Source organism: Ochotona curzoniae, unplaced genomic scaffold (assembly GCF_017591425.1).
Source record: "Ochotona curzoniae isolate NIBS_2020 unplaced genomic scaffold, NIBS_Ocur_1.0 contig_3520, whole genome shotgun sequence".
Taxonomy (NCBI): Eukaryota; Metazoa; Chordata; class Mammalia; order Lagomorpha; family Ochotonidae; genus Ochotona; species Ochotona curzoniae.
This window is the reverse complement of record NW_024465894.1, coordinates 32,386,860-32,456,512: the sequence shown is the minus strand read 5'-3', so window position 1 is coordinate 32,456,512 and position 69,653 is coordinate 32,386,860. Positions and strand designations below refer to the sequence as shown.

The following is a 69,653-nucleotide window of genomic DNA, read 5'->3' as shown; positions in this document are numbered from 1 at the left end:
CTGGCTCCCGGAGGTGACTCTAGCCCTTCACCCTCCCGTGCAGATTTTTGCTCTCGCCATAAGTGTGTGCATCCATAACAACACTCAGCATTGTCTCCTGTCTCTCTAAAAGGATGTATTAGTGGCATCATGCCAAGCAACTTATCCTGCCCTCGACATCCCGGCAGTGAGCCGGAGAGAGGCTGGCCACGTTAGCAGGAGGGCACGTGAGACAATTCCTCGGTGCGTGGATCCAGGCTCCTGCTGAACGTTGCTGTTTCTCTAAATTTCCACGGGCTCAGTCAATACTACAGAAGGCCTGGATCCCAAGTGCTTCTCTTCCAAAAAGTCATTTCTAAGTTTCTACAGCCTCTGCCCCTCTGCTGGCATACACAGCACACTCTCATTCCTTGCTGCTTAACCCATAGGTGTGCCATGGTCCCTGTGTTCTCCATCCAGTTGTCTGCTGTGCTGCCCAGCCCTGACACCACCCCCTACCGCACCCCTGGCACTCTCACTGCACTCCACAAGCAGCCCAGGGACCTTGGAGTCACACAACAACATGGAACTTGATAATAATGACCAATAGACTGGGGTCAAGCAAGGACATGCCTGGGAGGTGAGCAGGACCAGCCTGGAGGCTGTGTGGGAGGGCAGGGGCACTGGGACCCCCCCCCCCAGCAGGGAGGGACCTTGGAAGAAGCAGGAATGTCCTGAGCCGCAAAGGGGACTTGGCCTGCAAGGCACTGGCCATTCTCAGCAGGGAGGTGCCGTGCACATGGGATGAGGGGAGCGGGGTACGTGGAGGTCAAGTATAGGACAAATGCAAGAGTGTGAGATTCAGTCTCCCAGGAGAAAGAGAGGAGAGGGGCTCGGGGCACAGCACCTGCATCAGGAGAACCAGAAGGAGCAAGAGGCAGCTTGGGGCGTGCCGGAGAGGAAACGGCCACTCAAGTGGCTCCTCCCACATGCCAGCTCCAGTGGCCCCACGTAGGTGTGACCAACACTAGACACGGGAGATGGAGGAAGAGCAGTGTGTACCCAAAAGCCCAGATGCTTGGAAGTGAGGGCACCTAGTAGGGCCACCCCTGCGGGTGGTGGCTGACAGACCTGGGCTGGCTGCCTTACCTCCACGTCTATCTCAATACACACACAGAGCCCATGGAGCAGTGGCGCCAACCATGGCAGAGGCAGCACTGGGGGAGCGGTCCCAGTCATCCAGGGGATACCGAGAGCCTTCGGAGCGGGCCCCAGTCCCAGACAGACATTGGCACAGCGGGTCATATTGGATCAAACCAGAGAGGCGGCTGGGACAGCACAACTGACAGGAGTCAGAGGCCATTGGGGCCAGTGACTGAGAGAGCCTGGGGCTCAGAAATGTTGGGGAGCCATGGAGGGTTGCAGGTGACTGTGCACATGTCCAGTGTACCCCTCTTCCTGGGTACTCCCTAGTGCAGACAGGGATCTCCGAGCAGGAGCCTCTGACATTACATATCTGACCCTGCGATTCCTGTAGCAAACGGAGCTGTAAGTGGCCAAGAAAAGCATCCCGTGTGCCCAACTGCTTGGCCAAGCTGAACCCTCTGCTGCATGCATGGCGACCACGCCCCCGGCTCGTCTGGGCCAGCCCTGTCTGTTGAGCAGTGCAATCACTGGTAGCACTCCACTTTCAGTCTCCAGTGGGCCCACTTCGGGTGACAGACCATGTGGGCGCAAATCCAGGAGCTCGTGACAGCCCTGCCCCTGACACACCCAGGTCTCCCCCCATCAAGTGCTAGGGGAAACCACAGGAGGTTGGGTCAGTGGTCCCACCCTGCAGGAAGCCTCTAGCTCTGTGTCCAGAGGATTGGCAAGGTGCCACAGTTAGATCCTGCCTTCCCTGGGGGACCAGAGATACGGGACATGGGTAGGACTGCAGCCCTAAGAAGAGGAGGCTGGCTGGCATCATGCCTGCTCAGGGCTGCTGCCCCAGGACAGCATGAGTGGCCTGGACCCAGATATCCATCCAGGCAGGCCCCTTTCCTGCAGGTGGGAGGGGAGAGGAGGACCAGGGACTAGCCTGTCCCAGCTTCTTTCTTTTAGGTGCCCCCAAAGACTGGGTCTTTCTGAGTATCTTAGCAATCACTCCTGGCTTCACTTGGCTTTAGCCTGCCTGGAATGTCCCCCAGCCATGCCCAGAGGTAGGTGCCACACACACACACACACTCACATGCACCCAGTCTCCCCTAACCCCTCATCACTCCCACACCTGCAGGCTGCACTTTCTGCTCTGTCTTCTCAGACAAGTCACTCGGCACTGCAAGCATCTTAGGCCATCACACGGAGCAGTCCCGGAGGCCCCTGCTGAAGGCACCCCAAGGTGTGGAAGCCGCCCAGAGCTGTCCCAGATCCCTGTCAGACACCTGTGAGCCTCACGAGGCCCCTCTCCCACGCTGCCATCCTCTGCCACATCACATGGCCTGCCTGGCCTCGTGCCCACGCTGGACTGAGTCCGGTGTCACACGTGCAACTCAACTGTAGTGCAGACACTTCCGCTATCATATGTGGTCACCGGGGCCACTCAGAGATTCAACATGAGACAGGAAGGCTGGGGAACTGTGGGCACGAATGAGTGGCTTTGTTGAAGCTGTGCTCCCCGATGTGCGTGTGGTCTGTGATGAGCAGGTCTGGAGATGAGGCCAGGCCTTCTCAGTTAAGAGATTGGATAACCAAAGTATTCATGCAGTACAACGGACTGCTGCAGACCAGGACAATGTACATCCTACCCGGGCGCACTGCAGCACAGATGACCCCACTACACTGTCAGAGCAAGCCTGGCGCAAAGTTAAAGCAAACGGACCTGGACTTCTGTCATAGGAAGTTCACAAACAGGCAAAGCTAATCATGCGTGGGCAGTGGCAATCAGGATGTCATTACCTGCACATGGGAGACCTGGGGGACTGGAATGTTCTGCACGGTGGACAGTGCTTGCATCGGAGTGCACAGACCAGAATCACGAGGCTGTGCACTCCAGACTGCACATGCATCAGACTCGACAGAGTGGCTGGTTAGAGAGGGCGCCAGGTGTAGAGTGGCTTCACTGGGTGACCTGACTCGGGGGGTGGGGATCTGGTTAGAGAGAGGGTACCAGACATGGAGTGGCTTCACTGGGTGAGTCACAGAGCTGACTGCAAGGCAAAGAAGCCATCCTCACAAGCTTCAGAGCCCCTGCAGGAAAGCAGATGTGGCGTCACGTGGCAGCTCCTGGAGCAGTGACCGTGCCATGTGGCAGCTCCTCGGTGCAGTGACTGTGCCACGTGGCAGCTCCTCAGTGCAGTGACTGCCATGTGGCAGCTCCTTGGTGCAGTGACGGTGCCACGTGGCAGCTCCTGGAGCAGTGACGGTGCCACATGGCAGCTCCTCAGTGCAGTGACGGTGCCACGTGGCAGCTCCTGGAGCAGTGACCATGCCACATGGCAGCTCCTCAGTATTGCCAGTGACCCTGGGGCACAGCTGGCAGAAGGGTTGGCCTTGTGTCTCCCTCTCTACCTTCTGGTCCCTAGCACATGGTAGCTGCTCAGCTAGATGTGTGCCATGACCTCCTTGTGTCCTGTCATGCCAGGGCTGCAGTGGCAGAGTGCTACCCGCTGTATGTTTGTCTGATTTCACTGCAGTGCAAGGGTGTGGTGTTTTATCTGCTCAGGACAATGTTGAGTGTGCATCCACTGTCACCCAAAGGTGCAGTGTTGTGTGATGGACCTCTATATCCTTCCATTCTGCTGAGAGCTCCCCGGCCATGCCCACCCCCTCCTCAGCCCTGGCAATCCCCATTCCACTCTGATCCTGTGAATTTGACTGTTTATGCGACCTTAAAAATGTTTGCACGTACCAGCTAACATTTATTGATTGTATGAGTAAGCACTACATGAAGGTTCTTTTTTCCACTTTAATCACTTTTACGTCTGCACACACAGAAATAGGAAGAGCCGTATGGTGAGTCCCCGTTTATCTGTGACCCTGTGTGGATGACATGGAAGAAGATCCCATATGCACACTTTATCAGGGAATGAGATTGTTTTTTAAGACACAATCTATTATAACGCCCCAACCTAACGTCATCGACTGTCGACTCATTGTTCACATGTTGCCAGTGCTGCCTGAGTTTGCGTCAGGATCCAAGGATGGCACCCGTACTGCGTGGAGCCCATTGCCCTGGTTGGTTGCTCTCCTTGCTGAGCCTCCCTCCCATTTTGTTCTTCCAGTCCGCTTGCTGATCGTTTGTCCTGTGGCTGTGCCTCGGTCTGGGGCTGACGTCCCTCCAGTGCCATCTGAAATGCCCTGTCTGCCCTCCTTCCTGTAAGCTGCTTTGATGGTCTGGAAAAGAAGTCGGGACTGGGCAGGGTCTTCAGGGACCCCTCAGCCCTTCACCTGCTGGTAGCAGCCACTGGCCATGGCCTGGACCTGCCATGCCTCTGAAGCTTAAGCAGTGATGTGCAAATGGTCATTTCTTCAGCCTTTCTTCATGCACCAGGATTCCCTGGTGGCTGTTTGGGTGAACAGGGTTAGCACAGGGAAGACAGAGAGATGCTTGTGTTCCTCTTCATGTATCAGGAACGGAGTCGGTTCCCCGGCAACCAGGCCTGCCGTGGCCACGAGGCCTTTTTAGCACCATGAGAATATTGGGGTGTCTGGAGACTTGCCAGCTCAGCACCCAATGGCTTCCCCTACCCTTGGCTGCGCTGTTGGATATCCTGAGACCTCAGACACAACCCCATGTGTCGTGAACATGTCCTCACTCTCAGGTCTGATGAGACGACCTAGGATCAGCTTGCCCCTCACCCTGGACCTGGGGCTGGCTGCAGCCTGCTGCACCATGGAAATGGTGATTTAGAGCCCCCAGGCTGGGCTCTCAGCTGAGCGCTAATGCTGGGCTAGTTGCTGATCCGATGTGTCCAGAGCTGTCTCTCTAGACTCCTCCCTCACTTGCTTGCAAGACAAGACCTTGCTCATTAACCTATTTCAGAGGATATTCTGGCATTAACCTTGATCAGTTCCCTTCTCCAGCTTCCGGTGGGCGTCTGTGCTTCTCAGCGTAGTGCCCTCCATGCTTGTCCTGCCTGCCCCAGCTAAGGGACGTTAGCCTGGGACCCAAGCCTCAGCCTCTGGATCTGTCCACTCAATCCCTTGCCTCTCATGACTCTTTACATACTTCTGTCCCCTTCCGCTCCTATTCCTCCTTCTGCAGCGGCTCCTGCGAACATGCCTCTCCCCCCTAGCTCTGTGCTTCCCAACAGGTGTCCCGAGCTCCTGGCCCAGCCACTGGGTCCCTGTCTGCTTCTCTATTGCTGCCCTGGCCAGCCAGCACCAACGTGTTGGTTTAAATCGCCATCATGAGCTCTACAGTCAGAGCCTTGGCAGGGCTGGTTGCCGGGGAACCGACTCCATTCCTTCGGAGCTGCTGGAGAGAATCCCCTGTCTTCCTCTTCCGACTTCCTGAAGCTGCTGGGCTCTCCCGCTCCCCACCCCACCCTTGCCCCGCCCCATGCGGCCTCTGCCCAGTCCTCGCGTGACCCTGCTCTGCTTGCCTCACAGCCTCTCCTCGGACTGAGTCTGTCCCCAGCACTCTCTGCCCTTGGGAGAAGCCCCAGGATCCCTTTATCCCCACCTACCAACAATATCACCTCCCAGCTCAAGATACTTAACTCTCTCTCGGTGCAGAGCCCCAGGTGTCGCTGAGGAGACGTCCTCTAGCTGCCTTAGCAGAGCGTGCACCAGGAATTGGGCTTTAGCCCAGCCTGCCCCTTCCCCACTCCCTGGTCAGTGGTTCAACCTCTCTAACAGCTCTTGAGTCTGTTCGTTTCGTCCCTTCCTATTGCCCACCTCAATTAACTCATCAGCAACACGAACATCCTAGGTGCCGGGCACTGCTCCAGTCCTGACCTATGGGGAAGCTGCTGTCAGCTGCCCCACTTTACAGATGAGAGCACTGAGGCAGAAGGCCTCAAAGGACATACTCCAGTTGGCAAATTCCAGTCTGGGATTAGAAGCCAAGCACTCTGGCTCCAGGGTCCTTTGGTACTTCTTACCCAGCTCAGAAGACAAGCCAGAGTCTGGGTTAAGGGCCAGTCACCAGCCCTGTTCAAAGCTTGACATCTCAGCAACCCCCCCAGCCAATGTGCACACCCCAGCTCAGTCACACTGCCCCCACACAACCCCCAGCTCAGCCACACTGCCCCCCTACACACTCCCAAGCCACTGTGCACACCCCCAGCTCAGCCACACTGCCCCCTACACAACCCCCAGCCACTGTGCATACCCCCAGTTCAGCCACACTGCCCCCTACACAACCCCCAGCCACTGTGCACACCCCCAGTTCAGCCACACTGCCCTCTACACACCCCCAGCCGCTGTGCACACCCCCAGCTCAGCCACGCTGTCCCCCTACACACCCCAGAAGCTGGCCAGGCTGAGCATTGCCAAGGATGGACCGCCCAGCCTGCCGACTATTGGGATTGATGGCAGCAGGCTGGGCGGGGTGGTCTGGGACCCTCCCTTCCCCAGCACAGAGCTGTCTCCAAGAGTTTACATGTCACGAGGCCCCAGGTGTTTCACTCAGGATCCCCTTAGCCTGAACTCCAGGGCTCAGAGCTTGGCCTGTGTCACGTCCACTCCACAGCAGGAAAGACTGAAAGCAACAGCAAAGAGGAAGGATGGAGGAGAGGGAGAGGAGGTGGGAAACGAGGAGGGACGCAAGTGTCGGAGGAAAACGGGCTGGTGCAGGTGTGAGACGGGTGAGAGGCCTCATCCCTGCAGCGGGAACCTCCACGGGTCCATGCACCTGCCCCCACATGCACCCCTGCAGCTACAGAGGGGTCCACGGCCAGGCAACCAGCTCTCTGTCTGCCCCAGGGAGACCAAGGGTCCTATGCAGTCCTATACAGTCATGAGAGCGTGGAAGGGTGTCCTCTCTGGTCCTGGTCCCTCCCAGGTGCCCTGCAGGGACTTGGCGTGGCACAACCGGTCCCTGCCGGCCTCCACCTACTCCACCATGTCCTCAGGAGCCTCCTGAGACCTGAACCCTTTCCAGGGCACCTCTTCCTCATGGCCTTCCATGATTCTATCTCTGGCCACCATCCCCTGCCCCTTCTCTGTCCCAACCATCCTGACTTCCGGGCTGGCTGTGCTGCCTCAGGCCCTTTGTACGTGTGCTTGCCTCTGCCGAGGGTTCTCACAGAGATGGCCCCCTCCTCAAGAGGGACTCCAGATCTCAGGTCCAGTCTGATCCCTCACAGCACAGCAAAGAGGTCGGCTGGGGGAGCTGAGGCCCCAGCCTTTCTTGGAGATAGTTGCCACCAAGGTCAAAGCCACTGTAGGGGCAGCTGAAAGAACCAGGAGAGAGGAAGGGAGTCTGGGGGGGGGGGGCGGGGGGAGTGGGGAACCAGGGTATCCAGAAGCAATTTTAACCCCTCCATTGCTGAGTGTGAACAGAACAGTCCCAGTGGAGGAAAGGCAGGGAAGGGATTGTGGGGTGCAGCCTGCCATTCCACGGTTGGCTACACATGATGAGTGAGGCTGGCTGTGAATTCTGACCAACTGCCAGGAACAAGTTCCTTTCTGGGGATGTGATGATCACGCAGCCTGCCCTCTCAGCTTCAGGGCTGTCTGTCCCTGGCACAGCATGGCCAGTTTTCCCAGAGACAGCCAGAGCCTGCCTGGCCTTGGCCAGCATCTCCTCCTGGGCCTGACCCTTCCTCTTCCCCAGGATGGAGATGATCCAGGTGGCCAGCGAGCCAAGCCAGGGCTTCCCCTACAACACGTGGACAAGGCTGGCCCACCGCCGAGCTGCCTTGCTGAATAATATAGGGAAGGGCCTGAACATCAGGCTAGACCCCTGACACGGGCACCCCAACGGAGGGAGCCGGGGAAGCCGACAGGTGCAGCCAAGCCAGGTGCGAACAAGGCATGGAGCAGAGAGAGGCGGCCAGAGCCGTGTGTATGCCACGAGGACTTCTCCTTATAGCCACTGCCTCCACCAACCCACTCCAAGCCACCTGCTGATGACAAGTGGAGTGTCCTAGGTGCAGAAAGAAGCACATCGAGGGTCAAGGTACAGAGGTCAAGGTGCTGAGCAAGGGTCATGGTGCTGAGCAGGGGAGGGCAGGAAGTTGCAGTGGGCAGCACGGAAGTTTTCAAGGAAGAAATGAAAGGTTCCAATTTATGGTGCAAAAGGATCCCCCACCCCAACAACTGTGTGGAGAGCAGACTATGGGGCTTGCAGGGCCCCACTCAGGGGGACACTGCCTGAAAGACCTGAAGGTCATTTGCACCAGGAGGTGGTGCAGAATGGGCGTGCGGGGGGGGAGGGTGGGACTTAGGAACCCATAGTGGATCAAGTGGAGACTGTAAAGAAAGAAGGGATCAGAGAGCACCTGGCACCTGCTGTGTGCCAAGCACAGTGTGGGGCACTTAGCGGTGTAGCATGCTGGGGCGATGGAGCTGGCACCTGATGGGACAGAGAGCATACTCCAGATGATTGTGTGTGAGATGCTGGAGCCAGGGCTACTGTGCTGCAGGAGCCAGTGTGGTGGGAAAGGGTACATTTATAGGGCTCCTCTGAAAATAGTGCCTATTGCCCCAAGCTGTGCAGTGCGAGTAACTCCCAGTGGTGGCGCTCACGGGGCCAATTCACCTCCCCCTGGCTGCCTTCCCTTCCCAGTCTCTTTCACCCATTCCACTCCAGGTACCTCACTGACCCCCACCCCCAAATTACCAACTTGTGCTTGAGCCCTTGTCTCGGACTCTGCTTCTGGGAGAGCCCAAAGGGAAACAGAACCTCCCCAACACACAGGCGGGGAACCGTAGCCATGCTGACTGGGTTTGAGCTCCAACTCCTTGGCACGTGCTGGCATCTCCAGTTCCCAGCAGACTTCTGCTCCGATGGCCTGACAGACTCTGTGTTCACAGCAGGACCCCAGACAGTGCAGCCCCCCAGGCTCCTGATGCTGTCCTCCAGCCAGCTCCAGCCTCACGCTTGGAAAGCATAGTCCACGTATTTGTCATCTGGGGCTAAATATACAAGGATCATAGCCTGAGTCATAGGGCTATTTTCAGATCAGACTCACTATGCTCCGTGGAGGGGTGCTGTTTCTGATCCCCCTCCTGGGGGCTTAATGGTTCAACCCTGGAAAGCCCACACACACACACACACACATTCCACAGACTGCCTGGCACCTTCCAGCAACACCACCCCCCCAAAGGCTCAGCCACTGTCCAGAGCTGAAAACTGGGCACCTTCCTAGGGCTGGATACTCCCCTCTGGAAGGCTACAGAAGCGGGAGCCGGAATCAGTTCATCAGCATGAAGTCTCTTCCAGGAAGATGGGGCTGTCCCTGCTCCAGGGGAGGCAGAGAGGACTTGAGTGGCCCACTCAGGGCTCCATGAGCAGGGCCGGGAACCTGTGCTGGGTGATGTGCCTGACCCCCACCTGCTCCCCAACACCTCTCAGCAGTGTGTTTATGGGGCGGATGGGAGTGACATGCAAGGGTCTCCAGGGGCTAGGCTTGGGCCCAGGGCCTCTGCCCCCTCACTTGGGGAGCTGGCTTCTCTTTCCCTGGGAGAAAGGTGAGAGAGAGAAAAGATGGCTGGCCTGCCCAGGCCCCACTGCTGGTCTGCTAGGTCACCCAGGCCCCTGCCCCTGTTGCCCTCCATCCACCACTGTCGAGGACGAGGTGGTGGTCTGTGTCTTCTGGGTTGTGTCTTCCTGGCAGTGTGGCCTCCCTTGGGGCATGTCAGGGGGAGTTGGTAAGAAGAGGGTCTCCCTGGCCCAGTGCAAACCCCCACCTGTCTGCTGCTCCCTTAAGACCCTCCCACAAGCTCTCTCCACCCAGGTCCAGCAGCAGCCCCACTGCCCGACACTCCAACCTGGGCACCACTTCTCTAGGACCCATCTCTTCCCTGCTTTAAGCACCCACAGAAGAAAAGCTAAGCTTCCCAGACCACCAGGTTTTCTGAGTTTATCCCACAGGATTGCTGCAGGCCCCACACCTGGCCACTTCTTGCCCACCTGTTCCTTTTGTCTAGAACTTTCTCATCTGCCTGACTCTTGTCCAACCTTTGAGATACCTGAGTCCCCCCCCACCCCCGTCCCATACCGAGTGCCACCATCACCCAACTATGTCCCAATGATGTATTTTATTCCCATGCAGGAAGTGAGGGCCATGTTTATTTAACGCCTCCTACATTAGAGATCTCGGCATGGTGCCTGGCACAGGGCAAACTTTGGTCAATGTTCAATGCTGGCAGTTGGTGTTTGGTCCATCCGTTAGGACTTTCTCAGTGTCTGGACTTGAACTCTGCCTCTTCTCCGAGTTCCAGGTTCCTGCTCATGCAGAACCTGGGGACAGCAGGTGATACTCCCGTGCTCGAGTCCTTGCTGCCCACATTGGGACCTGGCAGTTGGCGTTTGGTCCGTCCATTAGGACTTTCTCAGTGTCTGGACTTGAACTCTGCCTCTTCTCCGAGTTCCAGGTTCCTGCTCATGCAGAACCTGGGGGCAGCAGGCATACTCCCGTGCTCGAGTCCTTGCTGCCCACACCGGGACCTGGCTGTTGGCGTTTGGTCCATCCGTTAGGACTTTCTCAGTGTCTGGACTTGAGACACTGAGATACCTAGGGACAACCTAGATACCTAGTGAAATCTATGAATCCCTTCTCAAAGTATTCTTTTACTCTTTTTTCTGTACTTTAAAAAAAAAAAAGCCTATTTACTTTTATTTATTAAAAAAGCAGGGCAGGCAACATGATAGCATAGTAACTAAATCCTCGCTTGGCATACACCTGGGATCCCATTTAGACACCAGATCATATCCCAGCTGCTCCACTTCCCAACCAGCTCCCTGCCTGTCATTGTCCTGCAGCAATGGACTTGGTGCACGGAGCTGATAATAACACGCGTGGACCCTGACTGGTGGTCAAAGCCGAAGTTTATTAGTGGCATCAGACTTTATACTCTGAGAGTCCCTATGGGGTAGGGGAGGAAGTATTGAGCTCATCAACAAAACCCATTTACTGTTTTCCTACTCTTGATTGGAATTCCTTTTGTTTTGTATATTACACCAGGTGTTCTCATTTACATGCTGTTCATACAAAGGTAGCCATTTGGTTGTTCTCATGCAAATACTGTCCAATGAACTGCAAGCCTGTGCTCGCTGACCTTCCAGGGTCACAATGTCCTCCTACACCTGCCTGTGGCCTGGGAAAGCAGTCGAGGACGGCCCAAAGCCTTGGGACCCTGCACCCACGTGGGAGACCCAGAAGCAGCTCCTGGTTCCTGATCAGCTCAGCTCGGTCTGTTATGGCCACTTGGGGAGTGAACCAGTGGACAGATCTTTGTCTCTCCTTCTGTTTGTAAATCTGCCTTTCCAATTAAAAAACAATTGAATCTTAAAAAAAAAAAAAAAAAAGGCAGAGGCAGAAAGAGACAAGAGATCTTCCACAAGCTGATTCCATGTCCACAGCAGCCAGCCAGGGCTGGGCTAGGCTCTGGTCAGGACCTTGGGACTCCAGCTGGCTTTTCCCAAGTACGGGACAGGGGCCCAAGGACTTGGGCTGCCACCTGCTGCCTCCCAGGGTGAGCATGAACGGGAAGGTGGAGAGATGACCTAAGGGACTCAGAAGACACAGCATCCCAAGCACCAGACGCTCAGAGTCAGGCTTCTCAAAGGCACGAAACAAAACCGAGCAAATGCGATTTCACTGAAAAGGCTGTCAAAATATTTTTACGTGGAACCAGTGACTTAGAACTGAGCATGCTTCTTTGTAAACACATTATAAGTAACAAGAGCCTACATGGCGGGGCGTGTAGAGAATATTGCGGAGTATCTGCTGCACCTGTCTGGGGCTGGGCTGACACACACGGCTGCCAGGATGGCACCGATTCCGAGCCACAAATAGGGCAAATGAGAGCCCTTTGGGGATGCTGCTGTAAACTGCAGTGTAAACTGCTGCATCCCAGGTGTTCACATGAAGCTGGTCCTTTGTCCCCATCCAGGTCGAAGGGCCTGCTAAACTCTGGGGGCTCCTGGGGGTGGGGAGGGTCGTCCACCCTAGTCTCTCCTCCATCAAGCTGCTCACAGGCCCGGGTTCTCCCCGCAGGCTCCCTGTTCCCGCAGCTGAAGCCATCGGAGGGCGTCTTCAAGGTCATCTTCTGGCTGGGCTACTTCAACAGCTGTGTGAACCCGCTCATCTACCCGTGCTCCAGCCGCGAGTTCAAGCGCGCCTTCCTCAGGCTGCTGCGCTGCCAGTGTCGCCACCGCCGCCGCCGTCGCCCCATCTGGCGCGTCTACGGCCACCACTGGCGGGCCTCGAGCACCGGGGCAGGTCCGCACCCTGACAGCGCCTCCAGCCCTGGCGCCGTGCTGCCCGGGGTCCCGCTGGCCCTCACCGGCCCCGGTTGCCCCGCTGCGTCCGAGGGGCCGGCTGCGGCCACTGGCGGGCGTCGCAAGGCGCCCTCGGCCTTCCGCGAGTGGCGGCTGCCCGGGCCCCTGAGGAAGCCCACCACGCAGCTGCGGGCCAAGGTCACCAGCCTGTCGCACAGGATTCGAGCTGGGAGCGCACAGCGCGCCGATGCCCCGAGCGCGATGCGTTCGGAAGTGGAGGCGGTGTCCCTGCGTGTGGCCCAGCACGTCGCCGAGGGCACCACCTGCCAGGCCTACGAGTTGGCAGACTGCAGCGACCTCCAAGAGACTGACATTTAAAAGGCTGTGCCCACCCCTCCCCATCCCCTGCTCCTCACCCCCGAGGTTGGCAGGATCAGACAGGCTAGCAGGCAGGTAGTCTGCCACGCCTTGATCCCTGGATGTTCAGGAGACGGGGCTGCCTGCCCCCGGGACCTCCCGTAGGGAAGAGCCGGTGGGGCCGGGTCCCCTCCTGGGTGAGTTGTTGGGATACGTAATTTCTCCTGAGTACAGACAGGAGGGAAGCAGGGCACCTGCAGCCAGCACCCAGGGTTCTGGGGCAGCAGATGACCGGGCCATCACACCAGTCCAGTCTGGCGTGTTGCCCACGGGACAATCTGCAGCTCCCCACGCTCTCCCTGCGCACCCTCCTCCTGGCCCTCCCGGCTCTCCCCGCCAAGGGCCCCCACTGTTTACACTCTATGCCTGCTGCGTCCATCACTTCTTGCTGGGATTCCAAGCTGCCCACTGGGGATGGCTTTTAGTTTGTCATTTTGAGACATATTTATTGGTGAGAGTACTTCTATTTTGTCCAAACTGTGCAAGCTGTCCCCTCTTTAGCCAATAACCCTTAAAGGACTGGTTTGTTTTGTTTTCCCATACGATCTCTCAAGTACTAAATATCCACAACAGGATTGATGAGGTCTATTTGACCCTTCTGGTTTCTAATTCATGGCTGCTGTCCTCGGAGAGTTTTACCCCGATGGGCAGACACGGTTTCATTGGCTTCTAAAGTCCACGTGATCCATCCTGGAGAGGAACTAGTCAGTCTCTCGAGATGCGTCCATTCGTGACCTTCGAGAAGATGGGTACCCGCCGGCTGGGGGCAATGGGGGAATGTCAAGGGCCTGGGCCAAATGAAACTCCACAGTGTTCCTCGGTCTAGCCCTGCCAAGGCAACCACAGGCAGGACTCAACATTCAGTCGATCAAAAGCAGGCTCATTTTTAAGTCTACGATTTTGTGTGGCCCACACCACATGGCCAGCCCCTGAGAGGACAGAGCAGCCCCAACTGTCAGGTGCACCTGGCTGGTAAGAGAACCTTGTTTGCGAACCATGCCGGTTAGCTTTGATTGCAGACGCTTCGATCTGAGAGTGATGGCCGTGGTCCTGTGTTACCTGCAGGACAGGCAGAGCTGGCTGAAGTTACCTTGGGGAGCTCTGACCTTGGGAAAGCTCTTGTCAGGGCCCCTAAGGACCAATATGCAGAGCTGAAATTTCCCAACCCACAGTGGCCAGGTAAGCCTGTGTGTGAAAGGTGTCCCTGCATGGCCACCCTAGTTTTGCAAGATGAAGAAGACAGGGGCTACTGGAAGCAGACATCCCCTCCCTGGGACCAAGTGTGCAGGTTTGGCCTGCCCCTCAGGGAACAGGAAGGGCAGCGCATAGTGGGCAAACGGAACCAGCTGCGTGCCCCCATCTTCACACAGCACTCTCCGGAAGTCAAGGACAGCAGGGGCAGTGTGAGATACCTTCTCACAAAGGCCAGAGTCAGGTCAGTGATCCCAGGGGCAGAGGATTGCATACAGCTGGGCCAGGCCTGGCATTGCAGGTGTGGACACAGGAAGGGTGTCTGAGCCAACCAGTGTTGGCATTCATGGCACAACCGCAGTGGGCACAAGAGAGCAGGGTGGGCAGAAGTCCTCGCTGGGAGGATGCGGGGGTCTGTGCCCTGCAGGCCGCAGGGGGAGCAGGGACGGGAAGCTGGCTGAGGACTTGCTGTGGACACAAGGATCCATCTGCATTGTAGATCAGCAGTCGCAGCCTCTAGCCACACAAGGGCTTGCTCTGGTCCCCTCTGTCCCGAGCAGTGACTGAGTCTACAGGAAGTGTGCGAGGGCGCCAGGCACCAGCAGGTGCATCAGGGACCCTATTCTGCTCTTCCATAAAGCTCTCTGCTGCTGCCCTTGGCCTTGCGATGAAGGATTGTAGCCTCTAAGCCAAAAAGCCCAGAGGGAGAAGCCCCAGTCTGGGAAGGATGGGGAGGAGACGTGGGGACCGTCCGGAGGAAGTGCACCCCTGTGCCATTTGTTGGTTCTTCAGGTGCCTCTACACGCCCCTTCCCACCACCCACGCTCAGCAGATACAGGCAGTCCCAGAGCAGCTGCAATGCAATACACAGGAAGCAGGGACTCCTGTGTGGGGCGGGAGTAAGGAAGAGTTGGCGAGTGGGAAAGGGGCAGAAGCAAGCAGGGACCCTGGCATTTGCCCAAGTGCCTCCCCCTTACAAAGCTGTCTTCCAGTGTCCCACCCTGGACTGCAGCTTCAGTGCGTCCTCCCTCCAGAGCCGGGCTCTTCCCACCCTCCATGCCTGCCCTCCCTCCACAGAGCTGGGCTGTTGCCACCTGCTGTGCCCTACCCCTCCCTCCAGAGCTGTGCTCTTCCCACCAACCATGCCTGCCCTGCCTCCACAGAGCTGGGCTGTTGCCACCTGCTGTGCCCTGCTTCCCACACCAGTCCTGGGACCAGGGCCACTCCGACAAGTCCCCTGGGTCTCTCTGCACGGTCTACCCTGGCAGCGGCCCTTGCTTTGCTTCCTGAACTGTCCGGTACCTGGACCCAGAGCTTGTCGGGGGCCACAGACTCCTCTCTCCCAGCCTGTCAGTGCCCCCCACCCAGTCTCACTCCTCGCTTCCTCCCTCTCCATACAGTCTCGTCCCTCCCCATTGGCTCAGTAATCACTCATGCCTAAGTGACGCCTGGGGAGCACTGGTGCTTCTAGAGTCTGCAACACACCACCCCCCCAACACACACACACACACACACACACACACACACACACACACACACACACACACACACAGACCTGAGACCTCGTACACAGACCTCCGGTTCCACACTGAGCCCTGGACACCCGTGGCGCCCCTGGGGGCTCACACCTGGTTGGCTGGTGAATTGGACTCACTGACCAAGTCCATTTTTGGGCCCACAAACACTGAGTCAGGTGTACCAGGGCCCCAGTGGGGACTAGCCATACTCTCAACCCTCCGTCCTTCCACCCTGCCCCCAGAACCCTGGCTCCTGCAGGCTCCCACGGGCACCTGCCCACCCTGGTGGGGCCCAGGACCTGGGTCCTTCTCGCTTCGTGCCCTGTCAGATCTGCACCCCCTCCACATCCTCCTGACCCCGCTTCTATTCCCATCCTCTGACACCCCCAGGGGGTTACTTGGTCTCCATCCACTTGGAAAGAATTTCCCTTTTTTTTTTTTTTTTTTTTCCTTCCTTGTGGCTCTGGGGAAGCAGAAAACCAGATGCTTGTAAAGGCTAAACCCATCCCCACAGTTGCTCAGCCTGAAACAGTTCTCTGGGGCCTCCAGGTAGTACTGGGCTTCTGCAGGGCCTGCCCAGGGGGTTCTAGCTCACCCTCCTTCCCAGCTGCCACCCTGACCTTGGAGGACAACAGGGAAATGAAGGGACCACTTTGTGGGACTCCAGGGCACAACCTACCATTGCTGTGCTCTGGGAAGAACTGAGCAGAAGTGGCAGAAGACAAAAGCCTGAAGCCTGAGGCCGTGGCAGCCTGAGCTCCCGGGGCCTGGAGCCCCCAGGAAGGAGGCCTGTGCAACACATAGCATGTGTGGTTGTCAGAGAGGCCCCCAGATCCGCCATGCACATGACCCTGGCCTGATCTGTCCCCAGATTCCAACGGGCATCAGTCCCGGAGAGAAGGAGGATCCCACAGCGCTCACTGGCTAAACACTGGGTTGGGTTCTGGGAGGGAGCAGGCAGGTGGGAGCGGGGTGGGTCCTGGGGGATGAAACACAGCAATGGGGGGCACCAAAATGGAGCGTCCATCTGGGAGGTCATCTAAAGGCAGGCGGCCTCTCCGGAAGGAGACGGTTGAGAACCTGTGACCGTGGTGACAACAGCGCAGCTGGCTCTCTGCGGTGATGAGGCAGTCAGCAGTGTGCCTACAACCCCCCCCCCCCCCGCCCTGGGATCTTAGGAAAGCCAGATTCCCAGTGCAGGGAGGGAAGCCTGGGGCTCTGCATTTCCATGGTGTTCTGGAAAGCCTGGTGCCCCCAGGCTGGGACCACAATGATAGTACCCAGCTTACACACTGGACTTGTGTAAGGTATGACACAAACATGTGGCCTTACATGGAATGCAACCAGGAAAGGAGGGGGGGGAGAAGAGCCACGCCCTCTACAGAAAGGACACAGGCCCTGGCCATGGGCCACAGTGCAGCACCAACTCCTCCTCTTGGCCGGACCCAACAGTGGCTGCACTGTGGAGGATCAGAGTAGGGATGCAAGGTCGACTTCACCCAGTTGGGGATCTGTCCTGAGCCAGTTGAGGAGCCCCCTAGCACCCTCTGGAGATGCTGGGGAGGAATGGGGTCTGCAAGGCCCCAGGACCAAAAGGAGGCTGCATTAAGTTTTCACAAGTCTGTGCATGAGAAAAGAGAGCGAAGGTGAGTAATGAGCGGGGCGGTGGAGGGGAGGGGAGGGGGAGGGGAGGGGAGACCATGTGTGTGCAACATGGCAGCGGGGAGCCCTCACGCCTTGAACTCATGAAGAGAAGTCTGCTCTACTCCACAGCTGGTCAGCCCTTCTCCCACCAGAAACATGTGTACATTCGCTGGACAGCGTGCTAGAATGCTCACAGCTGTACTACCGGCTGATTGTGTGTTGATTGATTTGAGAAGCCGAGAGAGTTGGAGAGGCATCTTTGATCTCCTGGCTTCCTCCCGCAATGCCTGTAGCCAGGGACTGGGCCAGGTTGAAGCCAGGAGCCAGAAGCTTCTTCTTCCGGGTCTCCCACATGGGTGGCAGGGGCCCAAGACTTTGGGCCGTCCTCGACTGCTTCCCCAGGCCACAATGAGGGAGATGGATGGGAAGTAGAGCAGTCAGGACATGAACTGGCACCCACGTGGCAACCTGGCACTTGCAAGGGGAGGATTTAACCATTGAGCCATCGCTCTGAGCCCATTTTAACTGGTTTTAAGAGTCAAAAAGCTGAAACAAGGCGATGTCCACCAGAGACCAGATGCATGCATGTAAATTAGGGCGCACACACTTGCATGAATGAAGCTCTCAAACACATCTATGAACTAAAACGTCAAATACGACAGAACATGGGTGGGTGAAGCCCAAAACATACGTGAACTTGGGTCCAAGGTGTCAGAAGTCCAGATGCAGTAAGGCTCGGTGGGGCGATGACTGGGGATGCTTCTGCTCAGCCTGCATGCAGATCCCACTGGACGCAAGTGTGGTCCACAGAAAGCCTCACGTTACCTGCACCTGCGGCCATTGTGGCTTATGGGACTGTAGTTCCTCCACAAGCAGCCAAACTTTACGGGACACAGCAGACACAGTGTTCGTTCCTCACATTTACACACAGGTGGTTGGCAAGCCTATGGCCAGAACTTCAGACATGGCTAAACGACTACTGCACAGAGCCCAGCATATAAAAGGAAATCACTGAACGTCTGAAGATGAACACAAGAATATATATCAAGGGACAGAAGGCCTGCTTCTCACTATTGACAATGAACAATCAATGATATTGTAGAATAAGTTATCTTATTGCTTTATCCAGCAATAAGGTTGCCTGTGTGTTTGCTCAGTCCTCAACCCAGGCAACGCAGTAGTGTTTCCACATGGCCACTAGATGGCACCAGAGGACACGAGTCTGCAGAAGCAGGTGCCCGGCCTTCCCCGCCATGGTGGAAGGGAAGCCAGCCTGGCCCTCCCTGGGTCTCGCACCAGTGGCGGCGAGGCTGAGGTCAGTGAGGACCCAGTGAAGCAACCACAGAGAGTGCTGCTGGGTGGCTTGACTGTCCAGGGGAGCAAGGAGACAGAGGGGAAGGCAGCTGGGCAGTGGAAAGAGCGTTGAGGGACATGGAAGAGCTAGGCAGGCATGGCAAGGACGCAGCAGTAAGTAGAGCCAGGCATCCGCCTGCATCAGCACTGGACCCCTCAGAACGGAGACAGACTGGTGGGTCGAGCGGTCGGTGGCAACCCCTAGGTGACTCCTGGGTCGTCGGGGAGCTAGGGGACCAAGACGGCTGGGAGTGGGGTGCTAGGGAGAGGCCAGGGTGCGTCTCGCAGTCGGCCCCATGCACGCTGACTGTATGTCGGGCTTCATTCATCCTGCCAGGCTTTCGTGAATAACCTGATGTGACACCAGGCACTATTTCGGACATTGGATATGCAGCACTGAGCACAGACCTTACCTTCCCGTGGTTACGGGTGGGCCTCGGGTTCCTGCCGCCCACACAGGAGACCCACGTGGAGCTCCCGGCTTCAGCCTGGCCAGCTACTGTGGGCCTTTGGGGGAGTGAATCAGTGGATGGGCGCTAGCTCTCTCTGTCCCACTTAAATAAACATTTCCAATTTTGCTAACTTGGGGATTTTTTTTAAATAAAGCTGATGCTCCATTTCCTCTAGCTGCAGCGTGAAGTGGGGCAGACAGCCCCTTCCCTGCTGGTGTCAAATTCCTAGCCTGAGGTTAGACATCCCGTTGTCACCCTGGGAGATCCTGCCTGGGGACCGGTCTGCGTGGCATCGATCAGGCGAAGGTACAGCTAGCAGCCCAGTTGATCGTCACGAGAGAGCACAGGCTCCTGGCACGCCACAGTTAAGTCAGACCATCAATCAGCCACGAGCTGAGCCACATTGCTCACTCTGCACCTTGGGGCTGCCAGTTGCCAGCCAGCCAGCGAGCACAGGGGACAGCGTGCAGGCCCTGGGAGGCAAGGCAGGTGAGGCCTCCATGACATCACAGCTGGACCCCCGACCACACTTGCCCATGAAATCACAGCTGGATCCCTGACCACACTCGTCTGTGACAACGTATCAGAACCCCTGAATATACTCACTCGTCTGTGACATCACAGCTGGACCCCTGACCATACTCACCCATGACATCACACTGAACCCCCGACCCTGCTCACAGCACGAGACCTCCAATTCTGCACAGAAGCTCATGCAGGAATCTCCCCCTCCGTGTTTAACTCCAGCCAGACAATGGGAATAAAGGGCAACTGTGGACACAGGCGGTGGCTTCCCGTGTCGGCCACCCTGAAGGGCCCTCTGAGTGTCCGACCTGGCCACATCTGTTCCAGAAGTTAGCCAGAGCAGGGAGCTCGTCCTGTGCTGGAATGCTCCTCATCCATCATTTGGCGCTGTGACTCACTGTGCAGTTGTTTGACGTGGCGGCAGCACAGCAAGATGGAGGGCTGGCTGCTTTGGCAGGTTTCGGGTCACTCCTCATACACCGGGGTACCCCATGGTCCCTGGCAGGTTCCCTGAGATCACATGTCCGAGCTGCATGGCTTTGCATAGCTACATGCAAGGCATTCTGGAAACTTGTATTTACTCTGCTGTGACAAGCACCCACGTCTGTCACGGGGCAGTAGATACGAGTTTCTGGAGGCTACGGGCACTGGGTTGGAGAAGGGTGACGTTCTCTGTGAACTCAGGGTCAGCCCTTATCAGCGCAGCCAGTGTTGCAGAAGCGAGCCCTCCCCCTCATCTGCTTTCAGAGGCCACGCCTCTGCAGACAGAAGGAAATGAGCCAGGCTAACAAGGCTGTGTCCCAGGGTGGGCTTCAGACTGTCTCCACTGTTTCAATCGAGTTATACATGGGGAAAGTGCGTATCTGCAGCATATGCCTTAACGAATACGGGCACTGCAATGAAAAGTCCACGGAAGAGTTCAAGTACGGGATAAGGCCTTGATACTTATGCATATTTTTACTTCCTAAGGATTCTTAAGTTTTTTTATTTGAAAGTCAGATTTCCAGAGAGAAGATCTTTCATCTGTGGGTTCACTTCCCCAGATGGCCACAGGCTAAAGACAGGAGCTTCCTCCAGGTCTCCCACACAGGGGCAGGGACCCAAGGCGTTAGACCATCCTCCACTGCTTCCCCAGACCTTAAGCAGGGAACTGGATGGAAATGGAGCAGCTGGGACATGGACCAGAGCCCATATGGGATGCTGGCACCACAGGGTGGAGGATTAGCCTGTTGCTACCCTTGCACAACTTTTTTTACATCAGTTTTTTAAAGATCCTTCACATGTATAGATTGCAAAAAAAGGTACAAAATTCACTCCACACATTCAAAAAATGTACACAAATCAATTCTCTTTTAAAAATTTATTTATTTTGGCAAAGGCCAAGACAGGTGAGGGGCTATGCCAACCTGGGTCAGAGGAACCAATGGCATGTGTGCGATCTATGGCTGGGAACAGGTCTGGTTGGGGAGCTAAGAGGACACCCTGGCTGGGTTGGGGTTCCCACTGGTGAATGCAGAGGCCGGAGTGGGGCTGCATCCGGGTCTCGATATGGCTGCAGTGCCCCTTGGCACAAGTGTGAACTGGGACTGGACGCACCAAGCCAGGCTAGACTTCAGCACCATCTGGTGCTCTGGAGGACCAGGATAGATGTAGGACGGACTAGGCTAGGTCTTTGCCCCATTGAGCCATGTGTGAGCCATGTCTGGGTATGGACGAGCCTTGGCTGGGCTGAAACATCCAACAGTAAGAATTGGAATGGGTTGAAAGTCAGTCAGGAAAGGCCACTGTTGGACATGAGGTGAACTAAGTAGGGCTGGCCCATGGACCCACCGGTGTGTGCAAGATCTGGCATTGTGAGAGGTTCTGATGGAGGAGCTTGGGAAACTCCTCTGGCAGGACACAGTCCCTGCAGGTGAGCGCAAGAACCACGATAGGGAGCAGCCCAGACCAGTCCAGGGAAAGGTACCCACCGGCATACTTTTGACACAGGTTGGAGGTGGACCAGGCTAAACCAATCACATCACTCACTGGCGAATCCGAGCACCAGAACAGAGTGTGGGTTGGGCCAGGATTGGTCACAACACATACCAGTGCACATTACAACTGCGATTGGGTACCTGCTGGGCTGGACTAGGCTGTAACCCTCACCAGCATCAGCTGGAATTGGGGATGGACCAGGTTGGGCCAGGCTACAGGACCCACTGGTTAATGCTGAGGTGAGTGGGGGCCGTGCCAGACTGGGCCACAGCACCCAAACAGCACATGTGAGAACCAGGGAGGGAGGGGGCATGTGGAGGGCACCCCTGCTGGACAGCCACTCCCACTGGAGAGCATAAGTTGGGATGGGGCAGACCAGACCAGGCAGGGCTACAACACCTGTGGGCCTCATGTGCGCTACATCAGGGAAAAGCCAGGCTGGGCTGACTGTTCCTACTGGTGCAAGCATAAATCAGAGTGGGTGAGGGAACCAGGGTAGGGGGGAAAGGCCTGGTGGGGTTTATGGGGAGTCACCCTGACTAGGCTGCAGCTCCCACTGGTTTGTATGAGGGCTAAGTTTGTGCTGGGCAGAATCAGGCTGGACAACACCCATTGGTTCAAGTGGAAGACAGGGCTGGAAACAGAACTGACCCAGCAATTGCAACCACCAGCATATGCAGAAGCTGACTGAGGTGACGGACTGTGCTAGACCCTGTACGGGCAAGCACACACAAGAATCAGGTCTGGGATCACCTCAGAAGAAGTTTCTTTGGGGATCCCTCCAACTGAACTGCTGATCTCAGAACCCCAACCATGAAGAGTGCAGGTTCCAAGATCTGACCATGGAGTCAAGCTGAGCTTCCTCAGAGGCTCAGACGGAGCAGTGGACAGCATGTCCAGGTGCACATGGAGGATATGGCAGTCCATCAGAACCTGCAGAGGACACCTGGCACCACAACAGAGGATGGAGGACAGAACAAATCCATCAACTACCCCAGGTATGTGTTGGCAGTGAAAATCTGCCAGTGGATTCTGGAGAGATTTCATCGTGCTTGGAATGGCGAGACTGGCAGCAGTTCAGAACTGTTGAACTATCAAAACCACTTGAGCAGTGCCCTCAGAGCATGCCCGGAGTCAAGGACTCTGAGATGCGAGGGGAGGCTAGGTGTGGCTTCTCTCTTTATTTCCTCCCTTACCCCAGATATAAAAAAATAATAATGTGGAAACAATGGTCTTACCCACTTTCCTACAGCCCTTGACCCTTTGTGCCCTAATCAACTACATAAAGATCATCAAAATGAAATAATTATCAAAAAATTTTTTATTTTGACAAAGAGGGAGGGAAGGAGGGAGGGGTGGAAGGAGGAGGGAGGGAAGGAGGAGAGAAGGGGAGGGGGGAGGGAAGAAGAGAGGGAGGGAGTCTGCTATCTACTTTCTCCTCGAAGACCACAATAGCCAGGTGTGAACCAGGCTGTAGCCAGGTGTGAACCAGGCTGTAGCCAGGTGTGAACCAGGCTGTAGCCAGGTGTGAACCAGGCTGTAGCCAGGCGCTCCGCCCTGGTCTCCCACAGGGGTGGCAGAGGCCACCCTTGGGCTATTTTCCACTGCCTCTCCAGCGAGTGGAGTCAGAGGCAGGGAAGGCAGGACTCAAACCAGCTCTTGGAAATGGGATGTTAGCCTCACAAACAGTGGTTTAGCCCACTTTTTAATGCCATTTTAAATTCTTTTAGTTCCATTTTCCATGAACTTCTGGAAGTCTCCTTACACATAGCCAGCAGCCACCACTCAGGTCATAAGGCACATCTATGTCGCCCCAGAAACGTCCCCCGGGCTCCTTCATGCCAGCCCCTGCCTCACCCCCTCACTTCCAGCTGCAGCGTTTGTAGAGCTCGAACTTCACATCAGAACAACCCTACGTGCTACAGTGTCCTGTTTGTCTTCTCTCTCAGCACAATGTTTGGAAGCATCCATCCGTGTTGTTAGAAACATCGGTTCATCTTATCCCACATGTTGAATGTCCTTATCTGAACACCTGGGACAAGCAGTCTCAGGCTGTGACTCGTCGGGGCACTTGGGAAGACTTCCACAAGCTTCTACATGAAGACAACCCAGGTCTAAACATGAAGTTCAGACTTGTCTCACGGTGCAGAATCCTCCACTGGTGGGCTCATGTGGGTGCTCACCACACTTCAGATCCTGGGTTGTTTCCTATTTGGAATGTTCTAACCAGGAAGGATCACCCCAGACTGTCACCCACGTGTCAGCAGGCAGCAGTCTATCCGAGCATCTGCACTGCGGAGGGCATCCTCTGGTACCCGGGCTGCCTCCTGCGCCACCAGCAGGAAAACATCCATCTCTTTCACTCATTTCTCTGGTCGTTTCTGAGGCAAGAGATGCTGGTGGGCTCCTGAGCACCTCAGTGTGATCTGCCACAGCTGCCCAGCGTGGCTACGCCCATGTCCACTCTCCTCAGCCACAGTCTTGGACCCTCAGGTGACACCCATCCCTTCTTCCTGACCGGGTCAGGGCGAGAGGGTGAGCCAGCACTAGAGTGTCAGAGCTCGGCACTGCTGCTCGCGTCACTCCTACCTGTGCAAGCCTGGCCAAGTTAGTGGGGCTTGTCAGCGGCTTCGCTTTCTCTAGGGAGCAGTCGCCTACCCCAGCGGAGGTCCTTGTCCAATCAACAGGCCCGTGTCCGGCATTTCATGCTGACATCCAGGCACCGTGGAAATGTTCTCACCTTGCCTCAAACCCACACAGAGGACTCTTCCACACCGCAGCCCCTTCCCCTCCACGGACTCCCAGCTGTGACCCTGAGGATCTGTGAGGGGTCTGCTGTTGTCTGTGCACCTGCTGGTGGTGGGAGCATCCAGGATCCGAGGGGAGGGAGGTGGATCAGTGCTCCCACCCAGTGCTTCCCATGAGGTGACGGCCAGGAAAGAGATGGATCCATTTGGACCAACATCGTATCTACATACAGCCTAAGTGCTGTGACGGGAAGAGGCCTACAGCACATTGCTCATCAGGCAGGCTGAATCCTTGCGCCTTTTGTGTAAAACACATGGAGAAAGGCACATCTTCATGCCGACTCCCATGCGGGCGTAGGCATACACCACACTAACAAACCACATCTGCCTAGAGGAGCAGCAGCGCCTGGGGACGGGGAGGAAGAGCAGCGACCCACACAGCTCTCCGTGTAAGAGCCTCCACCAGAACCAAGTGACAGGCAGGCAACTTGAGCTCTGCCAGCAGCAGCTGGGCCTGCACCTTTACTGAAAACTCCAAGAAGACTTCTGGCCCGTCAACCCCAGCCAGGCAGGACCACTGCTTTGTATCTGAACCCCACAATGTGCATGTGTATAGGGCGCATGTGGGGTACAGATAGGAATGCACACGTGGGCATCTCCACCACTGGTACAAGGGCAAGGACACGCCCAAGGGCCCATTACTGGGACAAGGGCGAGGGAACACCTGAGGGGCCACCACTGGGACAAGGGCAAGGACACAGCTGAGGGGCCACCACTGGGACAAGAGTGAGGACACAGCTGAGGGGCCACCACTGGGACAAGGGCAAGGACACAGCTGAGGGTTCAGACCACCTGGGTTTCATCTGCTTCCTCCCACCTTGCCAGCCCCTCAGATCTACAGAAGTCAAGTTGGAAGATGGTGACTCAGTGTTCCGCATGGTTCTGTGCACACATGGAAGCAGGTTTGTGTGTGTGAGAGAGTGTGTGTGTGTGTGAGTGTGTGTGAGAGTATTGTGAGTGTGAGTGTGTAAGGGTGTGTGTAAGAGTGTGTGTGTGAGAGTGTGCGGGTAAGGGTGTGTGTGTAAGAGTGTGTGTGAGTGTGTGTGTAAGAGTGCAAGTGTGTGTAAATGTATAAGTGTGTGTGTGCATGTATAAGTGTAAGCATGTGTGTGAGTGTGTGTGTGAGAGTATTGTGTGTATGAAAGTGTGTGAGTGCGTGTGAGTATGTGTAAGGGTGTGTGAGTGTGTAAGAGTGTGTATGCGTGTGTGTGAGAGTATTGTGAGTGCGTGTGAGTATGTGTGTGAGTGCATGTGTGTGTGAGAGTGCACGTGTAAGGGTGTGTGTGTAAGAGTGTGTGAGTATACAAATGTGTGTGCATGTATAAGTGTGTGTAAATATGTGTGTGTGAGTGTGGTAGGTGTGAGGGGATGCAGGTGAGGGATGTCAGGCACGCTGCAGATGGATATACGCGCATGTCCATGTGGAGACACAGCAGCGTGCTTCCTCTATTTACAAAAAGAGATTTGTCTATTTGAAAAAGCTGAGTTGGAGAGAGGGAGAGATCTTCTATCTGCTACTTCACTCACTCCCCAAATGGCCACAGCAGCCAGAACTGGGCCAAACTGAAGCCAAGAGCCAGAAGCTTCTTCTAGGTCTCCCATGTGGGTGCAGGGACCCAACATTTGGGTCATCTTCTGCTGCTTTCCCAGGTGCATAAGCAGGGAGCTGGATGGGAAGTGCAGCCGCCAGGGCTCAAGGATGTCATCCCAGAGAGAGGCTCAACAAAGGATCAGTCTCCCCTCCCACCTGCTCTGCCCCCACCCCTGCAAAAGGTGTCAGGTGCTAGGAACACAGCAGAAGGCAACTCATCACACATCCCCCATCCTCTAACCCCTGCCCCACAAATGGCCAAACCACTCACCTTCTCAGAAGCTCAAAAGTAGCCATAGCCGGAGGCCAAGAGACCCTGACCACTCAGGTACCTCTGAACTCGGGGTACAGCCATAGTCGGAGTCCCCTCCTGTGGGGCACTCTTTTAGCCCACGAGGCCTATGGCATGCAAAGGGCCAGCGGGTAGAGCCAGGCCATCCTAAAGGATGGGCAGGAGAGGTCCCCACTCCTGAGGGGCCTCCCAGACAGAGGGGCAGTGGCAGCAACTCAACGGGGCCAAGGGACACCCCTTCCTCCAGGGGGCCCAGTCAGCCCTTGCACCTTAGCATGGCCACTCAGATGGGGTGTGATTTAAAGACACATACAAACACACACACAGAGGCTGATGGAAACCGAAGAGAAGCTGAGGCACGCAGGAAGAGCAGCCTCGTTTAATAACAAAACCCAAAATCAAAGTATTGAAGGCACTTGCAGTGACAAGGGGGGAGGGGGAGGCAGTGTAGGGAAGGCAGAGAGCCACCACCAAGACACCCCGGGTCACAGCCTGGCCGGGAGAGAAGGAAAAGCTACAGGACCAGGTCTGAGCCTGGCAGGGTGCCGACGTGTCTAGAGAAGATTAAAAACCCATTCTATAGAGGGTTAGGAAATTAGGAGTCCACAGCAGCAGAGGGCAGGGCCCGGTGGTCACGAGTTAGTGGCGGAGAAGACGCGCCGGCCAGCGAGGACAGCCCTCAGGGTCCCTGCTGGAAGAGGTCTCGGTACATCTCAATGAGGCGGGCGGCCTCACGCTGGCCCGAGAGCAGAGCACCGTGCGTGGTGGAGTAGTACTTGCGGTGGGTGGCCTCCCCTGAGAACAGCACCTGCATGGGCTGGGCAGGGAGACACAGAGCGCGGCTGAAGCAGGGGCCGCTGCCGCTCTGTACGTGCTGTGCTTCCGCGGCACCAGTCCGTGCCAGCTGCCGCAGCTGACAAGCACCTGGCTTAGCAAGCTGGTGGCAGCCTAAAGGGTCTCTCAAGGACTTCATTACACAGCGGCTCTTTTAACTTCTGTCCCTGAGCACAACTCAGCAGGCCCACCAGTGATGGACAGAAATCTTTACTAAGTACAGGACTCCAGGGTCTGGGCTTCTGGTATGACCTAGCCCAGCCCCAGCTACTGCAGACAGCCGGGGAGTGAGCAAGCAGAGAGAAGAGATTCTCTCATATTCTTTCTCTTTCTCTCTCTCTCTCACACACACTTCAAATAAATAAACATAACTGTTTTAACATAACTCTGGGGCCTGGCGCGGTGGCGCAGTGGTTAAGGTCCTCGCCTTGCACGCCCGGGATCCCATATGGGCGCCGGTTCTAATCCCGGCAGCTCCACTTCCCTTCCAACATAACTCTGTTGGGGCTCTGACATTAACTGGGTGTACTTGTTAATGGGATCCCCTGAAATCTGTTATATGCTGGTCAAAATACACACTACATTTTTTTCTCTGAGCGTACAATTGGCATTAATTTAAGAAAGGCTGACAGTCTCAATTTCATTGTTTCAAATACATCAGGGAAGCTTATTTCCATTCAGGGCTGTCTAATGGAACATTATATAATGCCAAAAACACTCTGCAGCTACACACCCTGAATGGCAGCCTGAGCCTCCTGTGGCTCTGACATGCGCAAGCAGAGGTCTGAATTTCTGAGTTGTTGAGCTGCATTTAATTGCTTGCACTATAACGGCAGCTGACAGCTGCTGTACAGCAGAGGGGACGGCTCCGCTTCTGTAACCTCAGGAAAGCCTTGAAAGTTTCCACTAAGCCACAGGTGGTGCCAGCCTCCCAGATGGGACTCTGGGCCTAGTCCTGAAATACTGCCACTGCAGACCTGGCAATGCAGCCACGACGGCCCCAGTAGCTGCATTCCTGCCATCCATGCTGGGGACCTCGATTTTGTGCCCAACTGCCGGCTTCGGCTCAGCCCAAGGCTGGTTGCTACTGTAGGCACTTGGGGAGCAGACAGGTGAAGATGAGCTCGCTCGATCACTCTCTCTGCCTGTCCTCTCAAAGAAATGTCAAGAGGCGTTTCTCTCCAAGTTTCCATTTGGGTCCATTTCTTCCTCCAGATGCCAAGTGGAGTCTCTCCCACGGGGCGTGACTCCACCCCACCTTTCAGCACCCTCAGGGAGCCCTGCTCTGCCCCAGCCCTCGTGGCCTAGACTGGATCCGTACACAACACAGTCCTGGGCCTGGGAAGCAGCCACACTCACCGCTGTCTTGGAGCTCTCTGTGTAGGGGAGGGGCTTGGCCAGCTTCTCCACATCCACGCCACTTGAGCCCACCTGTGTGTAGGAATAGGAGCCTCGGAAAAAGGGGTTGCTGCCCCAGGCTGAGCGCAGGATTCGCCGTGGCTTGGGAATGTTGGGGTTCCCTGGTGGGCAGTCGGAAAAGAACAGGAGATGTAGAATAAGGAATGGCTGCACATCGAAGAGGTCCCCCATAAACGGACTACTGCCAGCCCCCTCCATGGCCAATACACCCTCCCTCCCCACCTGCCAAATGGACTACTGCCATCGCTATCCATGGCTTGCTATAGACCAGGAGCTGGGGGGGGAGGCCTGAGGATAGAACACAGGATCTACAGCCGTGTGCCCACCAGCACCACGTGACCCCAGCAAAATGCTGCACCATCCTCAGGCCTTGACTGTCCCATCTGAAGAGGCATTACAGATGGGCACGGTGCCCCTGCTAACCACAGGGGCCTCCTGTTAACCTCAGGAAGCTCCTGGGAGCCCAAGGTTGGGCTACAGCAGCCAGCAGTGACCACCGCCCAGGGATCAGGGGGCGGGAGGCAGCAGCCAGGCAGCTGAGCGCACCTGTGAACTGCCGCAGCATATCGGTGCAGATCTCGGCCACAGCCTCATCGTCATAGCTCTCCATGACGAGCGCCTCCTCCCCGCAGATCCAGCCACTGAGCACGTGGCCGTAGCGCTCCGGCGGGTAGAGCACATCAAAGCCGCAGATCTTGCGGTACCAGAGCTCGGGCGGGTAGGTGAGCGTGCAGCTCTCGGCCTCGTCCTCCCACACGAACTGCAGGCTGTTACATTCGGGGCCCCAGAAGGGCTCCTCGAACTCCAGAAAGATCTTGTCGGTTGTGCTGATGCCCAGGCGGTGGATGGCGGCCACCTTCTCGGAGGGCAGGCCTGGCCGGAAGAAGCTGGGGTACTGTCTCTTGAGCACGCCCAGGGACACGGTCACAATCACGTGGTCTGCTGGGACCACCTCACAGTCCTCACACTCCACCATCACCGGCCAGCACTTGTCCTCATCCTGCACTCCGCCCCCAACCCTGCCCTGGGGGCCCTCTCCGCCCTGGCTGCCCTCCCCAGTGTCGTGGTTGTGGTCACCCTCGGCACGGGGTTCGATCTCGGGGCCCCGGGTGCGGGCCGAGGCCTGGTCCCAGTGAATGCATCGGACAGGCTTTCCCAGCTGGATGACGTGGGCTGGAATGCCCTCGGCCAGCAGCTCCACGACCCGCATGAAGCCCGAGGGGATGACGTGGTGGGCGCCGGGGATCTCGGTCCACTCCCCAAAGGCACTCAGGGACACCTCATCCATGCTGTGAGAGCTGCTCTCACAGCTCTCCACCTGCGGGAGGACCCAGAGAGCCGGGTGACCCCAGGGGGCTGGGCAGGAGCAGGAACAGCACCCCAAGCAGCAGAGCCCTCCGGGTGGGGTCCCGTCTCCCCCAGGATCGGTCGTCCTCACTCCAGCACCTGGACACTCGACAGCCACAATACCTTCAGGTACTGTTGGATCATGGCGAGCTTCAGGCGCTTGGTGGCCGCCGGGTCATCGGGGTCGTCCCGGATACGGCTGCGCACCTGCTCCCGGGTGAACACCCCCACGCTGTTCTGACTCTCAGCGTTGACTGGTTTACCATGCCGGAAGAATTCCTGGGTCATGTTATAGACCTGCCAGAGAGACCCCGGGACACCTGAGCACACGCACCATGCCCTCTGCCCACCTCCGTAGCAAGGTCATGGGCACCCCCTTGCACTGGGGCTGTGCCCCCAGAGGCAGGGCTTGGGGTATGACAAGCTGCCCTGGGGAGCTGGCCTCCTGGCTGCTGGGCTCCAGCTCAGAACCCAGGAAACGCTTATGGGGAAGGGATCGCCCCTGGGGAGTGCTATGAGACAGAGTCCTCACGGGACCCTCCCACCCTGCTGCCACTCTGCCCGAGAGAACAGCCTGCAGCTGCACCTGGCCAGTGCTGTGAGTACAGGGAGCAAGAAGGCACCTGACACCGCCATGGCTGGGCCTGGGGCCGTGCAAAGCACTCCCTTCCTCGGGGCCACAAAGGCATTCAAAGGAAGAGAGGAGAGGGGAGGACAGAACACGGGAGGGATGACCCCACATTTCCCTGACAGACAGATGGCCCGCCGGGACAAGGTCCCTCACTCCCACCTGCCCACCCTGTCACACCCCCGACACAGGGCACAGGGCAGGTCTCCCTGAAGAGGGGAGGTCTGAGCCCCAGAGATCATTCCGCACACACTGACGAGACTCAGCTATACCCGACTGGGACAGTGAGCACAGGCCCTACAGCCCCCAGCTCCACCCACCATCGCACTCAGCCACAGAGACCTTCTAGAATGGGACCATTCCACCATGCTGTGCCATCGCGGGAAGAGCCAAGGAATGGTGAGATGTACCAAAGGACCCTGCAGAACCAGGAGACATCTGGGTGGGCAGTGGGGTGGGTGGCAGAGGAGGGGCAGGATGGAGGACAGACAGGCGTGTGCAGAAAGCTGAGGGTGCCTTAGTGCCATGGGGTGACAAGCCATGAGCTAGGCTAGGGGAGCCGACACAAACCACTGTGCCCTTGGTCCCTTCACAGCAACCCTGATGGTGCTACAAGCAGGTGGCTGTGTGACTCCTGCCACCAGGAGCCTGGGCTCCACAGCTCGGGCTAGGCTGGTGAAGTGGATTTGGGCCCCACCCACTCAGGGCAACCACCTCCACCCTGCAATCCAGACCTGGGCAGGCCCTGGGGCCCCGAAGCAGAAGGACCATGGTTAAGCCAAGCACCCCCCCCACCCCCGCCTCGACCCCCCCTCCTCCCGTCCCTTGATTCCCACCCCGAGAAGCATGCGTCAAACACATTTCTTAAGCAGAAGCTAGGAGGAAGAAAACAAAGCAACTTGTTGGTCTTCCTGCCTCCAGTCACCAGGTGTTGCTGGCTGGCCCGTAGCTGGAGGCCAGCAGAGTCTTCACCAGGGGCCCTTGGCTCCTCTCCACCTCAGGGCCCTTCCCTCCCACACTAAGGGAGGACAGATCTCAGCTGCTGAGGCCCCAGCACGTGGCGTAGGCAGAAGCCCACCCCAGCCTGACGGGTGACCCTCTGGCTAGCAGAGCATCACCAAATCTGAGGTTGACATCTGTGATGTCACTCAAGAAAAACAGGACAGATCAGTTATAACTAGACACCCCAGTTTGACCAGCCCTTTGCATTCGGAGCTCATTTAATCCTCCTTTCTACTGTGCAGTAGGTACAACCATGCCCATTTCACAGATGGGGTGGTGGTGTATAAGGCTCCTGAAGGCCACATCACCTGCCCAAGATGCCCCACCTCCTCCACCTGACGTGCATGAACACACTCTGGCAGAGGTTGGCAGACAGAACAAGCCCGGGGCCCACTGGTCATCCTCTAGAGGAGTCCACACTTGAAACCCTCAGAACTACGTGGAACTGACCCACAGTAGGAAGCTCAATTCTTTGTCTGGTGGCTGACAATGCACCATCTTCACACTTGAGTGAGAACCCCCAATTCCACAGGGCTGCATGCAACATGCCTTGTGTGTGCACACACAAGACCCCAAGGGTCCCGCCCTCCACTGGGAGAGGCTGTCCCAAGCCCCGGGTCACTGCTCCTGTCCCAGGCCCAACATGAGAAGAGCCCTCACAAGGCTCGTCGGCAGGCCAACTGAGCGGCCCTGGAGGTTGCAGCTAACGACCATGGAAACCAAAACAATGCCATGGAAAAATCACTAAAAATTAATGCAAGGAGGTTTGTCACCACCACTATACTTCCACACCGTGCAGGACAAGAAGGCAAGGGAAAATAAAAAACAGTCTGGAATTATGCTACCCAATTCAGTGGCACTTAGCAATTCAAAATGAAATAATTGGTTCCTCTGTTCTATTAGCTGCATTTCAACACTTGGAGATGTGTCGGGGAGAGATCCCCACGGGCCTGTGCAGGTCATAACAAGCTCTATCAGGATGGCCCCACGTCTATGTCCCCTATCAGAGAACTTGAACGAGGATCCATCAGAACGAGGCTCCGTCAGGATGGCCCCCCACACCTGTGCCTTCTCTCAGAGAACCTGCTCTTGAGCCCTGGTTCCAGGCCCCACACCCCTGGGAGGGAGTAGGTTGTGGCTCCACCCACCCAGGGGAGTCCCTGGACACAAGGACTCAATTCCCAGATCCCATCTCCCACCTTCAGCCACTGCAGGCACTGGGAGAGTGAACCAGCATTATGGGGTCTTCTCTTCTCCCTTTTCCCTGTCCTATCTTTTTTTTCTCCTTCTTTTTTTTTTTTTAAAGATGAAATTTATTTATTTGAAAGGCAGTTATAGATAGAGAAATTCTCCATCTTTCAAATCACTCTCCAGTGTCCACAAGAGCTGGTGCTGGGCCAGGTCAAAGCCTGGAGCCTGGAGCCTCTTCCAGGTCTCCCACACAGGCACCGGGGCCAAGTACACAGGCCATCCTCTACTGCCTGCCCCAGGGGATGAGAAGCACAATAGCCAGCCTTTGAATCGGTGCCCATATGGGATGCCAGCACTGCAGGTGGCAACTCTACCCACCTGCCACAGCATCGGTCCCTTCTCTGACTCTTAGACAATATTTATTTTTATGCTTAAATAAATCACTGAACAAATAAAGCATTCCAACATTGTGGAAAGTTTCATTGGGCAATGTTGGTCTGAATCTTAGAAAGAAAAAAACTTTTTGTTGTTGTTGTTGCTTAGGATTACATACAGAAAACTCAAAAAAATTCCAAGAATACTGTTAGTACAATAAATGTACTATTAGAGTTAAAATACTAATTCAACAAGGCAGATAACATCAATGCATAAAAATCAGTTATATTTCCATAAACCAGCAAAAACCTTTAGAAATTGCAATTTCTAAGAGTTCCTAAAAACAACAGCGCCAGGAGCCACCACCAGGTGCCCAAGTCCAACAAAAGATGCTGAAGGCGTTTGGGAGGGGCTTGGGGGTGGGCTTTAACCTTAGAGTTAGAGTGTACCTGCTGGTCCCTGGTTGCACTGCCTCCCTCCCCTGCCTGCCCTGGGTGTTGTTTCACAGCCTCCCTAAGCCTCCCCCTGCCACCTGCCTCACCTCGTTGTATAAATCACTGAATTCCTCAACCACGTCCTTGGGGATCCTCTGGCCACGGTTGGTAAGGTAGCAGGCCACGCCATTCTTGGAGTAGAGGCTGATGCGGCCCACGCTGCGTTCCCCATCGGTCGTCTCTTCCAGGAGCCCGTTGTCTTCTGCTAGATGGTATACAGGGTTCCCGTGGGAGCCATGAATCCAAGTGGCTCCCAGCTCAAAGGTGGCGTGTCCTGACAGCGACAAGACAGGCCCTTAGAGAGGCCTCCTTCAGAGAGGGCCCCGCCCTGGCCTCCCCCCATCCCACCTCCTCCCCACTCTGGTATGCCAGGCTAGGGGTCCCAAGCCAACTCCACATCTCCCCTGGGAAGGTCCCTGCTGCCACCTGTGATACAGTCAGTCCCCTCCTTGCTTCCCGCCCAGGAAAGCTGCAGCCAGAAAAAGAGGATAAACAGCAACTTTCTGTTTTTTTAGTATCTTTCGTTTATGCAGGCTTGACTCAAGATAAATGTGACGATTTATTTGCCAAGATGCTCATGGCAAGTCGTCCTACCCTTGAACACATGCCCCTTGCAACGTGACTTTGCCAATTTCTCCCCTCGAGTCTGGGCTGCCCTTGTGACTTGCTCTAATGAACAGAACATAATAGAAGGAAGGTTCACGGCTTCAGAGCTTCAGCCAGGAAGGAGACCCAGGACCCAGGACCCAGCTGGAAGCCTGTGTCCGCCTGGCTGGGCACGTAGGAAAGCAAGGCCGTCTTGGGCAGAACAGCCCAGCCAGGCTCCCAGGTGGGAGCCAAGGCAAGACCAGCCAAAGGAATCCCCGGGTTGTGTTTTATCCAACTGCTGACCTGCAGAAGGTAAGCAAAGAAGATGGCAGGGGCTTCAGCTGCAGCCTCCTGGGGTGCTGATTGTGTGGTGGGCTCGTCACACTCGGGCAGCATCAGCACCCCTGAGCCAGCGGTCCTCTCTGTGGTCTCCCAGTTACCAACATTCACCCCATCTCATGGAGGTGCCCCAGAGCAAGGACAGGAGAGCCTTGGGCCTCAGCTGCAAGCCAGCCTCTCCCGGGGTCTCCAAACGGTGACACACAGGCTCTGCTGTCCAGGACAGGGGGACAGGGTGGACTGGAGGCCCAGTGCCCTCTTCATGGGGTTGCTGGCAGACAGTGAGGTCCTGCCCAGCCTCCATGCTCAGGCTCCGCCAGCAGGTGGGCACCCCAGAGCAGGCCCTCATCTGAGACTGCTCCCTGCCTTCTTCCATCTCAGTCAGGCTTGCTGCATCTGGCACCCAAAGGGCACCCTGGACATGGTTTCATCTTTGGAGCCTCTGGTCCTGTGCACCTGCTCTCACCAGCACCAGAGCCACACCGCCTGTTCATGCCGCCACCTGCCTCTCAGCGCCGTGACTGCGCGTGACGCAGGCACACACCCTACCGCCTGACTCCTCTCCCCCTGCTGGGAGTCTCCTCCACCGTCCTTACCCTCCTCCTCACTACTTACCCAATCCCTGCCATCACCAGGTCCCTCTTACTACCTGAGACAGGTCACCTTCTTCCCAACTTCCATCTCCCCAAGATCAGATGGAGACTGGAGAACCGCAAGTAGAGTGGCCTCCATCCCTCAGGCTCCCAGACAGGCAAAGAAAGGCAGCGTCTCTCCCAGCCCCCGCCCCAGGCTGGCACGTCCATCCTCCTGCCAGCAGCCAGCGAGGGAGGCAGGCAAGCTCACACCTGCCTCCCAGCACTGCTCAAAGGCAGGCCCTTATGTAAGCAATATCACCACAAGGTAAGACAAGGTGCCCAGTGCCCTCAGCCCAGCCATTCACTTTTCTGAACAAGGAGGCACCCAGCTCTGCTCAGCCTAGCTGCCTGGTATGGGAACTGGGGCAGACACAAAACCTGCCACCGGGGGCTGGTGCTGCGGTATATAGCAGGCAAAGTGGTATATAGTGAGCACCTTGCAATGGCAGCACCCCACGGGGACACAGGTTCAAGACCCTGCTCCTTTACTTCTGATCCAGTTCCCTGGGAAAACAGCAGAGGATAGCCCAAGTGTTTGGGTCCCTGCAGCCACATGAGAGGCCCAAAGATCCTAGCCCTTGGGTTTTGGATCAGCCCAGCTCCAGCTGTGGCCATTTGGGATTTCTCTATGTTTCTCCTTCTCTCTACAAAACGGTGCCTTCCCAATAAGTAAAGAATTTTAAACCCAGGAGAGACTCAGTGACACTTGCAAGCCACTAGGCAGCTGGGTCAATCACGGTCCCTATCGGCTTAACCCCTCATTGCTAACTCTTTACCACCCCATAGGGCATAGGAAGTTTCTAGAAAATGTATAAGCATGCTACCCAGGGACTCCAGCAGGGAGGCAAGCAGAGAGCTGGCACTCACCAAGGTTCACGCTCTGCACACGGCCTCCGATGCGGCTGGATGCTTCTAGTACAGTGACATCGGTGAAGCCCTGCTCCAGAAGCGCTTTGGCCGCAGCCAGGCCAGCCAAGCCGGCGCCGATCACCACGATACGAGGCTGTCCCCTTCTCCGCAGGCCACGACTGAGAGGGTCATCCGTGCTGTCGCCACTGGAGTCACAACTTTGCATGCCGTCCGCACTCGCCTCCTAGGAACCTGTGGGCAGTGCGTCATGGGGCGCCCGTCCCGGCAGCCACTCCGCGGCCCCAGCACACGCCACTTCTGCGTCCTCCCCTTCAATCCCCGAGGACCCGGCAAGGAGCGCCACCTCCCACGCCTGGGAAGAAGGGGGATAGGAGGGACAGAGCAAGGACGGGGTGCATTTTGGGATTTCCATCAGCAAGCAGGAGACCCATCTCCCAAAGTGTTGCCCATACATCCATAAGTAGAGAAGAGATAGTAAAGAGATGACCACCAAGAAGGTCAAAGTCAGGAGAAATGGGCTGTGGGGATGCCGGCCCAGGGTCGGCTCAAGCTGCCATGGCTGCCGGGGGGGCGGGGGCAGCCTGAGCTAGCCCTAAGGTGCTCACACGGAACCCAGAACAGCCCCAGGAGCCCAAGGATGCTCACACAGAACCCAGGCCATGCATGGAGCCCACGATACTCACACGGACCCTAGAGCAGCCCCAGGAGCCCTAGGGTGCTCACACAGGCTCCAGGATTCTGGCACACACAGTGTGGGCCCCCACCCCTCCCTTGCCTGGCTCACCCCTGGTGTTTTCCTTCTAGTGCTTGAAGGATCTCTCTCTCTCTCTCTCTCTCTCTCTCTCCTTCCCTCCTTTCCACTCCCCACCCCCAGCCAGGCTCTCATTGAGGTGGCAATTTGGTGGGCAGAACATCATCCCGCCCACTCTCCCAACCTGCCCCAAACTGCTACAAGGCCAGTGTTGGACAAGCATCTGCTATTCCTGGTAGGCTGTCCTTCCCAGCCAGCCAGCCGCTGCGCCACCGCAAAGCAGCACAGAGCCCAGGAAACAGCCCACCACGGGCCAGCGGCGCCCAAGGCCAGACAGCAAATTGACGGCTACACTAAACCAGCCTGCTGGCAGACACCAGGCTCCTGGAGGCGGCGCAGGGGAGGGGTGGGGGTCCCCGAGTCTGGGAAGGCTACCCTTCTCTTCCTGGAAATGCCCAGGAGTCTGGAGATGTCTGGGGGCTCTGCTGGGGGAGGGAAGGCAGCCCTTCTCTTCCTGGAAATGCCCAGGAGTCTGGAGGTGTCTGGGGGCTCTGCTGGGGGTTGGGGCAACTACTCAGGTCTGAACCCATCCTTGCTGCTTCTCCAACCCAAGCAACTTAGGTGTCAGTGATCGAGGTCACGGAGCTAACAGGGCACCTAACGCAGGTGGACGGCTATAAGCAGCAGCTGGGGCAATAAACACTCTTGCCTACCGTGGGCACTCCGGCCACAGTGAGCCCCAGCCCCAGCTCTGGACTCCAGCTTCCCGCTAAGCACACCTAAGGAGGCAGCAGACCATGGCTCAGGTGTTCGGATCCCTGCAACCCCCATGGGAGAGGGAGACAGACCTGCCAGCTCCTGGCTTTGCCCTGACCCCCAAGAGGGGCAGCCAATCCGTCCAACAGACCTGGTTCTAAAAGCTCATAGTTGGTTCACCCAAAACAGCCAAAACCTGGAGCAACCGAGAGAAGTGATGAAAATACTGAGTACAAGCTGGAACATTCTAGAGCAATAAATAGAGCCATGTGACACAGGATGGCAGCTGCACCCCTGCTCCTCAGAGGAAACGAAGCTGGAGCCACAGCAGCCAGGTTCTGGGGGTTCCACAAAGACCCAGGGCAGAAGAGGGCCAGGAGAAAAGCGAGGGCCGGGAAGGACAGCAAGGGCAAGTGCTCCCAGCCGGATGGTGGTGGCAGCTGGGGCGCCCCTGGAGTGGGACATTCCAGATGTGCACCATCCGCTCTGTGTCTGACCCACTCCCTGGTCCCCCAGCATCCACAGGCAACCAGAGGTGGGCGCATCGACCTCCTGTGGGTCCCTCCACGCGAGTGAACCTTGGCACTGGCTCCTCACCATAGGCTTTTGGGGAAATACACTCTGGCTGGCAAGCTGTGCGGGGTCCCCACCTGTTCCCATGCACCTACCCAAGCAACCTCTTGGGCCGCTGGGAACTCAGGCCCGCTGGCCCAGGCCAGAAGTGGTTCACTCCAATGGCAGGAAGGTGGGGCCCGAGGCCATGACCCCCCTCCCCGCACCCCCAACAGGCAGGTCCCTCCAAGGCTGAAAACCCCAGGGGTCCCGCAGGCCGGCCCTCCCTCCTCCCGGTACCCTCAGCCCCGCCCCTGGAAGAGCACCGGGTCTGGGCTGGCCCGAGTCCCTTCCTCCCTGTCCCTCCCTTTCCCTCCCTAAAGCTCTCCTTCCTGGGACTAAATTTAGAGGTGAGGATGTGGCCGCCTGCACGCGGCCGCCTGGCGGGGAGCAAGGGTCAGGCCCACGCGGCCACCGGATGTCTGCCAGCGAGGCCAGCGAGCGCGCAGCATCGGAGAGCGCGCAGCATGGTGGGGGCGCGCGTGTGCGCGCGCGCACACGGCCGCGTCAGGTTTGTAAACATGCGGCAGCTGCGGTGCAGGGCCGCCCGGCCCCGGTGCCAGCCGACGTGGCGCCGCCCGCACCCACCTCTCCTTGGGCAGTAAAGGGCAGCGTGGTTCTGAGAGCTTGCTGGGCAGCTGGGGGCCTTTCTGCAGGTGGAACGAGGATTAACAACACTCTCAGTGCGCCACGCAGCCCTGGCAGAGCCACGTATGGCCCTCGGCCGCTGCCACCCACGCTCAGTCTTTTCGGGGGCTGGCCCTGCGTGTCCTGGCAGGTGAGGAGGTTCTGGAATGCACTGTGTCTCTAGGACAAACGCGAGAAGACCCCAGCCTCCCCAGGTCAGGCTGGGCCTCAGACACCTTGAACTACAGCAGATGTCACTGGCCGCCAGGGAGGTAGGCGGGGGGAACGTGACCCCCTGCACCCCAGATCCGCACACCTCATCCCTCAGTCCTGCCCCCACAGAGGGCAAGCAGGGCCAGCTTGCAGTGTCCATCCCCTAGCCTCAGCCAGGCATTCGGAGTTCCCCTGAAAGGGGCAGACGGACAAGGACACAACCTCCAGGGGCACAGGGGCTTTCCTTGGGTCCTGACCCATCTTTTCCTGTCCCTTGGGGTCTTTTTCTTTTGTACATATGGGAGAACCTGCCTTACACCCCACTTTCCTCTCTTTCTCAACCCCCTTTGCCTTGGGGGAAATAAATAAATAAATAGCATCTGCTGCCTGATCTGCATTCGCAGGAGAAAACGGAACACCCTGTACTTTTTGAGCAGATAAAGGAGAGAAGAAAAAAGTGCTGGCTCAGCCAGGCGAGGGGCAGGGAGGGGGGAGGAGGAAGGAGGTGCCAGCAACTTACTCTGGCTTCCATGGCAAGGGGGTGGTGCTGGGAGGGCCCAGGGCCTCCTGCCCGATGCTGGTGCCACGGCCCCCAGCGGCTGTGCTAACAGGTCCCAAGGGCCGTCACACCCAGGAGTGGCCAGGAATGAAGCCAGCTTGGGGGTGAGTGCCCCCTCTCCGTTGGTGATGCCCCGCTGCCTCCCCCCTCAGCTAACTTCCCCATACACACTGCTTCTCTGGCTCCCCCTGCCGCCCAGTGCCCACAGCTGCACTCCGCCTGCCCCTGCCATGGAAGCCAGACAGTGGGGAGACAGCAAAACAGCAAAGCTAACTCCTGTCCCCCAAGGAGGGTGGAGAGCAGAGTGGGCACACACGCTCCACTGTGTGCTGGCACCGCCTGCAGCCTGCCACCCCCCTCCAACCAGCCAGGCTTCAACAGCCCCTCTGACTCTCGCCAACGTCCAGGGCCTAGAGGCACTGTCTCACTTCCCAGAGACCCTCCCACACTAATCCACAAGTCCTACAGGCTCTCTCTGCAATCCTTCACTCTGGCCCAATCCCACTCCCGGGCCCCAGTGTGGCCAGGCCCAGTAGCCTTTGTGGCTTGCATTCTTCCCCCAACACTCCCAACTGACTCTGCCACAGTTCCCTAGCCCTGCCTGGCTCAGGGCCTGAGGGGAACAGCCTAGTCAGAAAACCCACCCACCTGGGCTCCCGCGGGCAGGGCATGGCGGCGGCCGACATGCACTTGTGGCCACAGCTGTGCTACTTCAAGTACCAGGCCTGTCCCATGTGACCCCGAAGCAGCAGCCACCCTAGGGCATCAGGTCCTAGGGTGCCCCTCTCACTGGTCCTGCACTGCCTCCCCTCACCGCCCCCCCTCCAGCCCGGGCTTCTTCCCCAGGAAACCCAGCAGCCTTGCAGCTCCTGTTCCCACTGTCATGGAGCAGGGCCCAGCTCCAGGCTTGGGGTGACTGAGCTGTCAGAGCCAGGGGCAGGTACCCCTCAACACAAGAGTGTAGCTTAGCCTCACCCTGCAACCTAAAGATTCCCCCTCCCTCTCCAACAACGGCTACTGCATTCTCACGGGTGCCCACACCCCTCCAGAGGCGCCCACACAGGTGGCCCTGTCTGTGCCAGGGTCCTGCCTCCACCCTCTGCCCAGAGGAAGGCATGGCTCACATGCCTGCCCAGCACACCCACTCTCTCTTCAAAGCCCACATTTCCTCCTGGCAGCCTGTCCACGCACGGCTCCACTGTCACGGGCAGCAGGGCACAGCTCCCCTACATCCTCCCAGCTTCCCCATCCTGCCACTCCTGCCTCAGTTTCCCAAGGAGTAGCACCCTCTCCTTCAGGCCTCTCATGTGGGCAGGATGCCAGAGGCTGGGCCAGGGGAGCCTCCCTGAGCTGCCTGGCAGGCCTGCCCGGGTCTGAGGGCTCTCCGGGCCCCCCAGACAATGCAATTATTCTTCCAATGTTAAAAAAGGCTCAGAAATCCCAGACCAGCTGCTTTGCACAGCCACCCAGACAAAGGGGCTCTGTGTCTGCATGAGCTCCTCCCACCCTCAACCCCGGAGAAGGACTGTGCCCCACCTCCTCCCAGCCAGACCCTCCGCAGCCGCCTCACCCAGGCCGGCCAGAGGAAGTGCACCGAGCAGGATGTGTTGAGCCCCGGGGAGCAGGGAAGAGACCTGGGTCCAGGTGTACCCCCAGGGCCCTCCCTTCTCTGGACCCCACGCCTCTGAACTCCCCCTACGGATGCAGGGTCTGTTCTTCACTGCTTAGGCACACTTGTCCATGTCCCGAGTAATGGCTCACCCTCAGCCCACTGTCCATCCAACAAGGAGGGGTACAGCTCTCTGCCAGCCCTGCTGGGAGGACTGACTGGAGATGCCCAGGCAACACTGCAGCCAGCTGCAAAGGAAGTGGGTGGGGACACAGGGCTGTGCTGGCGACCATGCCAGGGCCAGGAGCCCACCTGGAGAGGGATCCCCAACCTTGACTGAGCTCAGAAGCTCCCTCATACCAGATTGGACCTGGACCCCCAGCTCAACACAGACGGCCAGACTATCCCACCCAGCAGTGACAGGGAAGTGGTATCTGGGATCATGTGCTAACTGCCTGCTCAGAAAGGGCAACAGCACAGCATACCCAGGGGGCCGCCAGTGGGCAGGGCCCTCTCTGCCTGCCTGGCACCTGAACTGGTCTCCAAGATACAATGCCTCCATGCTCCACGTCTCTGTTCTAGGGGTAAAGTTCCTAAAAGCATCAATGTCCAAGGTTTTGAAGCCTGCTCCAGGAAGCGGCGAAACTAGCCTGAGAAAGGGCGAGCAGAGTGTTTCTCATGAACACTGGGCTCAGCTGGGACCACCTGGCCATGTCCTCCAGAAGAGCAGGTAGCAACAGACCACACGGAGGCTGGGCTAGCTCTTCCTCCCGGCCCCTGGGTGCCCCACATGCCAACTGCTTGACATCCTACAGATGTCACCTTCCGCAAAATGTAGTGGTGGGGCAGTCCATTGGGGCTGGTCATTGGGGCTCTAAGTCACGCAAGAGCCTGGCCCGGGTCCGTGTCCATGTGCATGGCCCCTGCCCAATGCCATGGCTCCCCGTGTGTGTGTGTATATGTGCGTGTGTGCCTGTCCCAGCTAGCTCTGCACAAGCAGGACTCCACTGACCCCCTTGGATACCAGCCTCTGCAGAGGCAGGCACACCCACACAGTCAGGTGCTGCTCCCGGATCCCCCCAGAGATGATGAAACTGCCAGTGATCCCTGGGAGAGTACACTAGCACAGGAGCCTCACTTGTGAAATGAGCCATTGCCACTCTTGAGTTGACTTCAGTCCCAACCCCAGAGCCTGTCCAGCCAACCTCCTGGGACCCAAAGAGTGTACTACAGTCCCCCGACTAGCAAGTCGGCCAATGAGATCAGCTGACCTGGACCTGACTCCAACTCCAGAAGTGTACAAGGGACCACAGAGCTGGGCACTGCTGACAGCAAAGCAGGCCCCTGGCAGGGGGTTTTGGAGGGGATGGTACCCACAGCTGTGGACACTCTGGCAAGATCTCCTGCTGGGGCTGACACTCAGTTCCAGAGAAAACCAAGGAGCCAGCTCTGCTCTGAGGCACCATGGCCCTCCAGAAACCCTGGACAATCACAAAAACACGCTTCCTTCTGGGGCCCTTGATGACCCAACCTGATAAACAGTCCCCTCCTTTGGGGATACCCCATAGTTCTGTGACTTTCTCCCAGGTTTTAGAGTCTGACCCCGGCTTTGACTCCCCACTGCTTGTTGGGTAAGGGGCCTGAGCCCGAGCTTGCTCTCCCTACAGCTCTCCCTCAGAGCCTTCAGCCAGCAGCATGGGGGTGCAGAGTACCTGGTGCCAGCCTCACAGGGCTGATTACCAAGGCAGGCATGTGCGGGGTCCAGAGTCAGGCATGAAGCAGCAACGGGTCTGCCGTGCTCCTACAGGCCTCGGCGTGCACATGAGGGGGAGTCACCCCAGGGAAGGCAGGACGGGGGACCGAGAAGGGGGAGGCCAGTCGGTGCAGGGATCACAAACCACCTGCATGCTCGCTCTGGGACAGCTGCACCAAGCTCTGGAGAGAGCCACCCACCACTGCTGCGTCCTTATGGCCTAACGAGGAACGGGGGAAGGGAAAGAAGGGGCATCTCGCCTATACACCTGCAGCAGGTGCTGGCCAAGACCCCCCGTGTGCTCTGCAGGGACCCTGCTCTGCTAGCACCCCCACCCCGAGAGGTCCCCTCTGCAGCACACAGCAGGAACTGCAGGCTAGTGTGGACCCAGTGGAATGCCAACTCCGAGACACCGCGGCTTCCCTTTCCCCACCCCGGGCCTGCCTTGGCCTACCACCTCCAGGAGAAGCCAGCCACCATGCCCTGAGGACACTGCCCTCTGTCAACAACTGAACCACGGGCCAAGCACGCAAGGGCCCCCCCAGCAAGCCAGTAGCCATGTCCTGGGCGAGCCTTGCATGATGGCCGGTATCCCTGGCCGGCGCGAGTGACCCTGAGCTCAGACACCCAGCAGGCCTGCTGCAAGCTCCCCGCCCCTGGGACCTGCAAGCAGAAGAAATGCTCACTGCTATTTTGTGGGGGAAAAAAGCAGTGGGAGGATCATTCATTACCCAGCATGCTCTTTGCCCCAGCCATCTCTGAGGTGGGCCCCAGGTCAGCCCCCAGCCCGCTCTGCTGCCTCCTTTGCTGACACGCAGGGCTCTGCTGCGGGAGGCAAGGATCCCATCTGACCCATGCCAGACAGGAGCTTCCTCCCAAGTAGAGCGTTGGGGTCACTTGGAGGGTCATTACAGAGTCTCCGGGGTGGGGCCCAGGCACGGATGCCATCAAGTACTCCCGAGGCTGGGGGGCTATCAATCATCTGGGACAGCCACCAGGAATACAGGGGGTCTGTAAGCCAGACAGGAGAAGCCAGAGAGGGCAGCAGGGCCTGGCAGTGCCCAGGGCCGCCGGGGGGGGGTGGGAGGGAGGGTCTTATGGTGCTCCCACCAGGAGCCCCGCCCACCCCAGGCTCTGCATCCCCAAGAGCCACTCAGGCTGTCCTCTGAGAGGACCTGCTCCCTCCAAGAGGCCCCAGGATGCAGTCTGAGCCACTTCGCAAGGTCTCTGCTTCCTCACGGGGACTGTGGGAGGTCCCAGCACACCTGCTCCACTCCCCTGGGGCCTGATGTCCTCAGAGGGACTTAGATCTGTAGATTGTTTCCCCTCTGCCCACAAGACACAATCTTGCCTGGCACTGTACTGGCCTCTCACCCAGGGAGGGGAGGACACAGCAAGGAATTAAAGAGGCAGCCCTGGGGCTGGTGCAGAGGCATAGCAATCTAATCCTCTTCCCGCAGTGCTGGCATGGGTACCAGTTCATGTCCAGGTTGCTTCACTTCTGATCCGGTTCCTTAGTAACGTGTCTGAGAAAGCAGCAGAGGATGGCCCAAGTCTTTGGGCCTACATGGGAGACCTGAAGGAGGCCCCTGACTCCTGGTTTCAGACAGGCCCAACTCCAGCCGTTACATTCACCTGGGGAGTAAGACAGCAAACGGAGGCTTGCTCTCTCTGTCTCATCTTCTTTCTGCAACTCTGCCTTGCCAATAAAAATCAATATAAGAGAGACAGCCCTGCCCTGCGCTCCCAGCCACAGACCTTAAGGGACAAGCGGCTAGAATCATGCTGGCAAATCCAGGAGAACAGCACGCGGAGAGGCACGTACAGGTGGCCAGCAGAGGAGCCGAGGATTTCCAGGAGGGAGGCCTGAGCTCCTGACAGTAGGAACCGCATTTACAAAGGCTCAGAGGTACAGCCTGCAGATGGGCTGTCCACAGCTGATGAAGTCCCTAGCCACTGCACCCACTTGCCTGACCTCCCTGGCTGCTTTAGCTGTTGCCAGAGATGGGCGTGGCCTCTCAGAGCAGGTTCCACCCCTCACCCACATCTCCCACCTCCTCCCCGCAGGGCCACGCCCAGTCCCCACCCCATTGGTGTAGAAGCCATGCCCTGAGCTTCCCACGCACCAGCTGCACAGGTGAGCTGCCCCAAGAAGCTCCCAGCTACACAGGTGAGCCGCCCCCAAACAAGCTCCCCACAGCACAGGTGAGCCGCCCCCAGCAGTTCCCAGCGGCACAGGTGAGCCCCCAGCAGCTGAGTCCAGGTAACAGGCAGGACAGATGTGCCTATGGGAAAGCACACAGGTGGCATCAATCCAGTCTCCCATACAAACCCACAGACAGAAGCAGAAGGACAGGTAGATGGACCACAGGTCACTCAGCAGACTGCCCAGGCCCCACAGGTTGTGCATGATGGGTGCCTAACTAATCAGGGTCTGGGTGAACACAGGGCTGTGGGCTGGAGCTGACTATACCTGCTTTTACATTTCCTCCGTGTCCTTTTTCCTTTCCTCCTTTGAAAGGCAGAGCAGCAGAGGAAAGTGGAGAGACAGAGATGACCCATCCACTGGTTCACTCCCCAAGTAGCCACAAGCAGCCAGGGCTAGAGACCAAGCCACAGCCAGGAGCCCCAGACTCCCCCCGGGTCTGCCACACAGGGGACAGCAGCTCAAGCGCTTGGACCACTCTCCGCTGCCTTCTTAACGTGTATTAGCAGGAGCTGGAATCGAGTCAGAGCAGCCGTGCTCCGGGGTGATGCTGGTGTTCTGAGTAGAGGCTTTACCTGGAGTTGCATCGTGGGCCTGCAACATGACTGGTGCTCAGCAGACAGAGCTTGGGAGAACGCAAGGCCCACGGGCAGGAGGCATGCTGACCAGAGGGCGTGCTTTTCCTTCTGTTACAATGCCCACACCCCATGGTAGAGTGTAAGTTCAAGCCCCAGCTCAGCTTCTGATGCCAGCTTGCTGTTCACACACACCCCAGGAGGCAGCAGCTGATGGCTCAACACCCAGGTGCTTGCCATCCATTTGGGAGCCCCAGGCTGAGTTTGGGTCTCCTGGCTTTGGCCTGGCTGTTGTGGGCACTTGGGGAGAGAACTAGCAGATAAAAGATCTCTCCGTCTCACTTTCAAATCAATCAATCAAATTTGAAACAGTGACTGTGGACACGATTTGCAGCACCTGTGAAAAACTACCTCAAAGCTCTAACAGCTCGGGAAGGACCCAGACAGGGGACAGCGAGCTGCTCATGCCGGGAGAGCAGGGCAGGCCTCCCTGGGAGGGACATTGGAGAGAGGACAGGGCTGTGGTGACCTCCTGGAGAATCGCTAAGTGTCGGCTGTGTGGCGTGAACCAGGGGGACCCATCATGACATGGCTGGGATGATCCCACACCAGCTCTGATTTGTCAAGTGGCCAGGCTCCTGAAAGACAAAACCTCCCACAATGGAGTAAGACTCTGCTGCCTAAGCCTCATTCCCTCCTGGGCGCTCTTGGGCGCTCTCCCCAGCAGCAAGGACAGACAGCACCTCCCAGCGCAGGGCCAAGCAGGTCCCCAGCCCCACCACTCACAGCTCAGGCCTGGCCCTGCTCTGACTCCCCTCAATGCCACCTGCACCAGGAGAACCACCCAACCTGCAGACGGGCACTCGGCGCCTGGTGGGGAGGCACGTGGAGGCTGGCAGACAAGGGGGCGGCTTCCCCTCTCGCTGCCAGGAGCCGCAGCCTGGCTGCTGTGGGGCGGAGAGGGACCGCCAAGTCAGCAGTCTGCTCCGCCCCCTGGGAGAGCACTCAGAACTGGGGCTGGGAGGGCAGCTTGGGCGGCCACGCAGTTCCCCTCCACGGCGGCCCCTCGTGACTGCATAAAGCCAGATGGTGCTTGGCTCCAGCCCCTGGGAGGGGAGGGGTCTCCTACGAGCCCCTCTCCGGAGCCATGGGGCCCCTGTGTGCATGGGAAAGGGTTCCTGTCCACCATCAGCCGTTTCCACAAATGTGCCTTCCCCCAGGCCGCACAGTATGTCATAGGGTGAAGGTGAACTGTGTGGCCACAAACTGACAAAAATAACACCAAATCCAAGCTTTTCCCAAATCTATAGATTCTGTTCTCCTCTGTCAGGCCCTGTCCTGGTGGCCACTTTCCATCCATTGCATCTGGTCACACTCATGGACATGCTGCTGCCCACTGCACAGATGAGGGGCCAGGCGCCCCCAGATGCCACCCTGAATATGCGGGCTCCCCTCTGTGCTTCACCCTGGTTGGCGTTCCTGGGCCCCACATGCAGCTTCCGGGACAGCAGGCCCGCCCAAAGGCCTCCTCCAGCCTGGCACAGTACCTGCCCCGCCCTTCGTAAGTACTGACAGCACACACATGGTGCCAGGTACTCCTCCAGGCAGGAGGAGTCGTACAGCCTGGCAGCTCAAACAAGCAGTACTGCCAAGAGCTGGGGCTGCCACCAGGAGGCCACCTGCCTGCCGGCCCAGTCGCTTCCTGGGATGATCTGTCAGCTGGCCGGCCAGTCTGCTCTTCCCACCCCCACCCCTACCCTCCAGGGCTGGCTCAGGTTGCTGTGGCATTAGCTCCACCATGCCAGGCCACAGCACCTCGGCCCTCAGCTCCCCCTCCATAAATAGGGCCAGAGATATGGTCTAAGTACTTCTACCTGAAGATTGAAAGAACTAGGTCGTAGCTCCCCTCAGGACACCGCTCTCTCACAGGCACATCCCAAGGGCTTCGGAGTATCATAGCTGTGCTCCCCAAACCAGTGCACAGGACAGAGCAAGAAGAAGGGCCCCTCCTCAAGCTCCACCCAGGTCCCAACACCCAGCCCCAGGCGGGTCTGAAGAGCGCCTGGGCCCGTGACTTCACCCATTAAACACCCACAGACTTGGGACAATGAGCATCTTCTCCAAGCCCTTTTGTAGAGTTCAAAGACAGCCTAAGTAAGCCGGCAGCTCTGAGAATCAAGCAAGGCTGTACTCAAAGCTCTCTCATCTTCCATGTCGCTCCTTCCCCCCTGAACACACAGCTGAGGCCATCGCTTCATCCTGCTTCCCACGGCCCACGCTGCCGAAGGGTCCACCATCCGCCTGCCGACGCTTGGCGCCCCAGATGCACGCCGGGGACAAAAAGGCTAGAGCTGGGCCTTACTTTTTAAATTCCAACAAAGCAGTCAGGTTTATTAGCTTTCATTGACTTTTTTTTTTTTAACTGCAGATCTTTTCAGATTAACTCACGAAGCTCAGTCTTGTGTTTGATGTTAAGTCCATTTTCCAAAGCACAGGGAGTTGAGGGCTCCTGTGTGTCTACCATGGCAAGGCACAGTTGTGTGACGTGTCTCCGAGAAGCCATCCGTGTGTCTGCCATGGCAAAGCATAGGTGTGTGGCGTGTTCCTGAGCGGCCCTCCGTGGGTGAACTGGCTCTCTCTCTCACCCCCCCCCCGGTCGTAGCTGACTCGGGATGGGATCACCCATCACTTCGGGGCATGTCTGATGCGAATGAGGGCAGAGCCTCGGGACCAGGTGAGCGTAACCCCACACCCTGCCCTGTGCTAGCACTGCCAGTGTCTCCAGCTGAAAAATGGCTGCTTGAGGAGGCTTCCTAGAGGAGCAGGTCTCTGCCAGCGCCTGGCACACAGCCAGCAGGGGGTGGCAAGGCTCTGGGTTCAGAGCTCTAGTCAAGAACAACTCCTTAAGAAGTTTGCTCTCCTGGCCTTACCTGGCACATGCCTCCCCCACCCCATAGAAACAGGGAGAGGAAAAAGGAAACCAGCCCTGCCTGGCCTTGCCACCCTACTTGCAGACCAAATGCTTGCTTGCTTACTTGCTTGCTTGCTTGCTTGCTTTCTCCTCTAGCCCTGGATCTTAGAGAACAGTGCACTAGGGACCGGGCAGGAGAGCCCACCAGCCTTGCTCTCCCAGGGCCTCCCTTGGGCACCTTGCACCCGCCCACCCGCCGGGCAACAGGGACACTGAGGCTCCTCCCCCATGCCTACCTGAGCTGCTGAACAGAGTCCTCACACACGGCAGGAACGGGCAGGCAGGGGAGCCTCTTGGCTGGCCCCACCACTGCACCCCTACAATTCTACCCCTTCCAGGAAGGCCACTTTTCCTTCCTTCGTTTTTGGGGAAATGACTGAGAGCTGCGAGAACCTGAGAATAAATGTCACGGGAGCCGACTGATCCTCTTGTGCTCTGAGCAATGAATGGGCACAACCACTCTGAGGGAGCATGCCACCCCTACCACCGCATGCCCCAACAGCACCCTACCACCATGCTCAAAAAGCCTCTCCATCACTCCCCGGGCCCTAGCAAACCACCTGGGCTCTATGCTGGATCCTCCTCTGACTCCAGACCCAAGCCTGTGACATCTCCTTCAGCCCACACCTCTCCAGGAAGCCAGCCAGGCTGCCATTACCTGCCTTCTCCCCCAGGGACTGCTGCAGCCCACACTCCACTCGGCCCCTGCTGGCCTGCCTGCCTCTCACTCCACGACAAAGGGCCCCAGCCGTGGTACCCTCCTGGAGCCCTCCCCTGTGGCCTTGTCCAGCATGCCTGGGAGAGAGCAACCCCCCAGGGGGTGATGTTACCTTCAGACTGCAAATGAGGAAACTGAGGCACCCACTCTATTTACCCCGCAGTGACAGGCTGCAGGGCAGTCCAGGGCAGCAGCCATACCCAGCATCCAGACAGCTTGCGGCCAACCACCATGAGACCCTGAGCAGGTCCTCCCCGGGGTCCCTTCTCACAGAGCTGTAGCTGTGAGAGGCCAGGACCCACCCACGCTGCCACTCACACACAGCACCCCTTTCTGCCAGCCAGACCTGGAGGCTGTCCCTCCACCCTGCCTTTCCTCCCTGATGCTTCTGGAACCACCTGCCTTGTCTGTGGCTCCCATCTCAGCTCTTCCGAGCAGTGGGCAGCAGGCTATTAGCAGGCAAGCTTCACAAAGCAGGCAGCCAGGGTCCCAGAGGTTTGGGAAACACTAAACAGAGTTTTGCTTTTCTACCGGATTTGTTGGCGCCTTTCATGTTCTTCAGCATTCCTCAATGACCCACAGGCAGTAGAGTGCTTTTCCCTCAAACCCTTGAAGCTACAGGGTGGTGCCAAGACAGGACCAAAAGGGAGGATGGCTCAGACTGGGCCCCCTGCAAGGGTCGGTGCTCCTGGAAGCTCAGCTCTGGTCTCCCCCAACCCATGGGATGCTTGTCGTGACCGCCTCCCTCCTCGCCTCCTTCGGTCTGATACCAGCTGCCCCTGCCAGCCTCCTGCCCTGTGCCCTCAGACACCTGCCCCAGGCCAGGCAGAGCCTGGGGAAGGGGTCTTCAGAGACCCCCAAAGCCAACTACACAGTGTCTCCAAGCTCACTGCTCCTTCCACGCCATCACTAGTTGGCGCGCCTTCATAGTCACCTGAACCCAGGATGTGTCCAGCTGTACCCTGCCCACCCAATCCCTGGGCCCACTCCCCTCCTGCCAGCGAGGGCACTGGACCCCTCAGCTTGCACAGAAAGGGGCTGCAGCCTCAGAGACCAGACACTTGTAAGGGCCAGAGCAAAGAGAAGCAGCCAGGCCCCAGCTCCCAGGTATAGCAGGAACAGAGACAGAGGGACAAAGCCCTGGCTCAGGTAGCCATCGGCAAACCACCCCAGAGGACTCTTCACACTGGGGGATGAAGGACCAGCAGGTGGAGCAATCGGAACCGGAACTGAGAAGAAACGCTGTCCCAACTGGAGCTGCTGGGCCAGGCCAGCTCTTCGGGGATCTCCTGGCCCCGCCCCCACTGGAGGAAGAGTGCTCCATATAGATGGGCCACCTGTGGCCCCAGGCCGGCTGCAGGCAAAGATAATGTGCCCTGCACCCGTGCTGCCTGCATGCCTCCCTGCCCAGAGCCCGTCATGGCACACACCCCACCGCGGCCTTGGGAGACCCTTTTGGTTTGGTTACGAAGTCAGGTCTGTGCCCCACACCTGACACTCAAGGCTCCCTCACTTCATGCCACCTCTCTGTAGAGTGATCCCTTGCACCCCATGTCCTCCACACACTCCACTCTGCCCTGTATGTACCCCAGGCTCACCTGGATCCTGCCCCTCCCACCCCTGGCAGTTCTAACACTTCCCTCGACCTAGTCTCCAGGAGTCTTGATCTGATGTAGTTCCCATCGAATCAACACCTAGCTTTTGTGACCCCAAGTCTGAATTCTGGCTACCCAACTGCACTACTGGTGTGGGGAGCTTGCTGGAAATGCAGGGTGCCGGGCCTCATCTCAGACCTTCTGAACCAGGTAGGACTCACCTACTCGTTTCCTTAATGCTCCACGCATTCACAATTTTGACAAGCTCTCTTACAGACCAGTGTCTCATCTAGTAACCCTCCATGGCTCCCCAGGATTCAGCAGTCTGGCATTCCAGGCCTTTCCTCTCCAGCCTGGACTTCCCCTCCCACTAGGGCCCCAGCTGCCCAGGTCTTGGGGCCCCTCCTGAAACAGCAGCTCCTCCAGGAAGGTGCCCCAAACTGCACCTCCTTCCATCCCTCCTGGCACGGCTCGCTTGCGGTTCCTGGAAAGTAGAGAGCATGTCTGCTGCCCAGACTGGGCCACAGGAGACGCCAGGTGCGGACCATGGCACGGAAGCCAGGGGCTGGTGGTCAGGTGTACCACTAGCCCTGGTTAGCCGGCCTGACGTAGGCTCAGCTCCAACCCTCACGTCCACTCGGCAGGCTGGGATATGGGCGCCTGGGCAGACCTACCCCAGGCTCTCTTGTCAAGGAAAGAGGGTGTCTCCTGAAAAACTACAGCCTAGTCAGCTTAAGAGAGCTTTCTCTGAGCCCTGGCTTCCCCGGTGTGGGAGAGAATGCCCACTGGTCCAACCCCACCTTCCACTCTGCCTGGCCAGGCAGACACGACCTGCCCAGGTAGCTGAAAAAGATTCCCTAAGCCCTGGAACAAACAAACCTGCACCTTGTGTGGTCAGAAAGCCCTTCCTCGGGTGGCCAGCCATGTCCCTGGGAGGTCAGGCCACCTGCCCAGAGGCAACCTCAGGTTCCAACAGGAAAGCCTGCAGGCCACAGCCACCCCCTATGTCCCCAGACCTGGTGTCCTGCCCAGCCCCGGCACCACAGGGAGCAGGCTGTCATACAGCCTCATGGGAAGAGTGTGCCGGGAAGACCAGGAGTGACAAGGAAAATGCCACATCCAGCACCCAGCTCAGCCCCCAGGCAAGGCCCTCCCAGCCAAGCCCCCAGAGCCACCACCTTGCAACATTCTACCTGCAATCCAACAGGTGGGTTTTGCTGCAGAGCCCCACCCAGCCACTCCACCCTCTCCCAGGAGGCAGACCAGCCCAGAGGGTGGCATTCTTAGGGCGGTGGCATCCCCAGCAGAGAGCTGGTTTTGTTCCAGAAGCAGGAGACCTCCCAAGGGGCCCCAAAGCTGCAGTGTATGCGAGGCCAATCCCCTGGCCTGGGTCCAGAGCCCCTCCTGGGAGCAAAACTGGGGCATGACTTGGGGCCTCCTGGCCAGCTCCGGGCACACCCACGTCTGCCCCCCGGAGTATGCCCAGCCCCCCAGGTATGCTCAGAAGTCCTCAATGGCCCAGACCTGATAGACACGGGCAAAGCAGCAGAGTACGCTGTGTATTACAGATTCAGAATTCAGCTCCACTCTATGGCTATGCAGCTGCCTGTGCCTCAGTCTTCCCCTCTATAAAATGGGAGCAAAGTTTGCCTTCTAGAGCTATTGAGTGGATTAACGGAGCTAATATTTGCAACATCTTTAGAAACAGGCTGGTGATCAGCAAGAACACCCAGGCATCGGCCAGTACTCTGGACGTCTGCCTGACCTCTCCCAGTCAGGCCACCCTCCTGCCCCACCCGTCCCAGCTCTCTAGGCCTCTTCTGGGCAAGGCCAGCCTGACACAGGTTCCAGCACTCAGCTCACGGTGATGTGGCCTGGGTACACCCTGCCTGGCTCTGAGGGCATCTGGTCTTTGGCTGCCTATCCTGAGAATCCCATACCCAGGAATCAGCCTCCCACGGCTCCCAGGGGTCAGTAGGACAGCTGCAGGTGCTAACGGAAGGGTCTAGACAGAGACCCCCCCACCCCGTGCTACTCCCTGCCCCAGCAGGCACCCCAGGCTAACTCAATCACTGGCTGTCCAGGCTGCCTTCGCCTCCGCCTCCTCCTCCTACACACACACACACACACACACACACACAAACACACAGCCTGTGGCTACAGTCAGCATTCCCACCAAAGAAAGCAAATGACATTTCCCCTCAGCCTACTGTGACCCCACAAGCCCAGCTTCCATCGTGACCTGCGGGCCTGGCCTGGAGTCACCCAAACCTTCCCCACTTCCCTTTCTCACATCCCGGGGCCCCTTCCAATTCTTGCAGCAATCTGCACAAAACATTTTAGTAGAAAGCAAAGAAAACTTCTCAGGGTCACTTGGGAGTAAAAGGAGATCCTGCACTGACTGCAAAACCCACCTCTTTGTGTCCACTTCCCCTCTCACCCCCCCCCCCGCCCCACCTGCCCACCCAGCTCAAAACTTCTGGAGTGTCAGCTCCGTGGGGGTCTGTGATGGATGCCCCAGGGTAGCAGTGGGCCATCGGCCAAGGTCCCAGCAAAGCCAAGGAAAACACAACTGTAGCAAGCAGCTACAGAGCAGGACCAACACCGTGAGACACTCAAGCAGGTGCCATGGTGAAGGGCAGAGGGGAAAAGTCCTCTAGGGAGGCTGGGCAGAACTGGAGGCACATTTTAGTTGACACATGAAAAATCAGGGAGAGCAGAGCCTGCTGGCAAACAGCCTTAGAAGTGAATTCCAGATTAAGAAAAAAAGGAGCATAAGCAAATGTCCTGGGGCAGAGGAGCTCAGGTGCTCCCATGGCGTGGGTGAATCAGATGCGTCTGTCAGAAGGCATGTGGGGTGGAGAGGGGGGGACTGGTGGGGGGGCGGACGGACATGGACAAGGCCGCCTGGGATGGTCTGTGGTAGCCAGCCCCCAGAGGGCTGGGGAAGTCAGGGGCTAAATCTTCAAGGCTACATTCAAGTGCAGTAGGGCGTTCTCAAGGTTTTAGAAGAATGATTTTATCTCTGCACAGTCCTTGCTACCCTGCTGAGATGGAACCAAGGCAGGGAGGGGAGAAGGGTGGCTGGTATGGCAGCCAGGAGTGGCAGCTGGTGTCAGCAGAGCACGAAGACCAGGCCAAAGATGGGTTCTGTGCAAGGAGGCAAGATAACTTGTTCCCGGACCAGCTGTGGGGGAGTGGGGAATGGACTGTGGGCCATTTTCTGAGACGGTGTGGCTGGCGGGATGAGAAGGGGGTGGGGGCAGGGAACCACAGCTAGGGAGGGCATGCAGGGAGCTGTCTGACCCCAGGCTGAACTTTTTGTCACCCAGGACACCATAAATCATCAGGTGAGTGAGGGCCTAGGGAAGCCGGGGCCAGAGATGAAAGCTGTACTAAGAGCAGTGAGCCTAAAAAAATGCTGGATTTTCAAGATCTGTGTGCTTACATACCAATGCTGCACTCTTCAAGTCAATCATAAGAAAGAACTTGGGCTCCCCCACCCCCCCGCGCGGTGGCACAAGTGGTTAAGGTCCTCGCCTTGCACGCCCGGGATCCCATATGGGCGCCGGTTCTATCCCCGGCAGCCCCGCTCCTTGCCTGTGGCCCGGGAAAGCAGTCGAGGACAGCCCAAAGCTTTGGGACCCTGCACCCGCGTGGGAGACCCGGAAGAGGCTCCTGGCTTCGGATCGGCATAGCATCGGCCGTTTGCGCTCACATGGGGAGTGAATCATCGGACGGAAGATCTTCCTCTCTGTCTCTCCTCTCTGTATATCTGCCTTTCCAATAAAAAAAAATAATAAAAATAAATCTTTAAAAAAAAAAGAAAGAACATGGGGGTGGGGGCAGGTGCACTAGAGGGGCAGGTTAAGAAGGGAGTCAGGCGAGGAAGAGGCCAAGGATGGAGCCACAGCCCCACAACATGGAGGGCTGAGGGTCCCACAGCGTGGAGGGCTGAGGGCCCCACAATGTGGAGGGCTGAGGGTCCCACAGCATGGAGAGCCAAGGGCCCAACTACTTGCAGGGCTGAGGCAACAGCTGCGGGCAAAGAAGCCTAAAGAAAGGGCAGACAACACCAGAAGAAGAAGCCCAGGAGGAGCCCGGGGGATGCTTCCCTGGCTGGGAGTGGACAGAGAGCTGCAGGGTTCAGGGATAGGACAGGGGGCTGCAGCCCCCACAGATCTGCCTTTCTTGGGGTACACAGGCAGCTCCCCTACTTTCTGTGTCAAAAATAAGTCCCGTTCACCCTGGAGAGACCAAGCTGAGGCTGGGGGATTGGAGGGGACAGGGGGACAGAGGACACTTACAACACTGGACAAAGTGGTGGGAACTGAGGCTTGGGGACAGGGAGCTGGGGGGGTGCGGTGCAGCACAGGCCTGCCTCTCCCTCCCCAGCAAGCAGGAAGGGACAGCCAAGTGCCTTTGCTGTTGTTGTCCACTTTCCTGCCCTGGTGCTCCAGGTGACTCCGAGCCCCAACGGAGGCCAGGCTGTCCGCACGGACCCGGCCGAGTTCCAACAGCAACCTGTGGGCAGAGCGCACCCCAGGTGACAGCCACCAGGCTTAACCTCCTGGGCTCCCTCCTGCTGCCAGCTTCCAGGGAGTCTCCAAGACCCTCACTCATTCTCAAGAGCCCCAGCCCCAACACCAGGCCAGGGACCTCTCTCGGGACCCCCTCCAACTCCCACCTCCTTCCATGCCGGCATTCTGCGAGCCCCCTAGCCAGCCACTCGGAACCGCGGCTCTCCACTCCCACGGGGGGGTCTCCAGGAGACCACCCCTACGCCCGTAGCTCCGAGGCAGCACAGCCTCTCCCCTAGTCCCCGCCGTCGCCCCGGAGCCTTCTCTCTCTCTCTCTCCCCGGCGCCCACCCCCGCGGCCACGGGGTCCTCGCGGGGCGTCCGCGCCCGGCTTTGTCTGCGCCCACGGAGCGCGAGTGCCGGGCGTCCGGAGTGCTCCCTATCCACACGCAGCTCGGGGGAGTCCGGCCTGCCCTCCACCCAGCCCGGGTCCTCGCAGCCCCCCGGGGACCACCGCCGCTGCTCCCCGCCCCTTGTCACAGCAGCCAGGGGGGCGCGGCGCCCACGGCTCTCGCGAGCCTCCCGGGAACGCCGCGCACCCCAGCGCCCGAGCCCCGCGCCGCCGCCGCCGGCGGAGTCCCGGGGGCCCCCTCGCCCTCCTCCCCCGGCAGCCGCAGCCCCCTGCCGGCTTTCGGTGGAGCTTTGCGGACCGCGGCCGGGACCGGATGGCGGAGCGCGCTACCTTTCCCTGCTGAGCCGGGGAAGTGAGTCTTCAGCGAGCGGCGCTTCGGCCTCGGCCTCCTCCGCCTCCCCTCCTCCGCCAGCCGCCTGGCTTCCTCCTCCAGCCGCCGCCGGGACCGTAGGGGCCCGAGCCAGCCGCCGCGGCCTGTGTGGGGCCCCGCTCCGCCTCGCGTCCCCGGCCCACCCCGCTCGGTCCGCTCCGGCCCGGCCTCCGGCTCCGCCTCTGGGCGGGGACGCGCCGAGCTCCTCCCCGGGTCCGCCCCGCCGAGGGCCGGCCAGCCGAGGCCATCGCAGTCCGTGGGGGCAGCTGGGGACCTTGCCTGGGACCCGTCGGTCCTGAGCTGGCCACCGTGCAAGCTGGCGCCGACTCGTCCACCCAGCCCCGGAGGAAACGTAGCCAACCCGGCGCTAACCTGAAGCTGCCTCGAGACGAAGATGGGAGCCGGGACTCCTGCCTCAGTTTACCCGGGGAGTTGGGAATCAGTCCTTTAAAAAGTCACGGGCACGTCTGTTCCTCCCCCAGAGCCTTCCCTCGGGTCCTCCCCCTGGGAGTTGGAGGCCTGACCTGCCACCCCCGCCCCGTCGACGCTGTCAAGCCCCCCACCACGCGCTGTCTCCCGCATCTTGGTCCAAGCGTGAACCGCTGGAGGAGGGGGCGTGCGTCCTTTTCCAAGTCCAGAGCTGGAAGCGGATGTGCCAGTCCGCATTGCCACTGCCTTGGTTTAATGAGAACCGAAGCCCATGTGGGGTGTGAGGGTCACTTTCTTTTTCTTCCTAACACAACATCTGAGTTCTTTGGAAACTATGTGTCCGTTCGTTCCCTCGTTGAGATTCTGCAACCCTGGCTACTCTGTGCACCTTTTTATTGGTCTGGCCTGGGAGGAGGAGCAGGGATTTCTGCTCCATTCCGTCTCTTCCTGGGGCTGGGAAGGATACACTTGGTGACCCAGGCCTCCTCCAGGGCACTGTCCCTGGAGGTACAGAGTCAAGTTCAGTGCAGAAGCCAGAGGGGTCGAGATTTGGCTCTGTAGAAATTGGGTCGTATGTGCCCTTACGGAGGGAGCAGGCAGCAAAGGACGCTTCAGCAGGAAAAGCCTTCTGATTCAGTGAGCTGACCCCTCCATGTTCAAGCCTTTCCGGCGCATTGCCCACCTCACTCCAAGAACCCCACATCCTCCGCACTGCAAGTGAACCTCCCCATCGCCCAAGCAAGCCAGCAAGCAGTGTCGCTGAGTGGGCTCTTCCTGGGGTCTGTAGCCTTAGGGAAGTTTCTTAACCTCTCTTTGTTTCAATCTTATCACTTGTCAATTGAGATTAACAAGCAGTGTCTACTCCTAGGAGTTAAGTGTCTACTCCTAGGAGTTAAGTGTCTACTCCTAGGAGTTAGCGCAGCAGCCTGTAAATCGCTAACAGTAACTTGAAGGGAAATCCCTGGAGCTGGCTGGTGTGAACAGGAGTCTGTCTTCAGATGTTCGTGGCACCCATGGCATGCCTGACTCCGGGACCCAAAGGCACACATTGTCTCCCAGCCTTGGCCTTCCTCTGCCCCACCCCTCTGGCTGTTCCCTGCCGCAGCAGGCTGGCTGCCGGAGCAGGCGGCTCCATGCTCACAGCCCCAGGTCTGCCTTTCTGCCAGCAAAAGGCCAAGGTTGCACCTGGCTGGTGCCAACCGGTTCCAGTAGCTCTGAGGAGCGTGTGCCTAGCAGCTAAGTCGGCGGAGTCTCACTTTGGTGCACCTGTGCCCAGCTCCTGCCGCTGACCCCAGCTCCCCACCAATACAGACCCTGGGTTTCAGTAGTAATGGCCCAAGCGCCTGGGCTTCTGTCACCTACCTGGGCCACCCGGATTGCATTCCCAGCTTCGTGCTTCAGCATGATCTGGGCTGTGCCGTTGCAGACATGTGAGCAGTGACGCAGTGGACAAGGAGCGAGCTCTCTCTCTCTCTCCCTCCTCAAGTACGTAAATTTTAAAAGTTTATAAACATCACCCCCAAACTACCCATGGAAGTTTTGATGTTGGCATTGATTGGCCTGATTCATACACCCAGTCCTAGCGTCAGTCCCAGCTAAATCCTGTGTGTGCCAAGCACCACAAGTCCCCACAGACTACTGTCCAAGACCTGCACTGTGTTTCCTGGATGCCAAACATCCTTCTACACTTGATTGCCTTTCCAAACATGAAAACTTCTCCTCTAATCCATACCTCAAAACCAAAAAAACACTCCTTCCCCTGTGCCTTGCCACTGAGGGGCTGGCATTACCCAGGGCCTGCCAAAAAGGTGCATCAGTGAGGGCCTGGTGCACTAGCCTAATGGCTAAATCCTCACCTTGCATGTGCCAGGATTCCATATGGGCGCTGGTTCACATTCTGGCTGCTCCACTTTCCACCCATCTCCCTGCTTGTGGCCTAGGAAAGCAGTCCAGGATGGCCCAAGACATTAGGACCCTGCACCCATGTGGGAGACTCACAAGAGGCTCCTGGCTCCTGGCTTCGGATTGACTCAACTCTAGCTGTTGCAGCCACTTGAGGGGTGAACCTCTCTCCTCTCTCTGTAAATCTGCCTTTCCGATTAAAAATAAAGAAATCTTTTCAAACTAAAAATTAGAAAGACAAAAGACACACCAGCAAAAACCTGCCAGTGGAAGTGAGCAACGTGAGGCGTCCGTGTCCTCCGGAGTCCCTGCGTGAGGAGGTGGCCAGCGTGGCACTGTGGGGACAGCAGTGGCAGAGGTGCTAGAGAACATGTCCTCATTGTGCAGACACACTTTCAGCTGTCCACGGCTGCCTGGCACACCATCCTCACAATCGAAGGGCTTTCTCTTCAGTTCCTTTCTTCTTTTAAGGGTTTTAAACATTTATTTGTTTGGGCCCGGCGGTGTGGCCTAGCAGCTGAAGTCCTCGCCTTCAACGCGCCCGCGATCCCATATGGGCACCGGTTCTAATCCCAGCAGCTCCATATCCCACCCAGCTCCTTGCTTGTGGCCTGGGAAGGCAGTTGAGGACGGCCCAAAGCCTTGGGACCCTGCGACCGCGTGGGAGACCTGGAAGAGGTTCCTGGATCCTGGCTTCGGATCGGCATAGCATCAGCTGCTGCGCTCACTTGGAGAGTGAATCATCAGATGGAAGACCTTCCTCTGTGTCTCTCTCCTCTCTGTATATCTGACTTTCTAATAAATAAATAAACCTTTAAAAAAAAAACATTTATTTGTTTGAAAGGCAGAGCTGAGGGAATGGGAGAGTGAGAGAGGAGAATCTTCCATCTGCTGGTTCATTTCCCAGATGACTACTTTATCTGGAACAGGGCCAGTCAGGAGCCAGGAGCTTCTGCCAGGTCTCCTACATGGGTACAGGGGGCCCAAACCCTTAGTGCACCTTCTTTGTGTTCCCAAGCCATTAGCAGGGAGCTGGATTGGAAATGGAGCATCCAGGACTTGAAGGAATCAGAGTTTATACGGGCTGCTGCACCACAGCACTGGCCCCTGTTACAATTTCCTCTTTCTCACAATTCTTGGAGTGGACGGGGCTCAGCTGTCTGCCCCGTGGGACACGGAGCGACATCACTTGGCAGTTTGGCTGGGACTAGAACCATGCAGAAACCTTCTCTGTCCGGGGGGCACCCAGCAGGGCGACCTGCACTTCCTTCCACTACAGCAGCTTGACTTCTCAGGGATAAACATGAAAGATGCCAAGCACCCCCAGATGTGGACTCAGAATTTGAAACTCATGATTTCTGCCCAAGTCCCAAGGCAGGATCAGATTCAAGGAGAAGGTTAGTCACCTCCTCCTCCTGATGGAAAGAGCAGAGTGTTGCATTTGCAGGCCAGCCCTCCTGTGAGAAAATTAATAGGAATGCTTGCTCTCAAAGCTCCCAAGGGTGGAAGTCCAAGTTCAAGACGTCAGCAGGGTTAGCTCCTTGTGTCTTACTCCTCTCCCTGGCCTAGGGGAGGATGGCCGGCCCTCCTGGTGTCCCTTGGGCATTGGGGAGGACTGCCCGCCCTCCTGGTGTCCCTTGGGTTTTGGGGAGGACTGCCCACCCTCCTGGTGTCCCTGGCCTAGGGGAGGACTGCCCGCCCTCCTGGTGTCCCTTGGGTGTTGGGGAGGACTGCCCGCCCTCCTGGTGTCCCTTGGGTGTTGGGAGGACTGCCCGCCCTCCTGGTGTCCCATGGGTGTTGGGGAGGACTGCCCGCCCTCCTGGTGTCCCTTGGGTGTTGGGGAGGACTGCCCGCCCTCCTGGTGTCCCTTGGGTGTTGGGAGGACTGCCCGCCCTCCTGGTGTCCCTTGGGCGTTGGGGAGGACTGCCCGCCCTCCTGGTGTCCCTTGGGCATTGGGGAGGACTGCCCGCCCTCCTGGTGTCCCTTGGGTGTTGGGGAGGACTGCCCGCCCTCCTGGTGTCCCTTGGGTGTTGGGGAGGACTGCCCGCCCTCCTGGTGCCCCTTTCCTGTGGAGCCTCAACCTCACAAGAGTTCATCCTTCCATGTGCCTCCTGCTTTGCGATTGCCACTTTTCACCAGGACACAATCATGGGGACTAAGGTCCACTCTGATGGCTTCACTGTGATGGGTTACCCCCCCTAAGGACTCCATCTCCAAATCAGGTCACATTCTTAGGGAACTGACGGGAGTTAGAACTCCAACATCTCTTTTACTGGGGGACAAGGTAGGGGAAGGAACACAACTCGACTTGTAACCAGGGTACCTTGCAAAGAATAAAAGGCCCCAGAGCAGCCTCTTGACTGGTAATCTACAATAAGCCAGGAGCGCCTCTCTCAGGGCAGGAAGATCCAGCTGGGGCTCACCTGGGCATTGCCAAGAGGCCAGACTCCTGCCAAGCCCCGGGGGGCCTCCTGACCTCAGGCACCCCCAGGTTATGAGAGTCCTCTGGACCTCCTGCTTTGTTTAACCCTGGGCATTGACACTTAGCGTTTAGAAGTTGGGTCATCAATACTTACCTGGCAGGGTAGATACCATGATCAGGAGTTGGGTCATCAGCAAGGGCCTTGCCACCAAATCCACCCTCCTTGCCTTGGGGCCCTGGGTGCTGCTGATGGAGTGCCCATCACCCTACCATCTCTTCCCACAGGCCTGCCCTCTTCCCTCACCCATACCACCAACCTCTAGAAACTTCCACCTACCTCCAACCCCACACCCAACCAGGACAGGACAGCCAAGAGCAGTGAGTCCCCAACCCAAAAAGGCAGGGCCGTGAGAGCGTCTGGGAAGGCACCCACCATGTGGCCCTCTAGTGTGTATGGCCAACTCCCCTCCTACAGCCAGGAGTCAGATTCCACTTAACCCCAGCCCCTCGTCCCCAGCTCAACACTGCCCTTCTCGCTGCACACTGGCCTCAGGCAGGAGCCATCTGAGCTCTGAGCCATAACGTGGGCACTGGTTTGGCTACTACCAGGTAACCTTCTGCCCGCTGTCTGACATGAGAGAGGGCCTTGGACCTCTGCTCAGCTCCAGTTGGACAGGCTGGTCTGATGGCAGCCAAGGGGGTGTTCCTGTGTGTGTCAGCAGCCTGGATCCACTCCAGCTCAGGGGGCCAGGAGGGCACACAGGCCCTTGACCCCAACCCACTGTGTCAGTGAGGAGTAAACAGGATGAGCTGCCCCTGTAAACAGATGCCATGCAGCACCTAAACAGGAAAGGAGCCCACGGGAGAGAGGGCGGCCTTCACCACCCTGCGTGCTACAGAAGACAGGGGAGGAAGAGAGAGGGTGGGGCGGGGGGGAGACAGAAAAGGACAAACAAGGACAGGAGCAGAGGTGGAAGAGAAAACAGAAACCGCATACCATGGCCTGGGGGTCTGCCAGATCCGAGGTCTCGTGTTCTGCTTGCAGCAGGTGCCACATGCCCTCCAAGGGGGGCCCTCCTGCTCACCAAGCCCGCCTGCCTCCAGCCTCATCACTCCAGCCTAGGCTGCCAGTCAGGCCATCCCTGTCCACCCCCCTCCTCCACGGGCCTCACTCTGACCCCAATCCCACAGAAACCTCCCCACTACCTCCACCCACTAGCAGGCCCTGCACAGGCTACAGCTTGTCCTAGAAATCGTCAAAGATAAGCCATCCCCAGGGCTCCCTTGATTTGGCACAGGAACAAAAGAAATCCCAAAGTGTGTCTACAGCATACCTATTGCCAAATGTCTGGCTCATCTTCCCTTTGAGCTCACTGTAGTTTACTGGGTTTCCCCAAGTTCAGCCTGGTGGTGCTTGTGCCTCCATTGGAGCTCCCCCTCCACGCAGCCCCACCCGCGGGGCTGGTGACTCAGGTGGAGGGAGGCTGGGGGCTGCCCACTTCCGGGGAGGAGAGCTTACCCTTTAAACAGACCGTCCTCTGAGTCATGGGAGGCCCAGGAGATCCTGGAGGTTGGGGCAGGCTGACTCATGCTCAACTTCATTTCAGGCCTCATACACAGAATGGCTAGGTCACTGCTGTTTCCCAACAGCCTTGCAAACCGGAACTGAGCCATGGGCCAAAGATGAGGCAAGGCCTTCAGAAGGTCTCTGAGCCCATCCTGGAAGGGGGGACTTGTAGAGAGGGGGGTACAGAGAGCCTTCACAACACCGTGGACAACAGTGGAGATCAGGATGGCTGAAACTCGGGGGCCCGTAGGGTGGCACAAGAACTCCTTTTACCTACAAGCACCAGGGTCTCATATGGGCACGAATTCATGTCCAGGCCACTTCACTTCCCATCCAGCTGTCTGCTTATGGCCTGGGAAAGCAGTGGAGGACAGCCCAGTTCCTTGGGACCCTGTACTACACAGGAGCCCCGGGAGAGGCTCTGGCTTATGGCTTCAGATCAGCTCAGCTCTGGACATTGTGGCCATTTGGGGAGTGAGCCAGCAGATGGAAGTTTCTCTATTTCTCCTCCTTCCTTTAGATTTCCCTTTCAACTAAAAATAAACAATTTTTTTAAAAAGATGCACAGAGTGTAATATTCAAACTAAATATATGGGAAAACCCTAGCCTGGTCCATTTGGAGGCTGTCACTTGCCCCTTGCCCTAGGAAACACTTTCACTGCAAAGAGACAGAGTTCTTAAAGATTTTACGGTGTCATTCCCTTCTTAGCAGTTTTCAGGGCTCACACATCCAAGCTGTCTGCCACAGGTTATCGAGGGCACACAGACAGTCAGTCAGTCAGTCACCCCCACGCCACCTCCTGGGAGAGAAGCCCTGACCAGCTGGATGGGTGTGGGGTTCCCTCTGCCTGCTCTGGAACTCTCCAGACTTTGAGAATCACCTGGAGAACCTGCAGAGAGTACACCTGGGAAATTGCCCAACCTTGTCTCTGGTCTCCCTTATTTTTAGAATAACTGATCTGTTTGAAAGACAAGGAGACTGAGCGAGTGAGCACTACCCACTAGCTGGCTCCCCAGGTGCCCATAAGGGCAGCTGGAGCCAGGCGGCAAGGCCAAAGCAAGCAGCCCAGAACTCAAGGCAGGTCTTCAGTGGACACCACAGGAGCCCAGCTCCTTGAGCACCCATGGCTGCCTCTCACACGGGCCCGGCATGGGTGGGAACCTGGAGTGAGTGGACCGGGGCCTCCACTGCAGGCACACCTTCAAGCTCCAGCAGCCCCCATCACCCAAGAAGACCTAACCCTCTCCCCGCCCCAGCGAATAAAACAGGTGGTTGTCAGCTGTACCCAAGAACAGAGCTCTTTGTCAACGTTATTTTTTTACTTTTTGCTATGCTCTTTACATTTATTTTTAATTTTTTTTTTTATTGGAAAGGCACACCTACAGAGAGGAGGAGAGACAAAGAGGAAGAGCAGCCACAACCGCTAGAGCTGAACCAATCCGAAGCCAGGAACCTCTTCCAGGTCTCCCACGTGGGTGCAAGATTCCAAGGCTTTGAAGAGTCCTCGACTGCTTTCCCAGGCCACAAGCAGGGAGCCAGATGGGAAGCAGGGCCACCGGGATTAGAACCAGCGCCCATATGGGATCCCAGGTGTACAAGGCAAGGACTTTAACCACTGCACCATGGAACCAATCTTAATCCCTGCTGCCAGAAGCAAAATACAAATAAGCAATATATGCATATGCTTGACCTGTTTTATACTTTAAGCTCCTACAATTTTTCATCTAACCTGACTAATTTTATCAACTGTAAGATACATTAAGTACACATAAAAAGACAATGATTGTCAGATAGATGACATAATGTAAGCACTTTATAGTCTCAGATTTATAAAAATAACTTTCATTCATATTTAGATGTCAATATAAGAGCACTTTAAAAACTCAGTGGAAATGGAATTAAAAGATAAGTTTATTTTCGTGCAAAACATTTTGAAATCTATGAATATGAGAATCTTCGAAAAGTTCATGGAAATAATAAGCATTATGAAAAAAAGCTATGCATGGGTTTAACATTTTGTCACACCATATTTCATGAAATTTCATGAAACCTAAAATGCCATCCTTTTTTTTTTTAATAAAGATTTTTTTTTTTATTATTGGAAAGGCGGATATACAGAGAGGAAGATCTTCTGTCCGATGATTCACTCCCCAAGTGAGCGCAAACGGCCGATACTATGCCAATCCGAAGCCAGGAGCCTCTTCCGGGTCTCCCACGCAGGTGCAGGTTCCCAAAGCTTTGGGCCATCCTCGACTGCTTTCCCGGGCCACAGGCAGGGAGCTGGAAGGGAAGCGGGGCTGCCGGGGATAGAACCGGTGCCCATATGGGATCCCGGGCGTGCAAGGCGAGGACCTTAACCACTTGCGCCACCGTGCTGGGCCCCATCCTTTTCATTTTTTAAAGGCCTCTTTTTTAATTCCTTTCTTTCTTTCTTCTCTTCTTCCCTTGTGGGTGTCAGGGGCCAGGCCCAGGAACAGGAACTCCACCTCTCCTGGGTATCAGTGGGTCAAGGCCCAGGACCAGGAACCCCACTCCTCCTGGGTGTCAGGGGCCAAGGACCAGGACCAGGAACCCCACTCCACCTCTCCTGGATGTCAGGAGGTCAAGGCCCAGGACCAGGACCCCCACTCCTCCTGGGTGTCAGGGGCCAAGGACCAGGACCAGGATCCCCACTCCTCCTGGGTGTCAGGGGCCAAGGACCAGGACCAGGAACTCCACTCCACCTCTCCTGGGTGTCAGCGGCCAAACGCTTGAGCCAGTATCAACCTTTCCAAGCAAAACACCATCTTTTTTAACATGCAACCTATTTTCAGAGATTAACAAAAAAATGTTAAACTTCAGATTGATGAATTATGGTTTACCATTCTTGCTCACACACAAGAAAGAAGCTTTAAACAAAATCAAATGGCTTTAATAGCCTTAAAATTTTAAATCTAAAATCCAATGTTTCCATATTAACTGTTTTCTTAATGAATAGCTGTTTGTTTAGCAGTTTTAAAGGAAAGCATGAGAAATACAGGAATACAGTTTTTTTTTCCCATCAACTTACCTCTGTCCAAATCTTTCCTACATTCATCTTGGGTACCAGTATGCCTGATGAGCCATATTGTTGCATAATCATGAGCTAAAGTCCATAGTTTCTATTAGTATTCACTCTGGATAGTATCTATCTTATGTCATTTTTTTTTCTATTTTTAAGATTTATTTCAAAGGCAGAGTGACACAGATAAAGAAAGGGCTTATTGGGCCCGGCACGGTGGCGCAAGTGGTTAAGGTCCTCGCCTTGCATGCCTGGGATCCCATATGGGCGCCGGTTCTAATCCCGGCAGCCCCGCTTCCCTTCCAGCTCCCTGTCTGTGGCCCGGGAAAGCAGTCGAGGACAGCCCAAAGCTTTGGGACCCTGCACCCGTGTGGGAGACCTGGAAGAGGCTCCTGGCTTCGGATCGGCATGGCATTGGCCGTTGCGCTCACTTAGGGAGTGAATCATCAGACGGAAGATCTTCCTCTCTGTATCTCCTCTCTCTATATCTGCCTTTCTAATAAAAATAAAAATAAAAATAAATCTTTAAAAAAAAAAAAAGAAAGAAAGAAAGAAAGGGCTTATCTACTGATCACACCTCCAGCTACCTCCAGAAGTCACGGCTGGGTCAGGCTGAAGGCAGGAGCCAGGAACCCAACCTGTCTGCCCATATGAATGGCAGGGACCCGTGTTCATGAAGAGAAAGCTAGAACCGGAGAATAGGAGACTGAATCCCAGACATGGCATTATGGGGTTTAGCTGTCGCCAAGGTGCCTGCCCCATTGAATGTTCTCACAGTCCTCAAAGCCCCATGGCCCATGTTCCTTCTATTGTCTAGCAGTTTGCCACATGGCTACACTCATCCAGCCTGTAGCCTTTCCGACATGGCTCCTTGCCCTTGGCATGCAGTTCTGAAGAGGGTCCAGGTGATGCTGGGATACTGAGGGAAGCCGGCGCCCAGCCATCTCACCAGCTCGCCACAGGTTTTAGTGAGCTTATTTCTCCTTTTTTTGTAATTTAAAAAAAAAATGATTTTCCATACTAGAAGGCTGAGGTCCTGTGAGGTCATGCTGCAGCCTCACATGAACAAGAAGAGGAAATCTGAGATGGAGAAGAGAAAGGTCGGACGTGGGTACCTGACCCAGTCCTTCTTGGTCAAGTGGAAAAGCCATCTGCTAGGAGAGGGGGTGGAGGAAGTGGTTCTGGGAATCGATATAGGGAGCAGCAGTGTGGGTGTGGGAGTAGGGGGTGTGCCGGAAGCAGAGTTTTCTTCCATGGCAGAGAGAATGAGACGGCCAGCATTCTTCCTCCTTTTGGGGAGCTTTGCAGTTTATGCCCTTGCTCGTGTGCAGTTCCTGAAGTTTTGACACGTCACAGTTACGTCACTGCAAGCAACGCAGAGCAGTTGCGTCAGGCACTGTGTTTCCCGACCCTGGCCGGCGACGTCTCTCCCTCCTGGGAGCCTGGGTCTTCACTGTTCTCCCTTCTCTGTGCTGGGCTGCAGGTGCACCTTGGCTGATCCACTCACCAGCTGAATGACGCGCAGCTGTTTCCTGCCTGGGGCGGTTCTGACTGTTATAAATCTGCATATAGAAGATGTGTGAGCACAGTTTCTCTTTGACTTGGGTAAATGCTAAAAATCGCATGATTGGGCCGTAGGGTGAGTGTGTGGTGGCATCATAATGCAGTCGTCAAGTTTTTAAAGATTTATTTACTCATTTATTGGAAGAGACTGACAGGGAAAGATAAAGAGAGAAAGAGAAAAAGAAGAGAGAGAGAGAAAAAAAATCCCCGACTGCTTTGCTCTCCAAGTGACCACAACAGCCAGGGCTGGGCCAGGGCAGAGCTAGGAGCCTGAAGTTCCATCAGGATTTCCTGGGAGGGTGTCAGGCCCTAGTCCTCAGACTGCCACCTGTTGCTTGCACAGGTGCGTTAGCAGGGAGCTCGATCAAGAGTGGAGCAGCCTTCTGACACGAGGGGCCAGGCTCACAAGCAGCAACACAGCTCCCTGCAGCAAACACCTGGCCCTCTGGGCCAGTGTAGTTTGCATTCCCACAATGACTCATGGTGATGAGCACCCTGCCCTGGGTTTCTGTTGTTGTTATTTGTTTATCTTCTTGGTGAGGCGTCTGCATAATCCTTTGCCTATTGTTATGTTGTCTTTTTTCTTTTTTCTTTTCTTTTTTTTTTAAATTTATCTGAGTTATGAGAGAGAGAGAGAGAATCTTCCATCTGCTGTTTTACTCTTCAAATGGCTAAAATGGCCAGGGCTGGGCCAGGCTCAAGCTGGCAGTCAGCAGCTTCTTCCAGGTCTCCCATGTGGGTGCAGGAGCCCACCTGTCACCTGGCTGTCCCTTCCTCAGAGGACTCAGCAGATGGCAGCCTCCTCCAGGCCACAACTTCTTAGGCACAGGAAGCCAGCCATTGACCCAGGGAGGGCAGGAGTCCCAGCCCACCACCTTCAGATGGGACAAGCCCTATGGCCCAAAGCACCCAGGGCTCAAGCCAAGGCTAGACCCCAGCACACACACACACACACACACACACACCAGCCCAGCCTCTTCCTCTGCCTCCTACATCCTCATCAGGTCCCAGAGCCTGGAGGCCTCTCCCAACAAGGCCCAAACACGGGGGTCTGCACCATGGGCTGAGCTGCAGAGCAAAGCTAACGTTACAAGAGAACAAATGCTGGAAAGGACCAAGGTGTGCAGCCAACACTGGACAATAGAATACAGATCCCAGAGTGAAGCTGAGGGAGGCAGAGGAATGAGAGGAGACAAGTTATCATCAAAACAGCTGAGTATGTAAGAACCAAGGCACCAGCTAACAACACTGAAGACAGGAGATTGGAGATACATGATGGTAAATTACAAACACAACAAACTCTGAGCAACTATAAACTGAAAAGCTTTGCCTCCAACCATAAGGACTCAGATGAAATGGATAACTTCTTAGGGACTATATTCATAGGCCTAGTGCAAGTGCAGGAAACCCACATGGGCACCAATGTGTCTCAGCTGCTCCACTTCCCATCCAGCTCCCTGCTTGTAGCCTGGGAAAGCAGTCAAGGATGGCCCAAAGACTTGGAACCCTGCACCCACATGGGTGACCCGGAAGAGCTCCTGGCTTCGGATTGGCTCAGCTCCAGCCATTGCGGCCGCTTGGGGAGTGAACCACCGGATGGAAGATCTTCCTCTCTGCCTCTCCTCCTCTCTATATCGGCTTTCCATTAAAAATAAATTTAAAAAATCTTTTAAAAAAATATGATTCTGATGGTTTTACAGGCTGTAAAACTGCCTAAGAGAGAAGTTGCTTACAACAGCCAGAGCTAGCCAGGCCTGAGCCAACATCCAGGAATTCCATCCAGGGCTCCCGAGCCAGTGGCAGGAGTCCAGGGTCTTGCCCACTTTGTTGTGCCTCCTAGGCACACTCAGCCAGAGGCTGGACTGGAAGCAGAGCAGCTGAGACTTGAAACACACACTCCAATTTGGCAAGAGGCATGTCCCAGGAGGCAACTTAACTCGCTGTACCAAAATATCTATCCCTCTTTATTGAAACTTGAAAGTAAACAAATTGTCTCAATGAATGGAAATTATTTCTTGAATGCATACCTATTCAGAGTAAAAAATCCTAGAAGGAATTTATGGCACCTAGGTAAACAAGCCCACAAAAACCTTTCTTAAAAAACTAGACTTAACGGAGAAGCACTAAAATATTTATCTTGAACATTCTGGGCAGGTGTTTGGCCCAGTGTAAGATGCGATGCTTGTATCCCATGCTGGAATGCACTGGATTAGAGTCCTGCTTCCACTCCCTATTCCAGTTTTGTGCTAAAATACACCCTGGAAGGCAACAGAGTGTGAGTCCTTCCCGATCGAGCTCCTGGCCTAGTCCCAGCCATTCCAGGAACGTAGAGAATAAACTAAAGCTGACATGCTCTGTCTCCACCTGCCTCTCATGTAACAATAAGGTGAGACTAACCACTGGCCCCGCTTCTATGCACCTTGCATTGTGAGTCCCGGCCAGCCTCCTTGTAAAAGTTTGGGAAAATTAACTTCCTGTTTCCACAAAGAACAGAAGACTATCCAGGCTGAATCCCATACAGTGTCTTATAAAGAAGAGGGGGAACACGGAACTAAACACTGTCACTAGGACGATACACACAAACCAGAACATGGTATCCATGAAACAGATTGAAAATACAACATATCATATAAAAATGAACCAAAAGACACTGAGAAATTA

The 69,653-nt window shown here is 56.9% G+C and overlaps 2 protein-coding genes across 3 annotated transcripts in view; one reads left to right on the top strand and one right to left on the bottom strand.

Moving 5' to 3' along the window:
• ADRA1D (adrenoceptor alpha 1D) overlaps window positions 1–12,712 on the top strand; it is a 16,004-nt gene extending 3,292 nt beyond the window's left edge. The window contains exon 2 of the mRNA XM_040981219.1: window positions 12,111–12,712. Coding sequence (XP_040837153.1) covers window positions 12,111–12,712 — 602 coding nt within the window. The remainder of the gene's footprint in view (window positions 1–12,110) is intronic.
• A 13,735-nt stretch (window positions 12,713–26,447) lies between these two features.
• On the bottom strand, window positions 26,448–56,216 carry SMOX (spermine oxidase). 2 transcript variants are annotated; one of them, XM_040981023.1, is made up of 7 exons: window positions 56,029–56,216; window positions 35,820–36,053; window positions 33,438–33,664; window positions 29,824–29,997; window positions 28,900–29,671; window positions 28,294–28,454; window positions 26,448–26,917 (listed from the first exon to the last, which is right to left on the bottom strand). In XM_040981023.1, exons 2-7 carry the CDS (start codon window positions 36,025–36,027, stop codon window positions 26,780–26,782), a joined length of 1,680 nt encoding a protein of 559 aa, XP_040836957.1. In that variant the 5' UTR covers window positions 36,028–36,053; window positions 56,029–56,216; the 3' UTR covers window positions 26,448–26,779. The 2 variants fall into 2 exon arrangements, with proteins under 2 accessions (XP_040836957.1, XP_040836958.1); XM_040981024.1 differs by lacking the exons at window positions 28,294–28,454; window positions 28,900–29,671; window positions 29,824–29,997 and having other exon boundaries at window positions 56,029–56,176.
• Between the last annotated feature and the right edge of the window lie 13,437 nt (window positions 56,217–69,653).

What these genes read in the sequence shown, in the direction of transcription:
- SMOX (XM_040981023.1), bottom strand. Translation starts at nt 36,027, where the DNA reads ATGCAAAGTTGTGACTCCAGTGGCGACAGCACGGATGACCCTCTCAGT. An exon ending in TATGCTGCGGCAGTTCACAG is followed by an intron (nt 28,455 to 28,899) that starts GTGCGCTCAGCT and finishes ACTGCCCACCAG; the next exon opens with GGAACCCCAACATTCCCAAG. An exon ending in CAGAGAGCTCCAAGACAGCG is followed by an intron (nt 26,918 to 28,293) that starts GTGAGTGTGGCT and finishes CTCCCTGCCCAG; the next exon opens with CCCATGCAGGTGCTGTTCTC.